The sequence below is a fragment of the Rhinoderma darwinii genome, chromosome 11 (assembly GCF_050947455.1).
Source record: "Rhinoderma darwinii isolate aRhiDar2 chromosome 11, aRhiDar2.hap1, whole genome shotgun sequence".
In the NCBI taxonomy this organism is placed as follows: Eukaryota; Metazoa; Chordata; class Amphibia; order Anura; family Rhinodermatidae; genus Rhinoderma; species Rhinoderma darwinii.
In genome coordinates this window covers 87,939,745-88,011,833 of record NC_134697.1, presented here as the reverse complement: position 1 = coordinate 88,011,833, position 72,089 = coordinate 87,939,745, and the positions used below count along the sequence as shown (strand labels likewise).

The following is a 72,089-nucleotide window of genomic DNA, read 5'->3' as shown; positions in this document are numbered from 1 at the left end:
ACAGATCTACAATGATCAACCATAACATTATAACCACTGATGTGAATAACATGGATTATCAGGTAACATGGCGCCTGTCAAGAGCTGGAACATATTAGGCAAATAGGTGAATAGTCGTTGATTCTTGGAAACAGGAAAAATGAGCATGCGTAAAGATCTGGGTGACCTTGGCGAGGGCCAAATTGTGATGGCTAGATGACCAGGTCAGAACAACTCCAAAACAGCAGGTCTTGTGGGGTGTCCCGGTTTGAAGTGGTTAGTACCTACCAAATGTGATCCAATGAAGGACAACCAGTGAACTGACGATAGAGTCATGGGCCTCGAAGGCTCAATAATGCACGTGGGGAGAAAAGGCTAGCCCATCTGGTCCGATTCCACAGAAGAGTTACTGTAGCACAAATTGCTGAAAAAGTTCATGCCATGATAGAAAGTTGCCAGAACACGCAGAGCATCGCAACTTGCTGTGTTTGGGGCTGCAGACCAGTCAGAGCATCCATGCTGGACCCTGTCCATTGCTGAAAGCGATTACAATGGTCACGTGTGCATCGGAACTGGACCATGGAGTCATGGAAGAAAGTGGCCTGGTCTGATGAATGACATTTGACATCATGTGGACAGCCGGACGCGTGTGCGTCGCTGACCCGAGGCAGAGATGGCACCAGGAGGCACTACGGGAAGAGGGCAAGCCGGCGGAGGCAGTATAATGCTCTGGGTGATATTCTGCTGGGAAAACCTTGGGTTCTGGAATTCACGTGGGTGTAATTTTGACACATGCCACCTACCTAAACATTGTTGCAGACCAAGTACACTCCCTCATGGTAATGGCGTTCTCTTATGGCAGTGCACTCTTTCAGCAGGATAATACCCCGTCGCACTACAAAAATTATTCAGGAATGGTCTGAGGAGCATGACAAAGTGTTCAAGGTGTGACTTGGCCTCCAAATTCTCCAGATCTCAATCTGATTTCTTGTTGGAAGAGCAAGTCCGATCCATGGGGGCCGCACCTCACAACTTACAGGACAGAAGCGAATCGTCTTATAAAGAAGGGTCATTTGGTAATAAAATATCAAAAGGTGACGTACGATAACAACTCTTACCATGTGATCTGAATGACTGCTCATTATTCAACATATCTGCATAAAAATCATGATGTCCTTCTAAATAGTCGCCCTCCTGGAAAAACAAGGATGATATAATGTTACCAGAATCTAATATCATGAAACGGTCATTCTTCCGACATGGCCTTTGGCGTCAATGTATCATATCGGAGCATTCCCGTCGATGCTCACCTCTCCATTCAGCAGCTGGATGATCTTGTAGGCCAGTTCTAGAATCCTCCGATCATTGTTTTCCTCGTTGCTGTGGGAGGGAGGAGGTGGTGTCGTTTCGGTCGGGGCTTGGGGCAAATCCAATTCTCCTAATTCCCTCATTTTTGTACGTTTACGAGATTTCACTACAGTGTAATCCTAGGTAGGAAGACAGAAAAAAATCACCAACTACGACCAAACAATGAAGGGCAACCAACACCTTCTGGGTCCTCTTGTACGTGAATTAAAAACAAGTGTTGATAGGACCTACCTGGAAATTCATTGAACTTTTTACAGGTTTACACCTCAGTGACTTGGTTTAACGATTCTGAGGTAAATTTCTAAAGATTTCTGCGCCATCTTGGTTGGAAACCCTTTTGTTGCTTCCCATCCTCCCTAGAGGCCTACTCTCTAGAGGTTATGCAGGACTTTTTCTTGAAAGAGCTCCAGATAAGCCAAGCTATCTCTTGAGAACAAGAGTTAGGAATTACTTTCGAGATAGAGGCGATCTCTCAGTTATTGAAACACTCCCATGGATTTTCCAGGTACATTGGAGTCTGGGAAAACTCTTAAAACTTTCACTAGATGGTACAGAACTCCTGATTTTTTTGCATAGAATCAACCTTACCAAGTCTGATACTTGCTGGCGTGGTGAACATCAGGTGGGTTAGTGCGTACATTCAACCCTACTGGCGGGAGGTTACTAACATCATTCAGACGATCACCAAGACCTCTATCTCTTTGAACGCCCCTTTGATCCTTCTCTGGGCCCCCTAGTGTAGCTTCCGCCCCAGGTGCCATGACCTTGCCCCTCACTCACAGTGGCAAAGCTGCTTATTCCTCTGTAGTGGAGGTCGAGGGAGCCTCCTACCCACGGAGAATGGTTTACCAAACTTGTATCAAGAACTGTTGAGTTGGGAACTCAGACGCCACGACAGTCCTGGTTGGACTTCCGAAACTCTGGGTGAGGCACACCTCACCCCCCTCTATCTCTATGTACACTCCCCATTTGGTGCCTGTGTAGGATAGGCCCTCATATTACCCCATTTTTACTTTTAAGAACTTCTGACCACACACCCCCCTCCCTTTTTTGACTTAGGATTTTTTCTAGCCTTACTCTTACCAACACTTTATTTTATGGATATTTTGGGAATCGTTTGTATGTATATAGTTCCTTCTGTTTACATGTTTTAACAGCAGCTGTATTAGGCTTATTGCACCCCATGTAGGGCCTTCAAGCCCGATCTTCAGTCTTTACTTTATACACAAAATGACATATGCTGTGATATGTTTTCTATATCGTTCATCTTTTTTAATAAACAGATTTGCAAAAAAAATAATTAGCGCCGATAGACGATATAGCGACTCATTAACATTTGAAAGACATGCATATATATATATATATATATATAACAATAATCGGATGTACGAGGATATATAACGCAGAGAAACTATAATTTTTAGGCCGTCCAAAAAAATTTGATCAACGACAAGCGAGCAATTTCTCGCTGATCGTGCAATCGCTGAATATGTTTATGCTGGCAACGTTTGCAATCTTCTATTTGATCTTACAATATTTTACATGATAATCGCCCGTATAAAAAGGCCCTTTACATCGAAGTCCACCTAAGACCTAATCTACACGACCGTGGTGATTTTGCGGTCCACAAAACCACTGATCCGTTGGAATTGATGCCACCAGTTTGTCCTAAACCCCCGAGTAGTTCACATGATCCGTAAAAGGGAAAGTAAATTGACACGTCCTGAGTTTTTGCGGCCCAGACTTGCGGCCCCCACACGGATCTGTTGAAATCATGGCCGTGTGCATGGGGCCATATAAATGAATGGGTCCGTGTCCTATCCGCAAAATTGCGGTAGTGTGCATGAGGCCTTTCACTGTGAGTGTATCTAGAAAAAGGCGATAAGTGTTTATTAGAATTGATCGCTCTACTTGACTTTCCAAGAGTGTTGGAAACTCATAGTGGCAAAACCAATTTTCTCTCTATTTTTGACAGAATTTAAGGTTAAAAAAAAAATTAAAAAAATAACAGCCCCCTCGTTTTATCATCAGAAATAAGAGTATGAGCATGTGACATAATTTCCAGAATCCCTCACCTCTCCAGTCAACAGGTAGATGATCTCCAGGGTGATGTTCAATATCCTCTGAGTCATTCGACTTCTGATCTTCTTTGCACTTTTGGGACGAGGAGGACGTTCTACATAATTAATGGTGAGATTAGTTTACACTCAAGATGGTCACTTTAAAATGCAACGACTAACAAAAAATACAATTAAATCAGTAAACTAGTGTGAAGGATGGTCCATTTGCTTATATTCTCTGTATTAAATTGAAATTATGAATTATCAAGCCAGATTTCGGATGATGCAGAGATGTAATTTCTATTCTATCTGCAATGACCTCCTCCCCTCTATTTTAGAAATATATAATCTCTGAATGTACTTTCTGTAACCTTGATAAGTAAGCAGTTAGCGTTCTGGCTGAACGCCCAGACATGAAGTTATCCCATTCCTTATTATTTGTCTCTTTTTAAATAAACTCCTACACCTCCTCCATTTAGAGCTATTGTACTCTTAACACCTGCAAATTATTTGGCAAATCTAATGTAAGCGTCTAATGAAAAATTATAATATTTGAAATGTATTGTATGTCTCTGATTGGCTTAATATGAAATATTCTTATTGTATGATATTGGCTGAATCAGAGTTATTCTCATATTGTAAATGATTGGCTGAAATCAAGCCTTTTCCCCTTTTGAAAGATATTATTGTAATTGTTTTTGGCAATAAACCTCAGAGGAGTGTTTTTGAGCATACAAACAATGCCTGTGTCTCTTACTTCTCTCAGATATATCGATATAACCTATGATCTGGACAAATTCCCAGAGTGAGTGTAGGTTGGAACACTCGTCTAAAATTTCAGTCTAATATATTTTGAGCCGTGGCTATTTGAGCCATGAGTATTTGCCCCCTTCCCAATTTCTTCTATTTTTTTATATTCGTCACACTTGAATGTTTCAGATCATCAAACTACTTTTAATATTAGATAAAGACAACCCAAGATAACACAAACATTTTTAATGGTGATTTCATGTATTGTTGGAAAAATGATGTTCAGCCCTTCCTGGTCCTATGTAAAAGAAATAAAAAATGCCCCCTTTGCTACTAAATCCACCAGTTAACCAAATTCAATTGACAATTGGGTTAAATTATACTAGACACAACCAGGCATGATTACTGCCAGACCTGTTGAATCTAAACATCCTTTAACTGGTTGCCGACGCCCCACTGTTTTTATGCAGCAGGCGGTCCAGGTCCTTAAAACCCACGCCATAAAATATCTACAGCTTTAGCTGGCTGCCCGAGCGCTATGCAGCCTCAATTGCAGTGGAAAAACATGGTGTAAAAGACAAAAAATATATTTTATTACCTTCGAGAGACAAGCCATGATAATAAAAAATAAAAGTAAAATAAAGTAAAAATAAATTAAATGAAACACACGCATACAATACCCAAAAACGTTCCCCACGCCAAACATTGTCCCTGACCCATTTACCCTAAAATACATTGTCCCTGACCCATTTACCCTAAAATAGACATGTAATATATCAAAATTTAGCGTAGACAATAATGATCACAAATAAAATGTCTATTTAAAGGGGTTTTCCAATCCTTTTTTTTTTTTTTTTAAATCAATGCAATGTTCCTCTATTAATATATTAGTGCACTCTGACTATCTTTTTCTTGATAATAAATGGTTTTAGTAACATTACTCCCTATTGTTTACCTTGAGAGGTTTGTTTTGCTCAGTAAGTTCATTCCTCTTCTCTTCCTGTGTTTCTCCTCCCTGCATGCACTGCTCTAGTCCCAGCATGCAATGTGCATGCAGCAGTGCACTTGCTCCGCCTACTACACCCAGCTCTACTAACTTCTGCAATCTCAGTCTTCATTTTGGTGCTCTCATTCTATTACTGATAGCACAAGCTGAAATCACTGGATATCTGCGTTTTTAACCTCTTAACGCCGAAGGGCGGATATATCAGTCCTCTGCAGCTGCTAGTTCGCGCAGGAGGAGGGATATATCTGTCCTGTGATGGCGCGGGTACTGCCAGTGTACCCACACGATCAGCGGCAGGAGCACGGCTGTTATACACAGCCTGGCTCCTGCTGCAACTGCGGGAATCGAAGCGCGCTCCGATTCCGGCAGTTTAACCCATTAAATGCCGCTGTCAATAGTGACAGCGGCATCTAATGTGTTTGACAGAGGGAGGGAGCTCCCTCTGTTTTATACTGACAGGCAATAATGCTTTGGTATACGAAGTATACCAAAGCATTATATATGCGATCGGCACATCGCATAGTGAAGTCCCCTGGTGGGACTAAAAAAAAAAATGTCAATCCGTTAAATAAAGTTGGTGAAAAAACAAAAAAAAAATTACAGTGAAATACTTTTTTAAAGTAAAAGTGTCAAAACAAATCACACATACACATATATGGTATCCCCGCGATCGTAACCACTTGAACAATAAAATTAACACATTAATTAAACCGCTGGATGAACGGCGTCCAAAAAAACAACGGCAAAATTCGCTCTTTTCTCCCATTCCCACCATAAAAAATTAAATAAAAATTAATCTAAGTCCTATGTACCCCAAAATAGTACTAATGAAAACTACACATTGTCCCGCAAAAATCAAGCCCACGTACGGCCACATAGACGGAAAAATAAAACCGTTACGGCTCTTGGAATGCGGTGATGCAAAAACAAGTAATTTTTTTCTAAAAGGGTTTTTATTGTGCAAAACATAAAACCTTTACATATTTGGTATCCCCGTAACCGTGCCGAGCCATAGAATAAAGTTAACATGTTATTTACGCTGCATAGTAAACGGCGTAAATTTATAACGTGAAAATCAATACTGGAATAGCTGCTTATTTTCAATTCTCTCCTAAAATAAAGTTAATAAAAGGTACATAAATGGTTAATAAATGGTACAATTACAAAATACAACTCGTCCCGCAAAAAACAAGCCCTTATACGGCTATGTCGACGGAATAAAAAAAAAGTTACGACTCTTGGAATGCGACCATGAAAAAACAAAAAATAATCCTTGGTCATTAACGTGCAAAATGGCCCGGTCATTAAGGGGTTAAACGGTTTGAAGAGGTCTTGTGGTACCAAAACAGTGGAAACCCCCAAAAGGTGCCCCCATTTTGGAAACTAGACCCCTTGAGGAATTCATTGTAGTTTTCTTGGGGTGCACGCGGCTTTTTGATCAGTTTTTATTCTATTATTAAGAGGCGTGGTGACTAAAAAAACAGCAATTCTACTATTGTTTTTTTATTCTATTTTTTTTACAGCGTTCACCGTGCGCTATAAATGACATATTCACTTTATTCTGCGGGGCGATACGATTAGGGCTCATTTACACGAGCGTGTTATACATCCGTGCAACGCGCGTCGCAGGGACCTATGTTAGTCTATGGGGCCGTGCAGCCAGGTGGGCGTGATTTTCATGCAGCGTATGTCCGCTGCGTGAAGCGCACGACGTCCTATATTTGTGCGCTGTTCGCACATCACGCACCCATTGAAGTCAATGGGTGCCTGAAAACCACGCATGTGGCACGGAAGCAATTCCGTGGGACGCGCGTGATTCGCGCAACAGCACTGTAAAGGATGAATGAAAACAGAAAAGCACCACGTTCTTTTCTGTTTACAAACATCCAAACGGAGTGTCATAATGATGGCGGCTGCGCGAAAACCAGGCAGCCGCGCATCATAAAGGGCTGACACACGGAGCTGTTAATTGCCTTTTGCGCACGCAAAACGCCGCGCTTTTTGCTTGCACAAAATGCACACGCTCGTGTAAACTCGGCCTTACGGTGACACCAGATGTTTATCGTTCTTTTATGTCTTATGGCGTTTGCACAATAAAATACGTTTTGTAAAAAATCATTCACTTTTTGTGTTACCTTATTCTAAGAGCAAGAACTTTATTATTTTTCCATCAATAAAGCCGTGCGAGGACTTATTTTTTGCGTAACGAACTGTAGTTTCGATCAGGACCATTTTTCGGTACATGCGACTTTTTGATCTATTTTTAATAAATTTTTTGGGAGGTGAAGTGACCAAACAATTGTGATTTTGGTACGGTTTATTATTATTTTCTTTTACGCCGTTCACCGCGCGGGATAAATAACGAAATAATTTTGTAGTTCAGGCCGTTACGGACGCGGCGATACCAATTATGTATATTTTATTTATTTATATATTTTTATTAATAAAAAAGGACTGATAAGGGAAAAAAAGGGGATTTTTTTTAACTTTTATTTTCTTATTTTTACACATCTTTTTTTTTTACTTTATTACTTTGTCCCACTAGGGGACTTGAGGGCAGGAGGCTCTGATCGCTATTCTAATACAATGCACTACATGCGTAGTGCAGTGTATTAGAACTGTCAGCTATTCACTGACAGCAAGCATAGTGGGTCCTGACTTTGTCAGGACCCATTAGGCTTCCGTCGATGGCATAGCCGGACGCCATTGTTTGGTGTCCGGTTGCCATAGTAACCATCGCCGGCCGCTATCGTGTAGCAGGCCGGCGATGGTAACTTAACCCCTAAAAAGCCGCGATCTCTATTGAACGCGGCTTTTAAGGGGTTAGACAGCGGGGACACAGCGATCGGTCCCCGCTGTAGGAGCTGCGGCAGCTGCTGTACGAGACAGCAGCTGTCACAGCTCCTGCACCTGTCGGGAAGACGGCCGAAACGGCCGTTATTCCCGCAACTTCGTATTCCGTCGGTAATTTATAAGGGGTTATAATTTCACAGAGCATGCGCGGTGGAGTGTGTTAACCACGCATGCTCTGAGATAAAGAAGCACGTGGTACGGTTACGTCATTTGTGACGTAACCGTACAGTGTGAAAGCCGGAAACCGGAAGCAAGGCAGAAGACTAAATGGACGGGTCTGCACAGGAAGTGCAGATTTTGCTTCACTAAGGGGGCGGTGACGGAGGAGGATATACGACGCTACAGCCATCTGATGAAACGTAAGTACATTGTAAAGTTATATCATTTTCATTGTTTTATTTAAATAAATGTAATTTTTTAGTTCCGGAATACCCCTTTAAGGGTAAAACTATATTTTTGTACCAAAAAAAAATTAGCTTAAATTTAAAAAAGTACCGTATATTTTTTACTATTATTTTCAAAATAAGGCTTAAAAATTCTAAAATAGAAAAAAAAGAGGTGTATAAAAAAAAAAAAAAAATTATAATTACTACGCAGTTTACAGAAAAATCTCTTCACAAAAACCACGTCACTAGCCCAGCACATAAAATAAGTTATAGCAGTTTAACAAACACGTGCTAACAATTACTAAACAGTGTCTGGTCCTAAGGGCTGGGTAAAGTGCAACTAAACCTTCAAAACACTTGTGATATGTCATAGTTTCAGAAGTTTTGATCGGTGAGGGTCGGAGTACTGAGACCCCTACTGATCGCTAAAACAGAGTAAGAAGCGCTCAGGTGTGCTCTGTGCTGCTTCATTTATGGTAGGCTGTTCTTGGAAAGCCGATCAGAAACGAAGCGGCTCAGTGCTCACTCGAGCGCTTCTGCTGCTTCGTTTTAGCGATCGGTGGGGGTCTCAGTGCTCGAACCCCCACCAATCAGAACTTCTGACATGTCAGGAGTTTTTTGAAAGTTTAGTTAAACAGAACCTGTCTGGCAATGTGAAGCAGGCGAGAAGGTCTCAAAAAACAAAAATAGAAGAAATCGGGTGGAGGCGAATACCTCTTCACAGCACTGACAGATTCTGAGAAACATGACCAAACGCCTCAAGAAAGACCAAAGAAATATTCTCCCATTCTGACCACCCAAGAATCATCATGACAAGCAGCAAAGAAATTTATCTACGTAGATGTCACCTTTTTTTTTCTGGATCTTCTTGACAGTAGTGGTCGCCTGTTCAGTACAGTTAAAGACTGTCGGGAGTGCGTGCTTCTTCAGGCTTTTCCTCATTCCCTCATTAGTATAGGAATCCGAGGTAAAATGCTGAGAGCATATGCGAAACGCGTCTGTCTTCTTCCCTTCAAATACTTTATCTGTAAAAGCGTCAATGTCTCCGAAATCTTGACCAGTCTGCATCAGCCACGACTTGATCATCTCCTTGCTCCTTGGGAAGGCATGGATGGTGATTGTGGGATCCTTCTTCTTCCAACTAAAGGAACATCCATTAACTATACAGGACGGCATCCTGCAAGGTTAACAGAAGAGGTCAGCACTGATCAATGAATACATGCAGATCCCCCAACTATGTTGATAAAGACAGAAAATAAAAAACAATACAGTATATAAACACCCAAAAACATTCCATACATCCTTGGGCAATTTTTTGGTTTTTCCTCCAGCCTTCAAAGAGCCATTACTTTTTTCTACCATTGACATGGTCTTATGAGGGCTTGTTCTTTTGCGCGACGAGTTGTAGTCATTTAATGCACCATTTAATATACCAAATAATGTACTGAAAATAAAATGTGTGGGGTGGAATAAAAAAAACAACAAAAAACACAACTCCATGTTTTACGGGGCGAGCTGCAGTGTTTATCGGTAACATTTTGAGGTACATACTGTATATGACTTTTTAATCATTTCTCATTCTATTTTTTTTTGTAGAAACAAGGTGACCAAAAAAAAGCAATTCTGGCATTGTGAATTTTTTCCCTACGCCATTCACCCTCTGGGTAAAACAATATGATATTTTAATAGTTTGGACTTGTACGAGCGCAGAGATACTAATTATGTTTACTTCTATATTGTTTATACATTTTTATGTCAAAAATGGGAAAAATTACCTTTTTTATATATATTTTTGAAAACGTTACAGTCATCTAGTTGATACGGGTGAAAAAAGACGCAGGTCCATCAAGCCCAACCTACAATCCTACCGTGTTAATCCAGAGGAAGGCAAAACCCCCATGTGGTTGATGCCAATTTTCTCATTAGGGGGAAAAATTTCTCCCCGACTCCAAATCTGGCAATCAGAATAAATCCCTGGATCACCGTCCCATCTCCAGAATCTAGTGCTCGCAACTTATATTATATTTATCAAGAAAGGCATCAAGGCCCTTCCTGAACTTGTTCATAAAATCAACCATCATAACATCCTGTGGCAGTGAGTCCCATAGTCTCACTGCTCTTACAGTAAAGAATCAACCATCATAACATCCTGTGGTAGACTCCCATAGTCTCACTGCTCTTACAGTAAAGAATCAACCATCATAACATCTTGTGGTAGACTCCCATAGTCTCACCGCTCTTACAGTAAAGAATCAACCATCATAACATCCTGTGGCAGTGAGTCCCATAGTCTCAATGCTCTTACAGTAAAGAATCAACCATCACAAAATCCTGTGGCAGTGAGTCCTATAGTCTCACCGCTCTTACAGTAAAGAATCAACCATTGTAACATCCTGTGGTAGACTCCCATAGTCTCACTGCTCTTACAGTAAAGAATCAACCATCATAACATCCTGTGGTAGAGACTCCCATAGTCTCACTGCTCTTACAGTAAAGAATCAACCATCATAACATCCTGTGGCAGAGAGTCCCATAGTATCACTGCTCATACAGTAAAGAATCCTCGTCAGTGACGATGACTTCCTCTAGAAGTAGAGAATGCCTCCTTCTCACAGTTATTAAAGATTTTTTAGTCTCCCTAGGAGACTTTAACATGTGATCACTGGATGGCTTATGCAATACACTGCCTTTATCTGTGATCTACTATTAAGCCTTGCCTCTGGCAGACCTTAATAGTCAAACACAGAAGACAGACATGGATGCCTTCACTAGGCCTCCGGCTGCCATAACGACCAATCAGCACCCCGTTATTCTGTCAAGGGGCGAGGGGGACGTCCGGCGCTTCCTCCCTCTGTGTAACCGCTTAGATGCCACGGCTGCTATTGACCGCGGCATCTTAGGGGGTTAAACGGTTGGGATCAGAATTATCTCTGATCCCAGCCGCTGCAGGTGGGTGTCAGCTGCATAAAACAGCCGGCATCCGCCGCATGTAGTGAGGGTTTATGGAGACGCACATCGCCGTAGATGGCGTTAAGGGAAGCTCCACTGCCACCGATGCGCTGACAACGCTATTAATTTGATCATAATGTTATAGTCCACGGGCAGCAGCATTGATGAAAGGGCAGTGAACTCCCGAGTACCATCGAAGCTAAAGGCGGTGTTAACACGTTGTGGGCAAATTTCAGTTTTGACACAAAATTGTGTTACCAGCGCACCAAAAAAAAAACAAAACGCAGATTTACAGAGACGTGTGAACACGGCCAAAGTAAACCCCAAGGTAACAGCCGTGGGGGGGGGGAAAACAAAAAACACAGAAAGCGGGTAACGTGAGCCCTTATGTCCATTCACTAGTGACGCCCCCCTGTGATTGGTGATCCTGGTGAGACGGCGGCCGCGTGCTGACTCCCATTTTCTCATTGACCCGCCAGTTCAGCCCGGTCATTGCAACTACCAGTTCAGCTCTAATAGGGAATATTTCAGATGCTTTTAATATAAGGGGTCCCGTTCCAGGGGAGAATGACGTGAGGTAGACCCTGAGGTCCAAGCCCAGGGTCACTGACATAAAACCGATGCATCGGAGCTTAATAGAGGAGCTCTGTGCAGTCACCCGCAGTTATCAGGTCATCACCAGATTATATTGTTAGTGGGATATACGTATCGATATATATATATATATATATATATATATATATATATATATATGGCTGATTTGTGGGGAAATATTATCGCGTATTCAATTTTTATGAAAAAAATAATTCAGAAAATGTTCTGTGTAGATTGGGGCAGAATCCCTGGCAGCATCAATGTGACAGCTGCTTATCTTGGATCAGGCAGCACTTGTTTTATTTTGTTTTTTGGGGTTAGTGGACACAACTAAGCACAACATGTACATTGCCAAACAAAGACCAAAAAAATACTAAAAATATATGACACCGATTACTGGGCAGGTCCTTCTGTCTTGGCATCGTACAGAACAAGAGAATCACTACCATCATCCAAGTGCCAATCACACCGACACTTGCCCATCAGAGGGACCCCGTTTTGACGTCTCAATTACATATACAAGTCGTCAATGACAGGGTAGTCAGAACACCCCAGGTTACAGACAGACGACATGTCCCAGCATGCCCTGCGCTTTTCCAGCCTCCCATTGGACATGCACACAGACACATAAAGCTCTACGGAGACTCTGCCAGTAGCCCTCACCTGCACAATGGAGATGTATATAAGCAGTGACTACAAGAAGAACCCCGGTACCCCCCTCACACACGCCTCTCCACAGGCTGGAAGTAGCCTCCTTTGTATTACATTCCACTTCCGGTTTTGCAGTCCAAGGCGTCTGACCTTTACTCGCCCGTACTTCCGGTAGAGAAGGGCCTGTGCGTTGCAGCTCAGTATCTGGTTGTGCGTTTCAGCTCACTATCTAGCTTTGCGTTGCAGCTCTCTCTCTAGCTATACGTTGCAGATCACTATCTAGTTGTGTCTATAAGCTCACTATCTGGCTGCGCGTTGCAGCTCACTATCTAGCTTTGCGTTTCAGCTCTCTCTCTAGCTATACGTTGCAGATCACTATCTTGTTGTGTCTATAAGCTAACTATCTGGCTGTGCGTTCCATGCTCGTGTTCCCTACTAGCAGGAATATTTTTTGATGCGCTGCAGTTCCAGGGCCACGTGACGGAGTGATGTTCCAAGCTCAAGATAGGAGAATCCCTATTTATTTCAATATGTGTACTACATGGAAAATTCCTTTAACACCAATGCTAGGTGAAAGTGTTTTTTCTTTCTTTTTTCCCCAGGGGCACGTTTTTTCTTGGGTACTGCCTGCCTGCTGGTTTTATAGATCTAATAAGCGAATATATTTTGCATTGCCCATGAGAGTGCACCGCTGCTTACGTATATACAGAGCGCCAAGTATGAAGGAGACCCACCTTGCTGCCCACCAGTTCAACATCAACCATTTTCCTGATTAAAGGGGAATTCCACTTTACTGACGTGGCTTCCGCAAACCTCCCAACTTTCAAGCATCGCAAAGAGGGACAAACAATGCGGCCCGCGTAGCGCCGGCAACGCTCTGGCCGGGGATTCCGCTCCAGGAGGTGTCCCTGACATCACTGTCCATACATGCACAGTGACATCAAGGGCTTTTCCAAGACCCGACCCCGTTTTTTAAGCCACTCGCGATTTTTGCTGCGTTTTTTATGCCCGTTTTTGGAGCTGTTTTTCTATAGAGTCTATGAGAAACGTCTCCAAAAACGGCTGAAGAAGTGACATGCACTTCTTTTTCGCGGCCGTTTTAAAAAAATGCCCCGTCTGAACAGAACGCCGTTTTTTTCATTGAAATCAATGGGCAGATGTTTGAAGGCATTCTGCTTCCGACTTTTCGTCCGTTTTTAAGGCGTTTACGGACCGAAAATGGCCAAAAATAGGCCGTGTGAACTTACCCTGACAGTGTCGACCTCAGTGCCCCCATACCAGTGACGACCACTACAAAAGACCAAGCACCCACATAACAGTAACGACCACCATGCTCTTCTAGCCGCAATGTCCATTGTGATTCCATATTAGTGATCGACACTTTCACACACCCAATATACGGCATTACTAGCGTGAGTATTTCTAGCCGTAATCTAATAAGGTCTCTTGTGTTTGTTTTTCTTTATAATTTATTCTGGTTATGTATTTAACACTTTAGTGACCAGCTTATTTTGAGCCTTAAAGAGACCCTCCGGTCCCACGAGAACATTTTAGAATATGATGGTGTATATAGAGTAACATTACCTGGTGCCCTCGTCTGCCGTGGATCCGCTGTTTTAGAGTACTATGTGTGTTGTCCCAAAATGGCTGCGGCGCTTCTTAGACTACGAGTCTGAAACACTCCCACTGTTCTGGGATTGGTTCGAGCGGCTCACGTGAGCAGTTCTACCAGATCCAAGAACATTGGGAGTGTCGTTTTTGATCGCTGGAAATGGGCTAACCTATTACGTGTCATTTTTTTTATATATATTTTTGTTTTAAGATAATTAAACCTTTTGTAAGGGGAAAAAAATGGGGTTTTACTTGGGATTTTTTACATTTTTTTGTTAGAAAGTTTATTGATCTATTTTGAAGAATTTTTTTAGTCCCGCTAATATTTGCTTAGCTTGTCACATTTTTGGAAATCAACCTACCAGTAATATAGTATCTTGATGGATGTCGTCTCTCCCGGCACCCGATGCTGTGACTCATACCATTCAGAGAAGACAGTAGTGGAATGGAATGGAGAATTTCAAGGCAAAATAAATAGCCATTTTATGTTTTAATAATTTTTATTTGTTTTTCGTAAAAAGGGTTTACAAAGTTGACTAACATGGTCCAAAGGAATAACAAAGCATATAAAACAGAAGCAGCATTTAAGCATTACATAAGTGTCCCATTACTTCACATAAATTGGTATGAAAAATAACTGATCTATAAAGTACGTCATAGGACACTATCATAGGTATAAAAAAAGAAAAGAAAACGGGGATAACACACAATCCAAAATAATAGGTTTCCGTCCTTAAAACAGAAAGGCGGGACCCAATACAACAGAGGAGAAATAAACTAGAAAAGTAGATAAACAAAAGACATGAGCATCAGGAAGGAGAGAAGGAAAAAAAGAAAAGAAAAATATATAAAAAAATAAATTTAAAAAAAAAGGGGAAAAAAATAAAAAGCTTTTTCCTAACTCTACTGAAAACTCTTCGTACCTGCCTCTAAACACCCAGGTATGACCTCCATGATGAACCCCAAACCTTATCTACTTTGTACAGTATGTCCATGAGGATGCTAGTCAGTCAATCATTAACGATGATCCATGAAAGCTTAGCCTGGACAAGCTCCATAGTTATCATAGACGTAGGCCTAGACCTGGTAATAGCAACTTTCGATAGTCATCAAGTGGGCCCAGGAAAGCCATGTCGGGCTCAAGGAGCATTCGTTTTAGGGGCAGGATAGACGCTTAATCTTACGTAACTAGGGACAAAAAGGAACAACCGGTTTATGTGATAATATGAGAAATATACAATATAACAAGACCTCCCCAGGGCCCCAATATGAAGGCCATTCCACCACTAAACTGGGTAGATAATGTGTGCCTAGAGAGTCTTCCTGAAAGAAAATCAGTTAGTGACAGAGCAACCCCTCAGCAGCCACGGGGTAAAAGCAATATTGTTTTCGAACTCAAACCCAGTACGATCCTGTGAAGGTGACGGAGTCCCAAAAACTCAATCATAAAGCGAATTAAAAATAGCAGAACAATTGTAACAAAAATCAAATATAACCGTTGCATAAAACACCCCCTGGTGACATTCATAGCTAACTGGGGTAAATGAAAAACTGAATGTCCCTGTGGGGGACCGGTGTCCAAGTAATATCATGTGATGATCCTGTCATGGCATCCTGTGCCAAAGCTGACTGGAATAACCGCTCCGGCGTCTGAATTGCTTGTATAAAAGTCCTGTAAGATCAAATGCGGGGCCACCGACTGTGTGGTCAGAGCTGGAGTGCGTAACGTTGGGGCCTTGTTTGACTCCAAGGTAAGAAGTGTCCGCAACGGATTGCTGGCATAGGTTCTTTTTTGGGGTTTCTTACTGTGGTACGGGGTGCCATCTGACTTTTGGAACGAAGGTAGGCCAAGTTTAGGGCGCTCTGTTAGGCCTCATGCACACGACCGTAAAAACACCCGTTATGGCGGGTCGTAATTACGACCCGCAATAACGGGCTCATAGACTTCTGTTAGCCACGGGTACCTTCCCGTTTTCTCACGGGAAGGTGCCCGTGCCGTTAAAAAAATAGAACATGTTCTATTTTTCTATTTTACGGGCCGTGCTGCTATACTTTATAATGGCAGCACGGCTCGGAAAAACGGCCGGCTGTGCTCGTAATTACGAGTCGTAATTACGAGCACGGTCGTGTGCATGAGGCCTTAGCCATGATATCGGACAAATATCCCTAGTGAGGTGTGGCGCTAGGCAGCTAAGCATCCGCCATGTCTAGCCACGTGCATGCGCCACAAAGACCAATCATTATAAGTGTAAATCAGGCAATTTAGTTCCTTTATGTTCCCACAAATCTTACAATTTATAGCGTTCAATTCATCAATGGTAAAAACCGCCCTCCTTCCTGGAAATGACTAAAGAGGTCAAAGCCCGGTCTTATATAACTTCTAAATCCCTTCACAAGAGATCCATAGGAGGCGAGGTTTATGATCACAGGACTTCATGCAGCATTTCCTAAATACCATGGTTAATGAAATCATCCCATGCGATATTCCGTACAGCAGGTCTTCCTCGTGCTTCCTTCTCTAATCACCATGACTTTGTGTGGCCCACAGCTGACACACTGTGAAACTCTAACAGAAAGCAGCTGTGGGACGTGTTGTTCTGCATCAGGGGTGAACCAGGACAGGTATTTAAAGGGAAAATACGGTAAAAGGACGTTGGCCCACGGGTGACAAGGTTAGATCTCTATGCTCTCAGGGAGGTCTGGTGTGTCACTTAGGCACTGTTCACATTTGAGATGTCCATTTAGTGTACACGTTGGGAAAGCTCCTGATCTATACACTAAACTTCATCAGCCCGACGGAGGCCAAATAGGTGTCCTTTTGGTCTCGGTTAGGCTGAAGGATAGAATAACGCAGTAGACTGCACTTTTGCATGATTAATTCCAGACCTATTGAAGATAAACATCGGCCATCAGTTTTTTTTATCTAAAGTTAGGTTATGCAGCAAGACAATGATCCGGAGCCAACAAGCAAGTCCACCTCTGTATGGCAAAAAACTAAGTTAAGGTTTTGTAGTGGCCAAGTCAAAGTCCTGACTTGAATTCAGGCCCGTATTTGCCACCAGGCACTGGGGGTGCAGTGCCGAAGGCGCTCTTTAGGGGGGGCTACAAAAATAAATATGGACTGTGACCAGCAGATGCAGTCAGGTCACTCCAGGAGAGGGGGGGGGGAGGCGGAGACCAGGGACAGAACATCTACTAGCGCTCTGCCCAGAGACTCCAGCACCGTGGAGGCTCCTGACATCAGTGTGACTATACGACGTATACGGTAATCGGTTCCCTTGGTTGATGGATGCATATAGCGGATGTTCTACCTTGCATTATGATTTCTGTTTCTATAGGACTCATGATGATCCATTATGATCGAGGTTTCCATCAGGTACCTGTTGTTTTTGCTGGACACAATGCTGCCGCATGATAGGTGCGCAAAAAACACAGTAGTGTCATCCATCACTCAGACTATAATGGTATCCGTTTAATTGATACATCATGAACTCTCATGACCCCAGTCCATGATATATCCATTTAATGGATACTATTAAAGTCTATGTTGACGGATGCCACTGTGAGGCATCCATCACGGCCGACGGTTGACATATACGTTTGGAGCTTTTTCCTGGTACTTACGTTAAACGTAGGTCCAAAAACGAATTGTGAACATAGCCGTATGCGTTACTGGTCCCTGCCAACGGGACACAACCCGGGATTGTAGATTAAATGTCAAGTATATAAAGAACATTGTTTTTTTTATTCATTTTGTGTACCCCTTTTCTTCAAGTTGCTGAGGGTATAAGGAGCTCTACTTCTCCGAGTGTGAATTAAGAATATTACATTGGCCTACACAAGTACTTTGATCATTAAAGGGGTCCTCCACTTTGAAAATCTGTTGCTTAGGGTCCTTATGGCCCATTTTAGCCGTAACAACGAACGCCGATCAACGAGACAGCTATTTGATCGGCGCTCGTTTGCTTCTTTCACAAGGAGCTAGGTATGGGGACGAAGGCCGATTACTATGATCACTCGTCCCTGTACATTTCTATCACGTCGCCAGCACGTCTCCCTGTTTAGAGGTGCGTTGCCGACAATGAAAAATATTTTCGGCTGCATAAACAATACGACAACGAACGAGTGTTTGCACAGGAAAAAGTTTGGGGACGATCATTCTGTGAACGCTCGTTTGCCCGATAATTGACCCGTGTATAAGGGCCCTTAGAAGGGTGCCCTGATTATACGTTTTTAGCATGCTGTACTGATATTACGACTCCCAGTAATCAGCTAAAATCTATGGAGAATCCAGCAACAAGTGTTCATTATCCCTGCAGCACCCCCACAGGAGCAACGAAGCATTACACAGTTGTCATTGAAAGCAATGGGCTGCTGTCTGTTATATAGATGTACCTTGTAAGTGTAAAGTATAGAAATACATTGAATTGTTCAGTATGAACTAGAGATTTCCATATTTAATCAATTAGGATCACTAGCGTCTCAGCTTCACTTTTTTCTATATTGTGTATTGGTGTGTATTTTGTTTGAAGACATAAGTGGTAAGAACCCCACACTTCTGGCATGACCCTTCAGTATGGTAGACATGGTATGTATTAAAAAAATAAAAAATAAAAAATATTTGACAAAATTTGTTTCAATTTTCTCAAATATTTCTTCTCACGAACAACAGGATTGACATTAGGACTATTCTATTATATAAAAAACACACTTTATTAAATATATAAACCATTTACATCTCCCACGGAGTATATAAAACAAAACACCACTTGACTGTAAACTTTTCTAAATCATAGCACTAAATACACTATATTCACATCATTTAACAAAAACATTTTTTACGCAACACCAAAAATTCATGCTACTTCACTTAGTCGTGATATGTATTGCAATTTCGAGTAGCCACTATATCGACTGGAAACATCTCTTTAAATAAACCTATAAAAAATAACCTATTGAAATACTATTTAAAATACACATAAAATGTTATAAATTCTATTAAAAATAAATAGCAATTGAAAATCTATACTGGCGACTGGACTGAACCCTGGATGAACCTACTGTACCGTGAAGAGGAACTAAATCTATTGCAGACTTTTTACAGAAAACTACGATTATTAGTAAATACAGCAATACTAGAAATTTTGATGGTCTCCCATCAGGAAGAAATAGTCTGGGCCAAATACAAAAAAAAAAATACATATAATAATTGTGGACAGTTTCATTAGAAAGTGTAAGTAACTTTTTAAAGCTCAAATTTGGAAAATCTAAAAACAATCTGGTCTCCGGGTTATCAGACTGTAAACGGTTAAATGTTTTTAGGAACAATGGCCCTACTCTTGCTGCTCAATGAGATTAAAGGATTATTGGTTGACTTGAGGCCCTTTTACACGGGCCAATTATCGGGAAAACGAGCAATCACAGATCGCTCGTTCCCGATCATCGCCCTGTGAAAACAGCGCAACGATCAGCTGATGAATGAGCAAACGCACGCTCACCGGCTGATCGTACCGTTTATGCTGCAGAAACTATTATCGACGTCGGCAGCACATGTCATTGTACACAGGGCGATGCACTGCCGACATGATGAAAATGTACGGGGACGAGCGATTGCCCCCATGCCTTGCTCCTTGATCGGCGCTCGTTTACACGGCCTTGGTCAAACAAATTGAACATATTATGATTGTTTGGAAACAAATTTCCCAAAGAATGAAATGTTAATGTTGGCCACTTGCGTCTACCTTGACTGCCTGTTCAGGCTCTTCATCTAAACTAGTGCAAAGGAAATGTGGAATCGTTGTCCATAATGTAAAATTATATTCCAGACCTCACTCTTCTAAGGTTATGTTCACACAGAGTTTTTTGCAGGCGGAATTTCTGCCTGAAAATTCCGTTTGGATGTTTGAGGCAGATTTTCCTCTCCCTTCACGTCGATTTTCGCGGCGTTTTTCGCCCGCGGCCATTTGAGTTCCGCGGGCATAAAACGCTGCGAAATACGCTTTTTCTGCCTCTGAAGTCAATGGGAGGTCAGAGGCGTAAACGCCCAAGGATAGGGCATGTCCCTTCTTTCCCCCGCGAGACGGTTTTACCGCTCGCGGGAAAAAAAGACGCCTCCGCCTCCCATTGAAATTAATGGGAGGCATTTTCGGGCCGTTTTTGACGAGTTTTGTAGCGCTGTTTCCGTGTCAAAAAAACTCAGTGTGAACATAGCCTAAAACAGGAAAGCGAATGCTCTATTTCTGACCGATTTTATACACAATACTTATTCCTGTGCCACACATATCCCACAATTGGTACATGTAGCGCGCGCCCCACCTAATTCCCGGTTGTGAATTTTCTGATGCTTATTTAGAGAGGGTCGATGTGTAAAGCATTTTCCACATTCTACACATGTAAAGGGTTTTTCCCCCGAGTGAAATCTCTTATGTCTTAACAGAGCGGAATTCTGGGTAAAGCATTTCCCACACTCGAGACAATGAAATGGCTTCTCTCCTGTGTGAGTCCGCAGGTGTTTAATTAGATCGGCTTTCCGCGTGAAGCCCTTGCCGCATTCGGAACATATAAACCGTTTCTCACCCGAGTGGATTCTCTCATGCTGAATAAGGTTTGATTTTTCAGTAAAACTTTTCCCACAGTCGGAACATGAAAATGGTTTTTCGCCTGTGTGACTTCTCTGATGGATCAGAAGTTTAGCGTACTGCGTGAACAATTTATCGCATTCCAGACAGGGGAATATTTTGTCACTTTTAGGAGCTGTACTACCGATCGCAAACTCAGATTGATCGGGAGCGCTGTCCTTATGATAAGAAGGATAACTATTTGTGTCTGCATCCTGAAGGACTGGAGGTATATTTGCAAAACTAGGATTCTCTCCTGGAAAATTTTCTGAGACGGGTTTATCTTCTATTTTACAATCTGGAGATAAAATAAGTTGGTCTTCCGGGGTATTCCTGATGTTGTGTCCATCTGCTGGGAATAATATAGAAATCTGTGAATATTGGTTTTTACCAGAAACAATGACGAATCACTGTCATAATAGTGATTGGATTTTAAAAAAATAAGAAAATAAAAGGTTGATAATTTTTTTTTTAAACTCTGATAAAGAAATTCAATTAAAAAATAAATACAAATATTTTGGGCTATATTTGAGATTTTTTTTGGGCTATTTAAGTGAAAAAGTAAAGAACCTTAAGTAACTTCATCTTCATGGGCTAAAGTATTGCTGCGGTAATATACAGTTGCATTGGTTATTTTTTTCCTTGACAGTATTCCGTAGATCTTTAAATACCCTATGAAATATTTTTACATCTTTAGTTCATGTTCATATTTTCTACAGGTGCTGCAAACACTTTAAAAAGTTCCAAACTATTAGAATATACAAAATTCTGTATCATTTTATTTAAAACAAAAAAAAAAAACACAAAAGTTTTCCAATAAAAAAAAAAAAATTAAAAGGATTTTTTTTATTTCAGTAAGATGACGTGTCAGATCTCCTGATCCAGATCTCTTATTTTTACCAATTACTGGTTAACCCCATAAATTAACAATTCTGCCGCATCTTTTGTTAGAGCTCTTTGTTGTGCCGTTCCTGTGTTACAAATGGGTGATACTATTCCCCTTGTCAAAGGGGCGTGTCCCTACAGTCTGAGATTGTCATCACTGATTGGACAGTGTCAGACCGTATAGGGACACGCCCCCCCCTCCCCCCCTAAAATGGGAACACCCAGATGTCAATTTATTCATAAATTTGTAGGAGGAACGGCACAAGGCAGAATTCTAAGAAAAGATGCTCAAGAATTGTTATTTCATGGGGAATCCAAGTATTCACTAAAACAGACGTCAGGAGAGACGACAGGCCTACTTTAGTTTATTTTTATTAATATATATAGGAAAGAGTCAAACTGACATTATTAGTAGACATGCCAAGGTTTTAATTTATGAAGAAAGGAAAACAAACATACAACGTTTTAACAGAAAATACAAATGTTCAATTTTCATTGAAATTACAGATTTGAAAAAAAAATTCTTGTAAAATTATAGCGACTGTTTAGAAAAATGTCTGTATGACTGTATCTCAATCATAAAAGCAGATGTTTCATTCAAAGTCAAATATTTGAGGAAATGACAAGGACAAACATAGCACATATTAGCTCTGAACAGCAGCGTAAAAAAATCAATAAAATAATCAAACAAATAAAAATTCAGTAGACCGAAGCAAAAACGACAATGAGAAAACATAACTTCTATATAATAAGTACTCTCACATAAACACTTTATTAATAATCTAAAAGTATCTCAAGGAAAAGTTGACACTAAAGTCATGAAATCGAAGTCCACCATTGGAGAAAACGATAAAACATATTAGTGAATGGCCTTATTAGTAGTCCTGTAATTCAGTGATAATATTGGAATTCCTCCCGTTATCCTCGGAAGCGTTCCAGCATTATATGGGGACATTCGCATTCCCCGCAGTTGTCCTGTTAACCCATTAGCTCACTACAGGATTTAAAGGGAACTTCGAAATTCCCCGCAGCCATCTCGGTGTATTATCAATCCAGACATCATAATATTAAACCCATTAACCTGTTAACGCCGAAGGACGGATATAGGTCCTCAGCAGCTGCTAGTTCGCGCAGGAGGACGGATATATCCGTCCTGTGATGGCGCGGGTACTGTCACTGTACCCACGCGATCAGCGGCAGGAGCACGGCTGTTATACTCAGCCTGGCTCCTGCCGCAACTGCCGGAATCTAAGCGCGCTCCAATTCCGGCAGTTTAACCCATTAAATGCCGCTGTCAATAGTGACAGCGACATCTAATGTGTTTGACAGAGGGAGGGAGGGAGCTCCCTCTGTCACCCCATCGGCGCCCCCGCAATGAAATCGCAGGGCGCCGTCACGTTTTACACTGTATTAAGTATACCAAAGCATTATATATGCGATCAGCAGATCGCATAGTGAAGTCCCCTGGTTGGACTAAAAAAAAAATAATAATTTACAGTTAAAATCAAATAAAACTACTTTTTTTGCCCAAACAGTGGTTTTATTTAGTAAAAGTGTCAAAACAAATAACACATACACATATATGGTATCCCCGCGATCGTAACGACTTGAACAATAAAATCAACACATTAAACCGCCGAATGAACGGCGTCCTAAAAAACCGCATAAAACAACGGCAAAATTCTCTCTTTTCTCCCATTCCCCCCATAAAAAATTAAATAAAAAAGTTAATCTATAAGTCCTATGTACCCCAAAATAGAACTAATGAACACTACACATTGGCCCGCAAAAATCAAGCCCCCATTGATGAAAACATAAAAAAATGACGGCTCTTGGAATGCGGTGATGCAAAAACAAGGAATTTTTTTCTAAATGGGTTTTTATTGTGCAAACGTAGAAAAACATAAAACCTCTACATATTTGGTATCCCCGTAATCGTGCCGACCCATAGAATAAAGTTAACATGTTATTTACGCTGCATAGTAAACGGCGTAAATTTATAACGTGAAAATCAATGCTGGAATAGCTGCTTATTTTCAATTCTCTCCTAAAATAAAGTTTATCAATATATTATAAGCATCTAAAAATGGTACAATTACAAAATACAACTCGTCCCGCAAAAAACAAGCCCTTATACGGCGATGACAGCGGAATAAAAAAAAAAGTTACGACTCTTGGAATGCGACCGTGAGAAAACAAAAAATAATCCCTGGTCATTAACCCGCAAAAGGGCCCGGTCATTAAGGGGTTAAAGTCCAAAGTCATTTTTGTTTTTCACGCCCCATCTTATTTTTCCATCAACGGAGCGGTGCGAGGGCTTATTTTTTTGCGGGAAGAGTTGTAGTTTTCTACTGATAACTATTTAAAGTACCATATAATGTACTAGGAAACTGAAAGAATATCTTTTTTGGGTGACAGGATTGGAAAAAAACGGCGATTCCTCCATTTTGTTTTTTACGGCTTTCCCTGTGCGGTAAAAACGACGTCTCCCTGTAAACAGGGAGACGTGCTGCCGACATATTAGAAATGTATGGGGACGAGCGATCGTAGTAACGGGCTCTCGTCCCCATTCAGGACGGATCATAGTTCCTTGTGAAAGGAGCAAACGAGCGCCGATCAACAAGCCATCTCGTTGATCGGCGCTCATTGTTACGGCCAGAAATTGCCGGTGTAATAGGACCCTTAGATTTAGCTCTTTCATAAGATTTGGCTGGTAAAGATGGCGGCTTATGATAGTCATACAGCAGATGGCAGCTTCCTCTACACTCTTAGTGACCTCATATGAACTGATGAGCAACAGTGAATGTGACTGGTCAATACAGTTCCTGAAGACGTCTACAAGCTCCACCTCATAGACTTAATCAGAGACAGACAAGCACCTTACATTCACCTAACATTTCCTAAAAAAAAAACGGTGAGAGATCATTAAACTGAACATACACGACATAATATATCCGGATAACACTAATCAGAACTAAAAAAATGCTCTTGAAAAAAAACCACTTTCCATTTCTTTTAATGTTACAGTATCGCAAGAACCGTCTTGGACAACTCCAGGTCATGGAGATCTCCGACTACGTCTGACCCAAGTTTTCACAGGGGTCAGATATTTTTTCAATACCCAGTCTATTTCCCAATGTCAGCTGGGATTACAGCATACATCCCCCCGCTATCTATTCTAGTGTCCGCTCTACATTGGGCTTCAGACACAATTACTTTTTTTATGCCGTTTTAAAATAATACTGTACCGGTTTAGAATTTTTTTTTGTATTCAACGTCTACTTAAAACATTCAATCAGAGAAATCCAACTGTTCAAGCGGCAGCTCCCCTCTCTCCCGCATATGTGTTTTCTGGTGTCTAATAAGAGTTGGTCTATGAGTAAAGCATTTCCCACAAACAGGACATGGAAATGGTTTCTCACCTGAGTGGAATCTCCGATGTCGTATAAGAGCGGATATCTGGGTAAAACATTTGCCGCACTGAGGACAAGGAAACGGCTTCTCTCCCGTATGGATTCTCTGATGTTTAATGAGATCAGCTTTCCGCGTAAAACTTTTGCCACAGTCAGAGCAGAGGAATGGCTTCTCACCCGTGTGGATTTTCTGGTGCTGAATAAGGTTCGATTTCTTTTTGAAACTCTTACCACAGTTAGAGCACGGATAGGACTTCTCCTCCACGTGAGACCTCTGGTGTATCATCAGCGCATCGTGCTGAGTGAAGCATTTACCACAGTCCAGACAGGTGAAAATGTTACCACTGTGAACTGCACCATATGGAGCAAAAATGGATTTGTCAGGAGAGATTTCTCCATCATAAGAAATCTGATTATTGATATCAACATCCTGAGGTCCTGAATATCGGTTTTGGAAACTACAGTTTTCTTCTGGGGAATTATCGGAGTCATTGTTATCTTCTAATTCCCAATCCGGTGATGGATTCCTGATGTTGTGGCCATTGGCTGGGGATAAAAATATAATAGTTCTTCAAAATGTTAACAAAGTACACGCAAAAGTGGAAAAAAAATAAATCCTATAAAAAAAAAAAGGCCCATTAAAGTGAAGGAGTAATCTGCAGTATACATAGTCACAGCTATATGTACAGCGCTGTCTCTGTGTAAACACATGAAGGGGATGTGGTGAACCCCCTTCATTCTGCCAATCAGCCGGACCACCACTGATAGGTCCCGGAAAACCCCTTTAAAGAAGGGGTTGATCAGTCGGGATCAACACTGATCAGAAGTGTTGATCAGTTGGGGTCCGAGCACTTAGACCCCCACCAATCGCTAAAACAAAGCTGCAAAAGGGCTCTGGTAAGCAGTGCGCCGCTTAGTTTCTGATCGGCTTCCCTCGGAAAGCCGAGCGAGCGGTGTACGGACTCAAAGACTTTCTATTGAGCCAGTATACTGATACGAAGAAAGCCCATCAGTAACAAAGCGATTTTGTGATCGGTGTGGGCCGCTTTAGCGATCGATGGGGGTCTCAGTGCTTTTAAAAAGTTTAGTTACCCTTTAAAGATTAAAAAAAAAAAAAAAACAACAATGTTAGGTGGAACTCCTACCTGATGTACTATACATATGCTATACACATACTTCCATATGGATTCTTTTTTTACCATAATTTATTATTAGAAAAAAAATATATATATTTTTTTTTTTACACCAAACTCATTAAAAAGAGGATCTGTCACCAGATTTCACAATGCAGACTGCATAGATTATTAAATAGATCTTAGACCTGATGAGACTTTGAAAACCCATGTAAGAATGGTTGTATAAATACTTTCTCAAAGTTTTCCTGTCTGATATTAAAATTAGCATTTTATGAGACCAAATATATGTATGATGTCATCTCAATCTCCTCCCACCTAGAGCTGACAAGCTCCTATCAGTGTCCCTCCTCACCAGCACCATGCTGAAATCCCGCACATGCTCAGAGCAAGCTGTAGTCCCCCTGGCTCTGCAGTAACAGGAAGCAGCAGATGGAGTTAGAAGCTATAATTCCTTACTTCTGCGAGAAGGCGGAAAACTGATAAGAGCTTGTACTGAGCATGTGTGAGATTTTACCATGGGGCGGGTGAGGAGGGTAACTTATAAGAGCTTGTCAGCTCTAGGTGGGAAGAGATTGAGATGACATCATACATATACTTGGTCAAAATGCTCATTTTGATACCGGGCAGAAAAACTTTGAGAAATGATTATACAGCCATTCTTACAAAATTTCAAAGTAAGTACACCGGCCTTATCAGGTCTAATAGATCTATTTAACCCTTTAACGACCCAGTCATTTTTAGTTTTTTCATTTTAGTTTTTCACTCCCCGCCTTCCAAGAGCCATAAAGTTTTTATTTTTCCGTCAATAGAGCGGTGCGAGGGCTTATTTTTTGCAAGAGGAGTTGTATTTGGCACCATTTAAAGTACCATATAATGTACTGGAAAACGGAAAAAAATTATTTGTTAACAAAGAAAATTGTTGTGTTTCACCACATTCCGAGAGCCAGAACTTTTTTTTATTTTTCCGTCGATCGAGCGGTGTGAGGGCTTATTTTTTGCGGGACGAACTGTAGTTTTTATTGGTACCATATTTTCTATACGATTTTGATCACTTTTTATTCTATTATTTTTAAGCGCTAAGGTGACCAAAAAACAATGATTCGGGTGTTTTAATTTGTTCTTTTTTACGCCGTTCACCGTGCGAGTTAAATAATAGTAGATTGTAATAGTTCAGACTTTTACGGACGCTGCGATACCAATTTTTTTATTTTTTACATTGTGCCTGAGGAAAAATGGGAAGTTTTTTTTTATTAACTTTTAATATTTTTGTATTTTTTTTTTCACACTTCTTAAAAATGTAACTCTTTTTAAAAAAAAACATTTTATTTGTCTCCCGTAGGAGACTCGAGCCAGCCCCCTCCTAACGGTTTAAATGCCGCGGTCGCTATTGGCATCGCTGTTCCTGGCCGTTAGAGCAGCTGTAATACACAGTTAATCGCTGCGGTGTATTTAGCGGGCTCAGCGCGTAAGCCCGCTACAAACATCACCCCCCCCCCGCCGCTCTATGATGTGTATTTTCGTCATAGGTCGTTAAGGGTTTTTCGCATCAGGGACATTTATGGCATTCACCGGATATTACATTCACAAGTACTATGTATAAATATGTTTTTCTGTGAAATTATTTCTCAAGTTCAGCTAATTAACACTTTCATTCAAAATACTTTGATTTAAAAAAAAAAAAAAAAAAATCCATATAGATGTAGTAAGTAAATATCACTTTTTAAACACTGAACTCAAAGTAAATGAATGTGACGGGACAGAGGCCTGCGCCTTCTCATCCGATAAACTTCTGTATTTATTTTTAAAAAAAATAAATAAATCACAAAACAGAAAGCATCTATGAAATGATTGGGGGTTTATTACGCACCTTCAGCGATATCTACGGGGACTTCCTCCTCCTTACACGTCATATCACCGCTACTGTACAAATCGTCCACTTCCCCTTCCACAACTTCGACTTTAATCTGAAATGATTCTTTACCCTAAAAAAAACGGGAGCGATAGATTGGAAGTGTGTTATCGGGAGCCAAAATATGGTCCAAAATGATGGGCTTCTCCACAAGTCGTACAACGCAGGTTGAGGTCAATGGCGTGTTCAGTTCTACGTACCTCACCATCTTGTGGATCACATGGCTCGTCATCGGCATAATCGGAATAGAGAGGACTGGCAGATCTTTGTGTTTTATTTCGGATGCTAGATCCACCTGCATGAAACAGACAGTTTTCCAGTTGACCCTCAATACGGCTTTCGACTTTCCATGAAATGAAGTTTCCTCTTACCCAGAGATGACGGAGGCTCGTGATGCTCCAGATCATCCCCGTACAGATCTTTAGGTTCTTCTAAATACAGCCCAGCGGGAACCTGACACACATAATCATAAAGTCATCATCCGGGTACCTGCCTTGGTGTTACAATATCCCGGCATTCCCGGTAGTCCTCACCTCTCCAGTCAGCAGCCCAATGATCTTGTCGGTCAGTTCTAGAATCTTATGTTCACTCTCTCGCTCAAGTATCAGTGACAAAGGTGGAGGCATCTTAATGGGGTTCTGGTGCCTGGCCCATCTTCCCGATGCATGATGAGGCTTACCAGAGGTCTTTTTCACTACTGTGTAATCCTGTAGATTTATTTAAAAAAATTTAAACTTGTTTATTTTTGAACATTTTTGCATTTTCCATGGTTGCACAAGTCCTCCAAAGCAACAGTACCTTTTCAATGACTCTCCCCTCGAGCTAAGGCTGGGTTCACACCAGCGTTCGGCTTTCCGTTGTTCCGCTCCGTCAGAGGAGCAGAACATCGGAAATCCAGAGAGCACCGGTTCCGTTGTACGATGGACACCACCGGTGGCAGACGGAACTTATTGACTTTAATGGGTTCCGTTGGGTTTCGGAAATTTTTCAAAAAACAAGGAGCGCAGCACGATGCACTATTGTTTCCAGTATTCTCGGCTGAATCTGCGATGGAGTTCCCTCCAATGCAGATGTGAACAGGCCCTAATAAAGGAAGGTCTTGAGTGGGGGATTATATGCCCCCTCCAGTCACGTCCCTTGTTTATTAACAGAGATCGCACTGATGTCAAGTTCCATAATTCCCAGAATCCCTCACCTTTCCAGTCATATCCCGTTTTATTGTTAGAGATGAGAGTGATGTCATGCAATATATTTCCCACATAAAAGTGATGTCACAAAAGTCCCCAAATCCCTCACCTCTCCAGTCAGTAGGTAGATGATCTCCAGTGTGATATTTAATATACTTTCAGCCATGAGACTCTTGTCTTGGTCCATCATGAAGTATGGAGATATAACGTTTCTGTCTTTACAGGAAAAAATAAGCTCACGGTCCCACTACAAACACAAAAATAGGGAATAGAATTCATGTTAAAGCGATAAAACTACTTTATACCACGACATCCATATAATCTGTAATTGGACGCACAAAATACTAACATGAATATCGCATGATGAATTTTAATACTTTGATTCAACCATTAGGGCGTAGCGTTACGTGGATGGTGAGAGTAGCGCGCTCTGCAGCCAACACCCGCACCATCGACGATCGGCGCTCGTTACTGGGCAGTGATCGAACTGTGTAATACCGGACTTACATGCTACTCGATGGATTACCCTGGACTGTAACTCGATAGTTAAACTAGGAAAATCTCACTACAAAAATAATGTGTGTGCAGCTCCAATGATAGGCGTGACGATCAGATGACGGGTGTATCTAATCCACTCCGACACAAGACGAATAATAATGAATGTCAGCCATTATAATCTCTTCCTGAAGGCAATTGGAAAAGAATGCTCGCTTTTAACTCCTTAAAGGAGTTGTCCAGGAATGGGGCGGTTTTTCGTCAGCTGATTGTTGCGGGGTCCGGGTGTCGGACCGCCACCGATCATATACGGATGACCTATCCTGTGGATAGGTCACCAGTACGAAAAACATTTTTGACCCCAGCTGTTTGACCCTGTGATCGCCACAGTCCGTGACCGCGGAATGATCGAGGGGGGACTCCCCTCTGACGCGATTGGACACTCTGCAGTCAGTCCTGTGAACCTAGAAAGGACCCCAGGGCTGTCTGTGGTGTATGCCTGCTGTTAGGGCACACTATGTGTGGTGTGTGTATACGGTCATATTAGGCCCCATGCACACGAACAGATTTTTACGGGTGAATTGCGGCACCATCCATACGACCGTGCATTGCACAGGAGCCTGGACCGCAGAAAGGCTCATAGAAATGAATGCACGCGGCCATGGCCACGTGCACGGCCCCGTGGTTTGCGGGCGGGCGGCTGGTGGGTGACATTCCACGGCCGTCCGAGCGGCAAATCACGACCGTGCACACCAATACGGTCATGTGCCTGAGGCCTTAGTATACAGGAGTATGACAACACAGGAGAAGTAAAAAATAACGTAAATAAAACGTTATCCCTTCATGGGATAAAAAAAAAAAAAATATATAACAATAAAAAAATATATAAATATTTTATTTCCCTTACATTGCATATGAATAAAAACCTACACATATCAGGCGTAAAGTTATTTAGGGTGAAAGGTCAACAAGATAAAAAAACAAAGAAAACAACTGCCGAAAATCGCTTCTTCCTCTAGTCATGCCGCAGAAATAAGACCGTAGTTTTCATCCGTAATTACGGATTAAATTGCGAACCCATTAATTTCTATGGGCCACAGACACTTTCCCGTATATATTTACAGGATTGGTCTCCGTGCTGTAGAAACGATACGCAAATGATAGAGCGTGTAGTATTCTTGTCTGTAATTATGACATGGACATTACGGAAGCATTGCTACGCGGCACCAGGGGATTACCCAAGATTCCTCCCTGTTTTTTTAGCGGATACGTAAATACGGATGAGCTACAGACTGTACAGCGTGCTGTATATGCGGATGGATGAAAACTACAGTCGTGCCCATAATTACGGTCTGCGATTACGGGCACGCAGGTCCGCTGGCAGTCGCGGGCAGCCACCCGCATTTTCGGCCCGTGCTCGCTTATAAAGTATGGCAGAACAATCCGTAAAAAGCAAAAGATAGGACATATCCTATCTTTTGCGGAGGCTTTCTACGGCCAAGACGCCTTCCTGATAAATCTACGAGAAGGCGTCCGCGGTCAATAGAAATGAATGGGTGCGTAATTGCGGACTGAATCTACGCTCGTGTGCGTGGGGCCTAACAGTGAATTTATTCTACCTCCAAACCGTGCAGGAAAAAAATAAATACAATTTCTCCGGCATAAAACAAGGCCTCACGCGGCCGCGTCAATGAATGAATAAAAAAAAAAAGTTATGGCTGCTGAAAATCAGGGAGGTCAAAATGGAAAAACGTAGCTGCTCATTAAGACCTTTCCATGCCAGGTTATTAAGGGGTTAAAAAACGACCGTGACTTATTCCTGGAAGTAATAGGAATGGCGGTTCTTAAAACACTAAAAAGGAAATATTATAAGAATATCGTCAGAGTAAGGCGCAGTTCACACGTCGTTTTAAATGTACGTCAGACGTAAAAAAAAAAAGTGCGAAACCGTGTGCCACCGCGGCTACGGGGATTTCCACGGACACGACAAAGGTCCCAATAGTGAACTTCGTGCCTACGCTTTGTGCGCTTACGTCCGATCCTTTTTTTTCCCTGTCCTTTAGTACTTTTCAAAAACGTACGACAAACACATGTGCTTTTATTTGTATTGAAGTCAATGGACGACGTACGGATGACGTAAACCCTACGTTTGCCGTAACCACATTACCCAAATGACAGTGCCTTCCCCTGCTAAACCCCTCAGAACCGGCACCAGAAAACACCGCGGCCTCTACCTTCTACTTCCTTTATATTTTGACTTTACAAATCTTTATTGATTTTGCTCACAAACAAAAAACATACTTTTTTTGGGGTGAAAACGGAATAAAACGTTCAAAATGGATACGTTTTTGCAACTTTTTGGACGTATACGGCAAACGAGGTGTGAACGGAGCCTTATTCCTGAACATTCACTCTATAATCATTAGAAATAATAATAATATGGATGTTAATCTCTTCTTGAGGCAAAATGCTGGGAATGCCGAAGGAAAAGAACAAAAATCAGGACAACTTCAAGGAGCCGGACAGTCAACGGGGCTAGAAATCTGAGGCCGTCATAGAACACAATGGAGATTTGCTCTAGGCAAATCCTTGGGGATTTTCAGGATAATCCACGGCAGAATCTCGTGACTTGGGCTGCCGATTTGCATGTGGATTAAGCGCCATTGAAGTTCAAGCTGTTATTTCTGGGCTAATTTATAAAATAACAATAATAATAATAACAATAATAAAATAAAAACAATAATAACGACATTAATAAAATACTATAATAATAATAATAACAATAAATAATAATAAATTAATAATTCCAATAATAAAATTAAAATAATAACATTAATACAATAATAATAATACATTATAGTTATATTATTGGAATTATTATTAAACATAATAATAATATTATAATAATATTTTTTTACATAACACTAGTAATACTTCTATCCCGGCAGTAGTGATACATGATAAGTCATTATTACAGTACTGGGGTCAGTTGGAGGGAGGACTCTGATACAGTTACTATTATTCACTATATTTGTATATTAATCCGGGTTATTCCCAGTCACGTGAGTAACGGCCGCCATTACTGTAACATTATAAGATTCTGATTACGATACATCACATTTATTACCTCTCACTAGACGCGGGTCAGGAATAAAGAGCCTCGACATCTGCCTCACAACAGGAAACACAGGATAATCCGGGAGTCTGGAAGTAGTAGTCATACAGTAGGGAATTGTGGGGGCCACAACAACATGGCCGCCACAGTCCTCACCCGACGACTCATGTGTCAATAAGTTTATGTCAAGCTCACCCCCTGCTTCACTTCACAGAGTGGCTACAACGCTAATGACGTCACACCAGACCATATAGGGTCAATGATAATTGGCACAGCTTTTACGATTGAATCGGAAGTAGAAGGCAGACATGTTTGTAACTGGCGGAAGTGACTGACGTGAAGGAATATCAGCACTGGAATTCTCAAAATCGCGTCCACGTACCAAAATATTAACTGTGTGTTTGTATAAAGTGTCATTACCTACTGTGTCCCATTATTATCGCCTTCAATACTTATTGACCCCATAACATTGTCAGGTAGTGCCCCCATAATGTTGCTAGCCACAGCTATTTGTGGCATAACATTATTATTCATACTCAGAGCACCCTTCACCAGCCACACAGTTATACCATTTTCCAGCATACATAAGTCATGTATCAATTCCTCCCATTTTTCACATTGTTTCATTCCAGTGGATACAGATACTGACTATAATTATTCCTGCAGCTGTGTCCATCACATGACCAGGACAGATGTGTCTCCACTGGAAGTAAGCAATAAATGTTCCTGCTGAATCACAGCAAACAGAGATCTTGAAAACCGTGAGGAATTGAAACAGAAACGTTAGTGGAAGTTTATATAACTTTTCATCACATAAACAATTACATTTCTTTTTAATGGCCCCATATTATTATCAACCTTATTCAGTGCCTCCATAACATTGTCAGCCACAGTTAGTAGGCTAATAACAATGCCAGCCATGGTCAGTGTTACCTTATCATTGCCAGCCACAATTAGTGCCCCCATAATATTACCAGCCACAGTCGGCTTCCCCTTATCATTGCCAGCCACAGTCAAAGTCACTGGCCCTCGAAACATTTCCAGCCACAGACAGTGAACCCATAACATTACCAGCTGCCGTCACTGGCCCTGTTACATTGCCGGCCTCATGCAGTGCCCCCACAACATTACCAATCATTCGCTACATAATATAAATTACAGTCAGAATCTTCATAACATTACTACCCTCAGCCAGGTTCCTACAGTCAGTGCCACCATAACATTACCATCACAGTCAGTGTCACCATAACATTACCAGCCACAGTCAGTGTCACCATAACATTACCAGCCACAGTCAGTGCCACCATAACATTACCAGCCACAGTCAGTGCCACCATAACATTACCAATCATTCGCTACATAATATAAATTACAGTCAGAATCTTCATAACATTACTACCCTCAGCCAGGTTCCTACAGTCAGTGCCACCATAACATTACCATCACAGTCAGTGTCACCATAACATTACCAGCCACAGTCAGTGTCACCATAACATTACCAGCCACAGTCAGTGCCACCATAACATTACCAGCCACAGTCAGTGCCACCATAACATTACCAGCCACAGTCAGTGTCACCATAACATTACCAGCCACAGTCAGTGTCACCATAACATTACCAGCCACAGTCAGTGCCACCATAACATTACCAGCCACAGTCAGTGTCACCATAACATTACCAGCCACAGTCAGTGCCACCATAACATTACCAGCCACAGTCAGTGTCACCATAACATTACCAGCCACAGTCAGTGCCACCATAACATTACCAGCCACAGTCAGTGCCACCATAACATTACCAGCCACAGTCAGTGTCACCATAACATTACCAGCCACAGTCAGTGCCACCATAACATTACCAGCCACAGTCAGTGCTACCATAACATTACCAGCCACAGTCAGTGCCACCATAACATTACCAGCCACAGTCAGTGCCACCATAACATTACCAGCCACAGTCAGTGCCACCATAACATTACCAGACACAGTCAGTGCTACCATAACATTACCAGCCACAGTCAGTGCCACCATAACATTACCAGCCACAGTCAGTGCCACCATAACATTACCAGCTAGTCAGTGCCACCATAACATTACCAGCCACAGTCAGTGCCACCATAACATTACCAGCCACAGTCAGTGCCACCATAACATTACCAGACACAGTCAGTGCTACCATAACATTACCAGCCACAGTCAGTGCCACCATAACATTACCAGCCACAGTCAGTGCCACCATAACATTACCAGCTAGTCAGTGCCACCATAACATTACCAGCAACAGTCAGTGCCACCATAACATTACCAGCCACAGTCAGTGCCACCATAACATTACCAGCCACAGTCAGTGCCACCATAACATTACCAGCCACAGTCAGTGCCACCATAACATTACCAGCCACAGTCAGTGCCACCATAACATTACCAGACACAGTCAGTGCTACCATAACATTACCAGCCACAGTCAGTGCCGCCAGAACATTACCAGCCACAGTCAGTGACACCATAACATTACCGGCAACCACAGTCAGTGCCACCATAATATTACCAGCCACAGTCAGTACCACCGTAACATTACCAGCCACAGTCAGTGTCACCATAACATTACCAGCCACAATTAGTGCCACCATAACATTACCAGCCACAGTCAGTGTCAACATAACACTACCAGCCACAGTCAGTGCCACAATAACATTACCAGCCACTCAGTGCCACCATAACATTACCAGCCACAGTCAGTGCCACAATAACATTACCAGCCACAGTCAGTGCCACCATAACATTACCAGCCAGTCAATGCCACCATAACATTATCAGCTACAGTCAGTGCTACCATAACATTACCAGCCACTCAGTGCCACCATAACATTACCAGCCACAGTCAGTGTCACCATAACATTACCAGCCACAGTCAGTGCCACCATAACATTAACAGCCGCAGTCAGTGCCACCATAACTTTACCAGCCACAGTCAGTTCCACCATAACATTACCAGACACAGTCAGTGCTACCATAACATTACCAGCCACAGTCAGTGCCACCATAACATTACCAGCCACAGTCAGTGCCACCATAACATTACTAGCTAGTAAGTGCCACCATAACATTACCAGCCACAGTCAGTGCCACCATAACATTACCAGCCACAGTCAGTGCCACCATAACATTACCAGCCACAGTCAGTGCCACCATAACATTACCAGACACAGTCAGTGCCACCATAACATTACCAGCCACAGTCAGTGCCACCATAACATTACCAGCTAGTCAGTGCCACCATAACATTACCAGCCACAGTCAGTGCCACCATAACATTACCAGCCACAGTCAGTGCCACCATAACATTACCAGCCACAGTCAGTGGCACCATAACATTACAAGCCACAGTCAGTGTCACCATAACATTACCAGCCACAGTCAGTGCCATCATAACATTACCAGCCACAGTCAGTGCCACAATAACATTACCAGCCACAGTCAGTGCCACCATAACATTACCAGCCAGCCAGTGCCACCATAACATTATCAGCTACAGTCAGTGCCACCATAACATTACCAGCCACTCAGTGCCACCATAACATTACCAGCCACAGTCAGTGCCACAATAACTTTACCAGCCACAGTCAGTGCCACCATAACATTACCAGCCACAGTCAGTGGCACCATAACATTACAAGCCACAGTCAGTGCCACCATAACATTACCAGCCACAGTGTCACCATAACATTACCAGCCACAGTGAGTGCCACCAGAACATTACCAGCCACAGTCAGTGCCACCATAACATTACCAGCCACAGTCAGTGCCACCATAACATTACCAGACACAGTCACAGCCAGCATATTACCAGCCACAGTTAGTGCCACCATAACATTACCAGCCACAGTTAGTGCCACCATAATATTACCAGCCACAGTCAGTGTCACCTTAACATTACCAGCCACAATCAGTGCCACAATAACATTACCAGCCAAAGTTAGTGCCACCAGAACATTACCAGCCACAGTCAGTGACACCATAACATTACCGGCAGCCACAGTCAGTGCCACCATAATATTACCAGCCACAGTCAGTACCACCGTAACATTACCAGCCACAGTTAGTGTCACCATAACATTACCAGCCACAATTAGTGCCACCATAACATTACCAGCAACAGTCAGTGTCAACATAACACTACCAGCCACAGTCAGTGCCACAATAACATTACCAGCCACAGTCAGTGCCATCATAATATTACCAGCCACAGTCAGTGCCACAATAACATTACCAGCCACAGTCAGTGCCACCATAACATTACCAGCCAGCCAGTGCCACCATAACATTATCAGCTACAGTAAGTGCCACCATAACATTACCAGCCACTCAGTGCCACCATAACATTACCAGCCACAGTCAGTGCCACAATAACATTACCAGCCACAGTCAGTGCCACCATAACATTACCAGCCACAGTGTCACCATATTACCAGCCACAGTCAGTGCCACCATAACATTACCAGCCACAGTCAGTGCCACCATAACATTACCAGCCACAGTGTCACCATAACATTACCAGCCACAGTCAGTTCCACCAGAACATTACCAGCCACAGTCAGTTCCACCAGAACATTACCAGCCACAGTCAGTGCCACCATAACATTACCAGCCATAGTCAGTGCCACCATAACATTACCAGACACAGTCACAGCCAGCATATTACCAGCCACAGTTAGTGCCACCATAACATTACCAGCCACAGTCAGTGCCATCATAACATTACCAGCCACAGTCAGTGCCACAATAACATTACCAGCCACAGTGAGTGCCACCATAACATTACCAGCCAGCCAGTGCCACCATAACATTATCAGCTACAGTCAGTGCCACCATAACATTACCAGCCACTCAGTGCCACCATAACATTACCAGCCACAGTCAGTGCCACAATAACATTACCAGCCACAGTCAGTGCCACCATAACATTACCAGCCAGTCAATGCCACCATAACATTATCAGCTACAGTCAGTGCTACCATAACATTACCAGCCACTCAGTGCCACCATAACATTACCAGCCACAGTCAGTGTCACCATAACATTACCAGCCACAGTCAGTGCCACCATAACATTAACAGCCGCAGTCAGTGCCACCATAACTTTACCAGCCACAGTCAGTTCCACCATAACATTACCAGACACAGTCAGTGCTACCATAACATTACCAGCCACAGTCAGTGCCACCATAACATTACCAGCCACAGTCAGTGCCACCATAACATTACTAGCTAGTCAGTGCCACCATAACATTACCAGCCACAGTCAGTGCCACCATAACATTACAAGCCACAGTCAGTGTCACCATAACATTACCAGCCACAGTCAGTGTCACCATAACATTACCAGCCGCAGTCAGTGCCACCATAACATTACCAGCTAGTCAGTGCCACCATAACATTATCAGCTACAGTCATTGCCACCATAACATTACCAGCCACAGTCAGTGCCACCATAACATTACCAGCCAGTCAGTGCCACCATAACATTACCAGCCACAGTCAGTGAAACCATAATATTACCAGCCTCATTCAGTGCCACCATAGCATTACCAGCCACATTGCCACCATAACATTACCAGCCACAGTCAGTGCCACCATAACATTACCAGCCAGTCAGTGACAACATAACATTACCAGCCAGTCAGTGCCACCATAACGTTACCAGCCACAGCCAGTGACACCATAACATTACCAGCCACAGTCAGTGCCACCATATCATTACCAGCTAGTTAGTGCCACCTTAACATTACCAGCCAGTCAGTGCCATCATAACATTACCAGCCACAGTCAGTGACACCATAACATTACCAGCCGCAGACAGTGCCACCATAACATTACCAGCCACAGTCAGTGTCACCATAACATTACCAGCCACAGTGTCACCATATTACCAGCCACAGTCAGTGCCACCATAACATTACCAGACACAGTCACAGCCACCATATTACCAGCCAAAGTTAGTGCCACCATAACATTACCAGCCACAGTCAGTGCCACTATAACATTAACAGCCACAGTCAGTGCCACCATAACATTACCAGCCACAGTCAGTGTCACCATAACATTACCAGCCACAGTCAGTGCCACCATAACATTACCAGCAGCCACAGTCAGTGCCACCATAACATTACCAGCAGCCACAGTCACTGCCACCATAACATTACCAGCAGCCACAATCAGTGCCACCATAATATTACCAGCCACAGTCAGTACCACCATAACATTAACAGCCACAGTCAGTGTCACCATAACATTACCAGCAGCCACAGTCAGTGCCACCATAACATTACCAGCTAGTCAGTGCCACCATAACATTACCAGCCACAGTCAGTGCCACCATAACATTACCAGCCAGTCAGTGCCACCATAACATTACCAGCCACAGTCAGTGCCACCATAACATTACCAGCCACAGTCAGTGCCACCATAACATTACCAGCTAGTCAGTGCCACCATGACATAATCAGCTACGGTCATTGCCACCATAACATTACCAGCCACAGTCAGTGCCACCATAACATTACCAGCCACTCAGTGCCACATAACATTACCAGCCACAGTCAGTGTCACCATAACATTACCAGCCACAGTCAGTGCCACCATAACATTACGAGCCACAGTCAGTGCCACTATAACATTACCAGTCACAGTCAGTGCCACCATAACATTACCGGCAGCCACAGTCAGTGCCACCATAACATTACCAGCCACAGTCAGTGCCACCATAACATTACCGGCAGCCACAGTCAGTGCCACCATAACATTACCAGCCTCAGTCAGTGCCACCATAACATTACCAGCCACAGTCAGTGAAACCATAATATTACCAGCCTCAGTCAGTGCCACCATAGCATTACCAGCTACATTGTCACCATAACATTACCAGCCACAGTCAGTGCCACCATAACATTACCAGCCAGTCAGTGACACCATAACATTACCAGCCAGTCAGTGCCACCATAACGTTACCAGCCACAGCCAGTGACACCATAACATTACCAGCCACAGTCAGTGCCACCATAACATTACCAGCTAGTCAGTGCCACCTTAACATTACCAGCCAGTCAGTGCCATCATAACATTACCAGCCACAGTCAGTGCCACCATAACATTACCAGCCACAGTCAGTGCCACCATAACATTACCAGCTAGTCAGTGCCACCATGACATAATCAGCTACGGTCATTGCCACCATAACATTACCAGCCACAGTCAGTGCCACCATAACATTACCAGCCACAGTCAGTGTCACCATAACATTACCAGCCACAGTCAGTGCCACCATAACATTACGAGCCACAGTCAGTGCCACCATAACATTACCAGTCACAGTCAGTGCCACCATAACATTACCGGCAGCCACAGTCAGTGCCACCATAACATTACCAGCCACAGTCAGTGCCACCATAACATTACCAGCCAGCCAGTGCCACCATAACATTATCAGCTACAGTCAGTGCCACCATAACATTACCAGCCACTGAGTGCCACATAACATTACCAGCCACAGTCAGTGCCACCATAACAATACCAGCCAGTCAGTGCCATCATAACATTATCAGCTACAGTCAGTGCCACCATAACATTAGCGGCAGCCACAATCAGTGCCACCATAAAATTACCAGCCACAGTCAATGTCACCATAACATTACCAGCCACAGTCAGTGTAAACATAACACTACCAGCCACAGTCAGTGCCACAATAACACTACCAGCCACAGTCAGTGCCACCATAACATTACCAGCTAGTCATTGCCACCATAACATTATCAGCTACAGTCATTGCCACCATTACATTACCAGCCACAGTCAGTGCCACCATAACATTACCAGCCACAGTCAGTGCCACCATAACATTACCAGCCAGTCAGTGCCACCATAACATTACCAGCCACAGTCAGTGTCACCATAACATTACGCGTCAGTTTGAAAAAAGCGCTGAATAAAAAGAAGTGCATGTCACTTCTTGAGCCGTTTTTCATTGGGTCAATAGAAAAACAGCTCCAAAAAACGGTTGATGCTTTGAAATTGGCTGAAAATTAGAGGCCGTCTTCCCTTGAAAATGCTCTGTATTTTACAGCTGTTTTTAGTTTAGCATGTGAACATGGCCTCAGGCCCATTATTGCGTTAGAACCTGGGCCCACCAGAGGATCTTCTGGTTCTCTGGTGGGCCTGTCCGACCCTGCACTAGAAAGATCATAAAATGATGAATGTGGTTGGATCTGATTGCAGGGAGCCACACTGATCCTATGATCGAGCTTTATTGCACAGTCATTCTCCATTAAAGTCTATGGGAGATACAGAAATAGTCCAGTGGTTGTGCTTGGCTGTCGTTTCATGAAGAACAGCCCTTTTTAGAATGAAGCCACTGTGGCGACAAGCTGGTTGCGGTGTGTCCAGTTTCTGACTTTTCCAGGGTAAGTTCTCATCAGCTGCTCAGTGGAAATGTATTTTATACGTGGCCATTTAAACAAATAGCTGATCCATGGATGACATGAGTCCGCCGGAGCAAGATCCTGTTTAGGGGCTCATTCAGACGAGCGTGTATCACGTCCGCGTTATGGCCGTTAAAACAACGCCCGTCACACGGACTCATGTATTTCAATGGGGCCCTTCACACTACCGTTGTTTCAACGTGTGAAGGGTCTGTGAAAGGATAGGACATGTCCTATTTTAGTGCGTCACGCATCCCTCCATCGACTCTAGTCCAGGGGTCTCAAGCACGCGGCCCACTGGACACAGAGCCGCTAATATAGGCTCTACTCCAGTACTCTGTGGAATTCCCTAACATCGCTGTCCATATATGGACAGTGTTGTCAGGGTCTTCCCCAGAGCGGAGTCCCGGGCAGAGCGCTAGTATTGGCTCTGATTCGGGACTCTGTGGAATTTCCTAACATCGCTGTCCATATATCGACAGTCTTGTCAGGGTCTTTACCAAAGCAGAGTCCCGGGCAGAGTGCTAGTAAAGGCTCTGCGCCAGTACTCTGTGGAAATCCCTGATATCGTTGTCCATATATCGACAGTGTTGTCAGGGTCTTCCCCAGAGCGGAGTCCCGGGCAGCGCGCTAGTACAGGCTCTGCTCCGGGACTCTGTGGAATACCCTGACATCGCTGTCCACATATGGAAAGCGATGTCAAGGGCTTCCCCAGAGCTCGACAGTGATGTCAGGAGCACAGCTGGAGTACCAGGCAGAGTGCTAGAAATATATGGCACTGTGGCAGCATCTACAGAGGGCACTGTGGCAGCATCTAGAGAAGGCACTGTGGCAGCATCTACAGAGGGCACTGTGGCAGCATCTACAGAGAGCACTGTAGCAGCATCTACAGAGGGAACTGTGGCAGCATCTACAGAGGGCACTGTGGCAGTATCTACAGAGGGCACTGTGGCAGCATCTACAGAGGGCACTGTGGCAGAATCTACAGAGGACACTGTGACAGTATCTACAGAGTACACTGTGGCAGTATCTACAGAGGGCACTGTGGCAGAATCTACAGAGGACACTGTGACAGTATCCACAGAGGGCACTGTGGCAGTATCTACAGAGGGCACTGTGGCAGAATCTACAGAGGACACTGTGACAGTATCTACAGAGGGCACTGTGACAGTATCTACAGAGTACACCGTGGCAGCATCTACAGAGGGCACTGTGGCAGAATCTACAGAGGACACTGTGACAGTATCTACAGATGGCACTGTGGCAGTATCTACAGAGGACACTGTGACAGTATCTACAGAGTACACTGTGGCAGCATCTACAGAGGGCACTGTGGCAGAATCTACAGAGGACACTGTGACAGTATCTACAGAGTACACTGTGGCAGTATCTACAGAGGGCACTGTGGCAGAATCTACAGAGGACACTGTGACAGTATCTACAGAGGGCACTGTGGCAGTATCTACAGAGGGCACTGTGGCAGAATCTACAGAGGACACTGTGACAGTATCTACAGAGGGCACTGTGACAGTATCTACAGAGTACACCGTGGCAGCATCTACAGAGGGCACTGTGGCAGAATCTACAGAGGACACTTTGACAGTATCTACAGATGGCACTGTGGCAGTATCTACAGAGTACACTGTGGCAGTATCTACAGAGGGCACTGTGGCATTATCCATGGGTGGGTGTGTGGCAGCATCTACAGAGGGCACTGTGGAAGTGTCTACAGAGGACACTGCGGCATTATCTAGGGTTGTGTGGAATTATCTACGCAGGGCACTGTGGCATTATCTACAGAGGGCACTGTGGCAGCATCTACAGAGGGCACTGTGGCATTATCTATGGGTGGGTGTGTGGCAGTATCTACAGAAGGCATGGTGGAAGTATCTATGGGGCACTGTGGCAGTATCTACAGAGGGCACTGTGGAGGCATTTACAGAGGGCACTGTGGCAGTATCTACAGAGGGCACTGTGGCAGCATCTGCAGAGGGCACTGTGGCAGCATCTACAAAGGGCACTGTGGCAGTATCTACAGAGGGCACTGTGGCAGCATCTACAGAGGGCACTGTGGCATTATCTATAGAGGGCACTGTGGCAGCATCTACAGAGGGCTCTGTGGCAGCATCTACAGAGGGCACTGTGGCAGTATCTACAGAGGGAACTGTGGCAGCATCTACAGAGGGCACTGCGGCAGCATCTACAGAGGGCACTGTGGCAGTGTCTACAGAGGACACTGCAGCATTATCTAGGGTTGTGTGGAATTATCTACGTAGGGCACTGTGGCATTATCTACAGAGGGCACTGTGGCAGCATCTACAGAGGGCACTGTGGCATTATCTATGGGTGGGTGTGTGGCAGTATCTACAGAAGGCATGGTGGAAGTATCTATGGGGCACTGTGGCAGTATCTACAGAGGGCACTGTGGAGGCATTTACAGAGGGCACTGTGGCAGTATCTACAGAGGGCACTGTGGCAGCATCTGCAGAGGGCACTGTGGCAGCATCTACAGAGGGCACTGTGGCAGCATCTACAGAGGGCAATGTGGTAGCATCTACAGAGGGCACTGTGGCAGCATCTACAGAGGGCACTGTGGCAGCATCTACAGAGGGCACTGTGGCAGCATCTACAGAGGGCACTGTGGCAGCATCTACAGAGGGCACTGTGGCAGCATCTACAGAGGGCACTGTGGCAGCATCTACAGAGGGCAATGTGGTAGCATCTACAGAGGACACTGTGGCAGCATCTACAGAGGGCACTGTGGCAGCATCTACAGAGGGCACTGTGGCAGCATCTAGAGGGCACTGTGGCAGCTTCTAGAGGGCACTGTGGCAGCATCTATAGAGGGCACTGTGGCAGCATCTATAGAGGGCACTGTGGCAGCATCTACAGTGGGCACTTTGGCAGCATCTAGAGGGCACTGTGGCAGCATCTACAGAGGGCACTGTGGCAGCATCTACAGAGGGCACTGTGGCAGCATCTAGAGGGCACTGTGGCAGCATCTACAGAGGGCACTGTGACAGCATCTACAGAGGGCACTGTGGCAGCATCTACAGAGGGCACTGTGGCAGCATCTAGAGGGCACTGTGGCAGCATCTACAGAGGGCACTGTGACAGCATCTACAGAGGGCACTGTGGCAGCATCTACAGAGGGCACTGTGGCAGCATCTACAGAGGGCACTGTGGCAGCATCTAGAGGGCACTGTGGCAGCATCTACAGAGGGCACTGTGGCAGCATCTACAGAGGGCACTGTGGCAGCATCTACAGAGGGCAATGTGGTAGCATCTACAGAGGACACTGTGGCAGCATCTACAGAGGGCACTGTGGCAGCATCTACAGAGGGCACTGTGGCAGCATCTAGAGGGCACTGTGGCAGCTTCTAGAGGGCACTGTGGCAGCATCTATAGAGGGCACTGTGGCAGCATCTATAGAGGGCACTGTGGCAGCATCTACAGTGGGCACTTTGGCAGCATCTAGAGGGCACTGTGGCAGCATCTACAGAGGGCACTGTGGCAGCATCTACAGAGGGCACTGTGGCAGCATCTAGAGGGCACTGTGGCAGCATCTAGGGGTGTGTGTCATTATCTACAGAGGGCACTGTGGCAGCATCTACAGAGGGCACTGTTGGCAGCATCTACAGAGGGCACTGTGACAGCATCTACAGAGTGCACTGTGGCATCATCTATAGGTGGTTGTGTGGAGGTATCTACAGAGGGCACTGTGACAGCATCTACAGAGGGCACTGTGGCAGCATCTACAGAGGGCTCTGTGGCAGCATCTACAGAGGGCACTGTGGCAGCATCTACCGAGGGCACTGTGGCAGCATCTACAGAGGACACTGTGGCAGCATCTAAAGAGAGCACTGTGACAGCATCTACAGAGGGCACTGTGGAAGCATCTACAGAGGGCACTGTGGCAGCATCTACAGAGGGCACTGTGGCAGCATCTAGAGGGCACTGTGGCATAGTCTATGGGTGGGTATGTGGCAGCATTTACAGAGGGCACTGTGGCATTATCTATGGGTGGGTGTGTGGCAGTATCTACAGGGGGCATTGTGGCAGCCTCTACAGAGGGCACTGTGGCAGCATCTACAGAGGGCACTGTGGCAGCATCTACCGAGGGCACTGTGGCAGCATCTACAGAGGACACTGTGGCAGCATCTAAAGAGAGCACTGTGACAGCATCCACAGAGGGCACTGTGGAAGCATCTACAGAGGGCACTGTGGCAGCATCTACAGAGGGCACTGTGGCAGCATCTACAGAGGGCACTGTGGCAGCATCTACAGAGGGCACTGTGGCAGCATCTAGAGGGCACTGTGGCAGTATCTACAGAGGGCACTGTGGCAGAATCTACAGAGGACACTGTGACAGTATCTACAGAGGGCACTGTGGCAGTATCTACAGAGGGCACTGTGGCAGAATCTACAGAGGACACTGTGACAGTATCTACAGAGGGCACTGTGACAGTATCTACAGAGTACACCGTGGCAGCATCTACAGAGGGCACTGTGGCAGAATCTACAGAGGACACTGTGACAGTATCTACAGATGGCACTGTGGCAGTATCTACAGAGGACACTGTGACAGTATCTACAGAGTACACTGTGGCAGTATCTACAGAGGGCACTGTGGCATTATCCATGGGTGGGTGTGTGGCAGCATCTACAGAGGGCACTGTGGCAGTGTCTACAGAGGACACTGCGGCATTATCTAGGGTTGTGTGGAATTATCTACGCAGGGCACTGTGGCATTATCTACAGAGGGCACTGTGGCAGCATCTACAGAGGGCACTGTGGCATTATCTATGGGTGGGTGTGTGGCAGTATCTACAGAAGGCATGGTGGAAGTATCTATGGGGCACTGTGGCAGTATCTACAGAGGGCACTGTGGAGGCATTTACAGAGGGCACTGTGGCAGTATCTACAGAGGGCACTGTGGCAGCATCTGCAGAGGGCACTGTGGCAGCATCTACAGAGGGCACTGTGGCAGTATCTACAGAGGGCACTGTGGCAGCATCTACAGAGGGCACTGTGGCATTATCTATAGAGGGCACTGTGGCAGCATCTACAGAGGGCTCTGTGGCAGCATCTACAGAGGGCACTGTGGCAGTATCTACAGAGGGAACTGTGGCAGCATCTACAGAGGGCACTGCGGCAGCATCTACAGAGGGCACTGTGGCAGTGTCTACAGAGGACACTGCGGCATTATCTAGGGTTGTGTGGAATTATCTACGTAGGGCACTGTGGCATTATCTACAGAGGGCACTGTGGCAGCATCTACAGAGGGCACTGTGGCATTATCTATGGGTGGGTGTGTGGCAGTATCTACAGAAGGCATGGTGGAAGTATCTATGGGGCACTGTGGCAGTGTCTACAGAGGGCACTGTGGAGGCATTTACAGAGGGCACTGTGGCAGTATCTACAGAGGGCACTGTGGCAGCATCTGCAGAGGGCACTGTGGCAGCATCTACAGAGGGCACTGTGGCAGCATCTACAGAGGGCAATGTGGTAGCATCTACAGAGGGCACTGTGGCAGCATCTACAGAGGGCACTGTGGCAGCATCTACAGAGGGCACTGTGGCAGCATCTAGAGGGCACTGTGGCAGCATCTACAGAGGGCACTGTGGCAGCATCTACAGAGGGCACTGTGGCAGCATCTACAGAGGGCAATGTGGTAGCATCTACAGAGGACACTGTGGCAGCATCTACAGAGGGCACTGTGGCAGCATCTACAGAGGGCACTGTGGCAGCATCTAGAGGGCACTGTGGCAGCTTCTAGAGGGCACTGTGGCAGCATCTATAGAGGGCACTGTGGCAGCATCTATAGAGGGCACTGTGGCAGCATCTACAGTGGGCACTTTGGCAGCATCTAGAGGGCACTGTGGCAGCATCTACAGAGGGCACTGTGGCAGCATCTACAGAGGGCACTGTGGCAGCATCTAGAGGGCACTGTGGCAGCATCTACAGAGGGCACTGTGACAGCATCTACAGAGGGCACTGTGGCAGCATCTACAGAGGGCAATGTGGTAGCATCTACAGAGGGCACTGTGGCAGCATCTACAGAGGGCACTGTGGCAGCATCTACAGAGGGCACTGTGGCAGCATCTAGAGGGCACTGTGGCAGCATCTACAGAGGGCACTGTGGCAGCATCTACAGAGGGCACTGTGGCAGCATCTACAGAGGGCAATGTGGTAGCATCTACAGAGGACACTGTGGCAGCATCTACAGAGGGCACTGTGGCAGCATCTACAGAGGGCACTGTGGCAGCATCTAGAGGGCACTGTGGCAGCTTCTAGAGGGCACTGTGGCAGCATCTATAGAGGGCACTGTGGCAGCATCTATGGAGGGCACTGTGGCAGCATCTACAGTGGGCACTTTGGCAGCATCTAGAGGGCACTGTGGCAGCATCTACAGAGGGCACTGTGGCAGCATCTACAGAGGGCACTGTGGCAGCATCTAGAGGGCACTGTGGCAGCATCTAGGGGTGTGTGTCATTATCTACAGAGGGCACTGTGGCAGCATCTACAGAGGGCACTGTTGGCAGCATCTACAGAGGGCACTGTGACAGCATCTACAGAGTGCACTGTGGCATCATCTATAGGTGGTTGTGTGGAGGTATCTACAGAGGGCACTGTGACAGCATCTACAGAGGGCACTGTGGCAGCATCTACAGAGGGCTCTGTGGCAGCATCTACAGAGGGCACTGTGGCAGCATCTACCGAGGGCACTGTGGCAGCATCTACAGAGGACACTGTGGCAGCATCTAAAGAGAGCACTGTGACAGCATCTACAGAGGGCACTGTGGAAGCATCTACAGAGGGCACTGTGGCAGCATCTACAGAGGGCACTGTGGCAGCATCTAGAGGGCACTGTGGCATTGTCTATGGGTGGGTGTGTGGCAGCATCTACAGAGGGCACTGTGGCAGTATCTAGCGGGTGTGGCATTATCTACAGAGGGCACTGTGGCAGCATCTACAGAGGGCACTGTGGCATTATGTATAGGTGGTTGTGTGGAGGTATCTACAGAGGGCACTGTGGCAGTATCTACAGAGGGCACTGGGGCAGCATCTGAGGACTATAATACGCCTGACACAGCAGGAAAAATTTCGATATTGTATGACGATGATTGGTCACTGATTGGTCAGCCTCATACACTCCTCTGTACAACACCCAGTTGGTAAAAAGTAAAAACACGCCCAGTTGTCCATTGAGAAACTCATTAGCATAAATCTAAACTAGCTCATAACTTGCTCAAAAATGATCGTTTTTCAAAATAAAAACCACTGTTGTAATCTACATTACAGCGCCAATCAGATTATGTAGGAGACAGGGCACTTATAATCTGGACAGAGACTCTTTCGGTGTTCTGTTGATTATTGGATGTTGTTGTTTTGGTCTGTAAATAATGATCTGACTGTTCTTGTACCCTCAGCTGACTTCCCGCCTGGCTCACGTCTTCAACCTCCGATGTGAAGCCAATCGTCGCGCATCAGTCAGCGGCTGTCTTATTAACACCTGCGGTTGGGTGAAGGGATCCGGTTATCAGGCATTGATACACGCAGCCTCCGCCTTTGAAGTTGATGTGGTCATAGTCCTGGACCAAGAACGTCTGTACAATGACTTGCGGCGGGACCTCCCCCACTTTGTTCACACGCTGCTCCTTCCAAAGTCTGGTGGAGCGTCGGAGCGCTCGAAAGAATGTCGCCGGGAATCAAGGGATCAGCGAGTGCGGGAGTATTTCTATGGCCCACGTGGATCGCTCTATCCTCATGCCTTCGTGGTAAAGTTCTCGGAGGTGAAAGTCTATAAAGTCGGGGCCCCATCTATCCCGGACTCTTGTCTTCCACTGGGAATGTCACAAGAGGATAACCAGCTGAAACTGGTGCCCGTCACTCCAGGCAGAGACATGTCACATCATCTCCTGAGTGTTGTGCCCATAGATGGCACATCAGATGAGGGCATGGAGGAAAAAAACGTTGCTGGCTTCATTGTTATTACCGGAGTGGACACTGAAAGACAGACATTGACCGTGCTCTCACCAGCACCGAGGCCGCTGCCAAAATGTGTCCTACTTATTATGGACATAAGGTTTATGGATACGAAATGATCTACAGAAAACCGTAAGCCATGTTTTGGAAGATCTTCTGTTTTGGGTGGAAGAATTTTTATGTTTGATATTTTAATAAAGAAGGTTTATTTTATTTTTGCATGAATTGTCTTTACCACGAACACAGGTCTAGGTTTTGTAGACATTGGCGTTTTTTCACTCTATTTTCGCTTCCATTGGGGAAAAACGTCTGGTATTTCCTGATAAATGACCATGGAAGCAGCCGTTCGGACGCAAACCATAAGGCCGCATTTAGGCCTCTTTCACACGACAGTGAAAAACGGCCATGTGATGGCCGTCATTTTAACGGCTTTCACATGGCCGTTTCAGAACAATGATATTCTATGGGTGCATTCACACGGCCGTTTTTTTAACGGCCCGTGAATAATGGGCGTCAAAAAATAGGACATGTCCTATTTTTGCCCGTTTTAACGGCCTGACGGCCCCCATAGAAGTCAATGGATCCGTTTTTAACGGCTGTCAATACATGTAACAACCGTTAAAAACGGATCTGTTACATGGGGATTGGCAAGGGAACTACTAGTTCCCTTGCTGGCTATCGTTGGCATAGTCACGTTTGCTGCGCTTCTTCAGGTGTGGTCACTCGTCTGTGGTCACTCGGGTTTGAAGGCGCCTCGATGACGTCATCGCCCCGTCGCGCTGCCTTGCCAGATCCCGTGCAGACGAGTGACCATATCTGAAGAAGAAGAGAGACGGCGCTGCTCTCGTGAGTATGTTGCATGATCTATAGGCAGGCTGGTGTGGCATCTACAGGGAGGCTGGTGTGGCATCTACAGGGAGGCTGGTGTGGCATCTACAGGGAGACTGGTGTGGCATCTACAGGGAGGCATGTGGCATCATATACAGGGAGGCGTGTGGCATCATATACAGGGAGGCTGGTGTGGCATCATATACAGGGAGGCGTGTGGCATCATATACAGGGAGGCTGTAAATAGTGTCTAGGTCAGACATGGGCAAACTACGGCCCGCGGGCCACATACGGCCCGTTAGGCTTTTTAATCCGGCCCGCCGAACTTGTCCAAATCATAGTAAAAACCTCCTTTTTTTTCCCCTTTCCCTGCAATGCCCACGTTTTCCCAATAGATGGCGCACTCAAAACACATTGACCGTTGTTAACGCCGAAGGACGGATATATCCGTCCTCAGCAGCTGCTAGTTCGCGCAGGAGGACGGATATATCCGTCCTGTGATGGCGCGGGTACTGCCAGTGTACCCACGCGATCAGCGGCAGGAGCACGGCTGTTATACACAGCCTGGCTCCTGCTGCAACTGCCGGAATCGAAGCGCGCTCCGATTCCGGCAGTTTAACCCATTAAATGCCGCTGTCAATAGTGACAGCGGCATCTAATGTGTTTGACAGAGGGAGGGAGCTCCCTCTGTCACCCGATCGGCGCCCCCGCAAACAAATTGCGGGTCGCCGTCGGGTTTCCATGACAGCCGGGGGTCTAACAAAGACCCCCAGGTCTGCCTTCAGCATCTGCCTGTTAGGCGATGCCGGAGGCATGACCTAACAGGTTGCCTGTCAGTTTTACACTGACAGGCAATAATGCTTTGGTATACTAAGTATACCAAAGCATTATATATGCGATCGGCATATCGCATAGTGAAGTCCCCTGGTGGGACTTAAAAAAAAAATGTCAATCAGTTAAATAAAGTTTGTTGAAAAAAAATAAAATAATTACAGTCAAAATCAAATAAAACTACTTTTTTTGCCCAAAAAGTGGTTTTATTCAGTAAAAGTGTCAAAACAAATAACACATACACATATATGGTATCCCCGCGATCATAACAACTTGACCAATAAAATGAACACATTAATGAAACCGCCGGATGTACGGCGTCCAAAAAACCCGCAAAAAACAACGGCAAAATTCTCTCTTTTCTCCCATTCCCCCCATAAAAAATAAAATAAAAGTTAATCTATAAGTCCTATGTACCCCAAAATAGTACTAATGAAAACTACGCATTGGCCCGCAAAAATCAAGCCCACATACGGTCACATCGACGGAAAAATAAAAAAATGACGGCTCTTGGAACGCGGCGATGCAAAAACAAGTAATTTTTTTCTAAAAGGGTTTTTATTGTGCAAACATAGGAAAACATATAAAACCTTTACATATTTGGTATCCCCGTAATCGTGCCGACCCATAGAATAAAGGTAACATGTTATTTACGCTGCATAGTAAACGGCGTAAATTTATAACGTGAAAATTAATGCTGGAATAGCTGCTTATTTTCAATTCTCTCCTAAAATAAAGTTAATAAAAGTTAATCAATATGTTATAAGCATCTAAAAATGGTGCAATTACAAAATACAACTCGTCCCGCAAAAAACAAGCCCTTATACGGCTATGTCGACGTAATAAAAAAAGAGTTACGACTCTTGGAATGCGACCATGAAAAAACAAAAAATAATCCTTGGTCATTAACGTGCAAAATGGCCCGGTCATTAAGGGGTTAATGTGGCGCGTATTTCTCTTTATTTCACTTTAATTTTCACTTCGTTTCACGTCACCATTAAGCCCTTCGGTTTTCAAAGAGTACAATATCAGCCGTCACTTTGCCACGAAGCATGCAAACTATGCTAGCAAGCAGTCAACACAAGAACGGGCGGCTACTGCTCAGAGGTTGGCAGCTAATTTACAGAGTCAACAGAACTTTTTTCTTGATAAATCACAGTGCGTATGTTATTTTAATCTATTTACATTTCCTTCTCCCAGTATCTGCGAAATAGTATGTAAATGCCATATCTTGCATATTCCTTGAGACAAATTTATTAACTGATAAGGGCTATTTTTCACATTTGAAAGACAGTTAATAAATTGGGTTGTAGTGTTCTTACTGTGCTATGAGGTTTGCACACACTACATTTAATGCTTTAGTATATCCGGCCCAAACACTCCCTCCAAATGCTCCTGGCCCGGCCCCTCTGTCAAATTTTAGAACCCATTGTGGCCCGCGAGTCAAAAAGTTTGCCCACCCCTGGTCTAGGTGAACATGAGACCTTCCTTTGGTTGTTTTCAGGGGGTTGGGACAAAAAAAGCCTGACCAATGAAATTTATCAGTCGGCCATGAAAAACTGATGCAAAATGGATGTCAAACGGCCATTAAAAACGGACAGATGGACTTGAAATGGATTAAAATTTAGAGACAAACTGATGCAAAATGGCCATGAAAAACTGACAGTTGATCAGTTTTAAATGGACATTTTTTTTCACTGTCGTGTGAATAAGGCCTTAGGCAGCAGTAATGTGGCTGCATTTTGGCAATTATATATGATATAAAATATATATCGTCAAGCCTCTGGGGCCGTGATCTCTGAGATAGACTCTCCTCATTGTTTTTGTCTTGATCTGGCCATAGGGACGCTATGAAAATCTTGGTAATAACGATTCTCTACTGACCTAGACTAATGCAGCGAAGAAGGGCTCAGGCATCATGCGCACGATCACAATGCACAGATCCTAGTGGCTTCTGCACGCTGTTACACTGCAATGGGTGAGACATACTGCAAATATGGACGAGAACAGGAGCTGTTCTATAGTTTGCGGAAAGGAGACAGCAGCAGTCGTGCGCATGAGCAATTGTGATGACGTGTCACAGATCGCCTGAGGTTGCAGCTTGAGGAAGGGGGTTAAAAAAAGTGCTGATTGATCGGGTTAGTTGGGTGGACTTGTCGCCTCTATGCAGCTGTCCTGATCCACACTTAGGAAGCTGTAAAAAACTAAAACTAAAGTATGACCATAGGCCCGAACAAACACAATCATCATGGGACCTCTTGGTCCACTAAAGCGGTATTCTAAAATTTCCCAAAACATTGTACTCCTAGGGAAAGAGCAAAGATATTTACGCAAATCTTCTGGTAGCTTTCACCCATTTTAAATATACACTATATGGACAAAAGTATTAGGACACACCTCTTAATCATTGAGTTTGGGTGTTTTATTCAGTCCCATTGACACAGATGTATAATATCCAGCACCTCGCCATGCAGTCGCCTTTACAAACATTTGTGATAGAACGGGTCCTAAAGAGATCACTGAATTCCAGCGTGGCCCTGTAATAGGACGCCACCGTTGCAACAAGTCAGTTCATGAAAATTCTTCCCTCCTAGATAGTCCACCATCAACGGTGAGTGGTATTAATTTACAGTAAACATGTTTAGGAATCACAGTAACTCAGCCACAAAGTGTAGACCACGTAAAGTTACAGAGTGGGGTTGCCGAGTGCTGAGGCGCAAAGTACATAAGCCACCAACCCTCTGCTGAAGTAATAACTGCAGAGTCCAAACCTCCTCTGGTATTAACATCTGCACAAAAACGGTCCCGGGAGCTTCTTGGCATGGGGGCCGAGCGGCTGCATGCCAAGCGTCTGATGGAGTGGTATGAAACACGCTGCCACTGGACTCTGGAGCAGTGGAAATGTGTCCTGTGGAGTGATGAATCACGCTTCTCTCTCTGGTCTTCAACCCCAAGTCACCACTAACACACAGCAGTCACTGAGAGGCCTTAAAAGGGCTATGCCATCGCCTTTTCCCGGCGGCCCAGTCTAAGTCCTGCACGGGTGTCCCGTGCAGGCTGGAGCCGGGGCTCGGCTGACTGATGACAGCCGGGCTCCTGCTCCAACGGCCGTGATCGAAGTTTACTTTACTTTCTTTTTTATTATTATCGTGGGGTACCTTCAACCCGATGGGTACGGTGGTTCCTTTTTGGGAATAACCTCTAATGCTTACATTTCCAAGGCTCTAGCAATATTCCAGATTGCCCCGTGGACCTTGTGTATTTTACAATCACAACCTTTTGCGGGCTTTCTGGGTTATGGGTGTTTGGCCCGCATTGACGGCTGGGCAGCTAACCTGGAACAATGTCAGAAAACATTTCTGTAGAATAAGCACCCAAGCTTTGATCTTCAATCATGTGAATCCATAGAATAAACTGTAAGGCTGGGTTCACACATACTATTTACGGACGTAATTCGGGCGTTTTAGCCCCGAATTATGTCCGAAAATGCGGCTCATAAGCGTCGGCAAACATCTGCCCATTCATTTGAATGGGTCTTACGATGTTCTGTGCAGACGGTAATTTTTTTTGACAGCGGCGCGTAAAAAAGACGCCCGCGTCAAAGAAGTACCTGTCACTTCTTCAGACGTAAATGGAGCCGTTTTCCATGGACTCGATGGAAAAACAGCTCCAATTACGTCCGTAATGGACGCAGCGAAAAGCGCCTGCACATGCCATTACGGCTGAAATTACGCTGCTGTTTTCTCCTGAAAACAGCACCGTAATTTCAGCCATAACGGACGCTGCCGTGTGAACATACCCTCAGGATGTGTGTTTTTAAAGGGAACCTGTAACTCCGATCATGCAACCCTATCCGAGGGCGACATGAGTTATTTGCAGGGACGTGCAGCACAGGGAGTAAGGTTTTTGATTTTTTTAAACACTACAATACTTTAAGGGCTTGTGCCAGAATCAAAAATGATCACATATCCATAGGCTCCCCTGTGAAGTCCCCCATGTAATGGACACCGATAGAGAGATGTAAATCACAGGGAGGAGCTTATGCGGCCCCCAGATACAGTAGCAGCACGATCTTAGTGACAGGTTCGCTTTAAACAATGTCTAATCCCATACAATCAGCAATTTAGGACTGATATTAACACAATATATTCAATTAGCCTAATAAACAATTAAAAAAATATCTGGGGTCAGGTTTTTCACAATAAAGATTAGATTTGTTCTTGCTGGAAAACTTTCTTTCATGGACTGTCAAAAGTCCATCATTTTGATAATAATGTTTAAAGTAATTCCCACAGCACCCCTAGAGGTAAAGCAAAGAATAACAAACGGCACGAGCTCAGAGAGGTATCCCATAAACCGTTTTAATGGCCAAAATACCGGTATTCACACAGTACAGACGTACAATGGTATAAAGCACTAAATAATATATTTTTAAAGATGCTGTTTTTTCCTATTTTTTTCTTTTATACCATCTCACTCAATTGGTTTCTCCAATCCGTAGCTGGCTGGCGGGACGAGCAGCAGTGCCACGCCACATGATCCGCTGTATCTATGATCTCGTCTCCCGTCCTCAAAAGTAGTGCATCCCTCCACACATCCATATCTTCACAACCGGTCAGAGAATGCGGTTATGCACGCTCGCCTTCTCCAGCAAGCAAAGACGACTGCCGATTACGAAAAAGCCTTGCTCACCAGCAGGTATCCGTCCACACCGGCGAACGCTAGGGCAGCAATAGCGCGTGCGTGTCCACTGTTGAATAGGATAGGAAGAATGGAAGAATATAACCCAAGAATGAATAAGGCTCCGATCCCATTCGAGATCTCGGTGTGACGATTAACAAACCCCGAGTTTCTGCTAGACACCATTCCTGTGCAGAAATTTTTTATCTCATGTGTGTTTTTTTGTGATGTCTTTTAAGTTCTGACATGCGGACAAAACATTTTCTGCATTCTGAACAGGAATACGGTCCGGCTGCTAAGTGGGTTCTTCGATGTCTCTCACGTTCGGCATTACTGATAAAGCATTTGCCACATTCGGAGCATGAAAACGGCCTTTCCCCTGTGTGAGTTCTCTTATGTATCACATGATCAGATTTGTTAATAAAACTTTTCCCACATTCCAAGCAGCAATGGGGCTTGTTCCCAGTGTGGATCTTCTCGTGCCTCACATGTTCAGATTTAGTCCTGAAACTTTTTGAACATACGGAACAGGAATATGGTTTCATTCCTGTGTGGATCCGTAGATGGACCACGAGATTTGAGTGCCGAACAAAACTTTTTCCACACACCGTGCAGGAGTAGGGCTTCTCTCCAGTGTGAATCCACTGATGGAAAGCAAGACTGGAGTTACTGACAAAACATTTGCCACAATGAGAGCAAGAATATGGTTTTTCGCCGGTGTGAATTTTCTCATGTTTACTGAGGATTGATTTTCGATTGAAAGCTTTCCCACAGATAGAGCAAACATGGGGTTTCAGCCCTGTGTGAATCAGCTGGTGGCTCAAAAGAGACGATTTTCGCCCAAAAGATTTCCCACATTCAGAACACGTGATTATTTTCTTTGCCGCCGGCATTTTCTGATCGCCATTACCGTATTCCATGTAGCAGGATGATAAATGTTCCTCAAGTCTAGACGGTGTTTTGCCGTTTATTAGACGTTCATGCAATTCATCCACTTGAATAATTTTACGTGGTGTAGGATTTGTATATGTAAACAGGTTAGTGTTTGTTGAATTTCCTCCCTCACATGACACCGGTTTGTCCCTTATATGAGGAGATGGATCTTGAGGTCTATGGTAAGTGGATGCATACGTTATGGAGTCTGTGATGTTTTGTCTATCACACAAGACTGGTTCCTCTTTAATATGGATAGATGGATATTGCTCAGGACGTTCTGTGAGCGTATAAGCGGAATTATGTTTAAGATTTCCTTGTCTACATGAAGTTGATAACGCAAATAGATTCTCCACAAAGCAGACCATGTTTGGATTTTTGGAGGAGTACTTTGTAGTCTGTTTATTTATAGCGGTGCTGTCATAGTCAGTCATACAATATAATGCAGAAATAGGGACCTGGGATATTGTTGTAGCCTCAGTGAAATCTGTTGATAAGAGTATAGGAGGTTAGAGAGTGGGAACATTAAGATGAATTTCTAGAACTGAAAAATCTCTACGAACCCCTAAGATTTTCTTAGGATTATTGATACCAAGGTCTTGAAGTTTGAATAAAGGTGCTGTAATGAAAAGTACTTTTTGTTTCAACTTTATATTTGGTGCTCTTGTTAGTCATTCGTAGCTAAGATTGTTGCAGACAGCTTAACGAGGTGCCCTGCTTAAAGGGGTTGTCCGACAACAGAAAATGTACCGAATTGGTGAGAAAATGTAAAACGGAGAGACTGATATACTTTCACTTTCGAAACTGCGAGGATGTCCAGATTTCCCTGTCCTCTGATATGGAGCTTCTCCCCTTAGCCTCGGGATGCCCCCCTCTGTGTGTGTCAGGGGATGGTGACCTGGTTCAGTTCATTAGATAAGCCAGCCCCTTCTCTGTCACGCTAATACACAGTAGCTTTATGTCCAGCAGGAAGAAAGAAAAATTGGATCCAGCGTGAATGTATGTAAAATGGAAGCTCGTTCCAAGTTTAATTGTATAAAGTCTAAAACAGGACCTGGTTAAAAGGTAGTATCCTGAAGTGTAAGGAGAGATATCGTAGGTGAAGTAAGCCTACGCGTTTCAGACGCTTCTCGTGTCCTTAATCATCGCTAATGTTGACTGTCTGACTAGCTTTATGTCCAGTCTGCAGTTGTTCCTTTTCCTCCTGCCCTCCTTATCGGTTATCTCACTTCCTCCCCTCGACTGTCAGAATGGAGCAGTTTTCAGTGAAAAAGCATTGAGTCATACCCAGCAATAATAACAAAGACAGCTCACACTGAAAACAGATCGCCCCGTGCTGATAGTCAAAGGGGGAAAGGGAGCGAACAGATAATAAGAGAGCGCAAAAGGAACAATTGCAGACTGGACATAAAGCTACTGTGTGTTCGCCGACAGAGAAGGGCCTGGCTTACCTAATGAATTGAGCAGCCCCTTTATGGAGTTACTGACACACAGAGGGGAGAGCTCCTGAAGCGGTGTCAGCACGTCCAAGCTAAAGGGAGAAGCTCCACCTCCTGGACACATCAAAGGATCGGGAAATCTGGACATCCTTGCCGTTTCAAGAGTGAACGTATATTAGCAAATGTCTCCATTTTACATTTACTAACCAATTAGGAACATTTTCTGTCGTCAGACAACACCTTTAATTATGGTACCCAGATGCAATATAACCTAAAACAGTTACAGCAAACCTGTGGAGAAGCCAAAATGCAGTTGCACCTCACACAACAACAGGTGTAGATGCGAATATTAATCTGCTTGTCCACATACATTTCATTGGAGCCTCCTGCTCAGCTCTGAAGCCACCCTTAGATTTTACAGAGGTGCGGCTAGCTCAGCGACAATCATTGCAGCTCAGAAAAAAAAGCCTGTACCTCCCATTGAAATGAATGGCTTGAGATTAGAGGAGTTTTATGGCGCCGATTCTGATGCGGTTTCCACGTAAAAAAAAACCTTGTGAACTGGGCCTTAGAGCACGTGTAAATAATCACAGATGGAACGTCAGAACTGGTTATAATAACGCAGAATTTAGGAAGCCCTCTACCCATACATGTGCATGACCCAGAACCTTCATTAATATGCACGCCCGTTCCTAATATTTATACATACATGAGCTTTTACATTATTTATGCCTCCAAATCAGTGATCTCGTTTGTCTTTGAACACGTGAAGTTTTTTAAATTGTGATTTGAATGAACTATGGCACGCCATTAATTATGACCTTCTTGTCACTTAAATTGCGGTCTTGGGCAATGTTCACACAGAGAGGATACGCTGCGTAAAAGTTCATAGCGTACCCGCCCTGGAGCCTGCAGGGAATTCCGGCTGAAAAACCGCACCAAATTTGTAGTGCAGTTTTTTGGGCGGAATGTCCGCTGCGGAAAACAGCGGTTAGAAGAAAAAAAAAAAGCCTGTACTTATCACATGGGTTAAGATATCCTCCCATGCCGCCGGCCTGGGAGGAGAAGCACAGCGATCTGGGTAAATATAAGCTTTTGTTTGTTGCGATTTTTGCAGCAGAATCGCAGCTTTTCCACTGCAAAAATCGGATCATCAGCTATTTGGTGCAGGTTTCACCTTCCCATCGAATTCAATGGGGAAATCCCGCAACAGAAAAGTAAAAGATTCCACAAATACAATTGACATGATGCGGATTACAAAAAACGCACCACAGGTCAATTTATGAACGTTTTTTTCCGGCTGATTTTTTACGCAGCGTCTGGATGAGAATTGTTCACATCTCTTCCGCTCTGCTGCTACTGTATTACGCTGCCGATTTTCTGTAATAAAATCCGTTGCGGAAAATCCGCAATGTTTACGCTACGTGTGAACTCACCCTTATATTGGCCAGTTGTATTGATCACTAATATATGAATAAACTACCAGCTTTTTGTTGACCGTCTGCTGAAACTCATCCAGCCACTAGTCACTCTATATTGTTTAAACATCCCCAATGTGTCAAGTCCCCAAGTCTATCCTAGAACCATCTCGCCCCCTCTAGTGCTGAGGAGACGAACAACAGGATGGACAATATGTCATCGACCCACTAAGGGTCCGTTTACACCGGCCAATATTGGCCGCAAAAATGAGCGCCAATCAACGAGACAGCTTGCTGATCGGCGCTCGTTTGCTCCTTTCACAAGGAACTATGTTTGAGGACAAGCGATTGTTACTACAATCGCTCGTCCCCATGCATTTCGGCAGAAAGTCACACTGTTCAGACAACATGTGCTGCCGACAACGATATCATTTCATGTTGCATAAACTATACAATCAGACGGCGAACGAAATCTTGCTTGTTCATCGACTGATCAAATCGTTTATGCTGCAAGAAATATTGTTATCGGCAGCACATCTAAAACAGGGTGATGTGCTGCCGACATGATAGTGATGTATGGGGACGAGCGATCGGAGTAACGATGGTTCGTCCCGATACTAAACGATCATTTATCTGTTTAAAGGGAGCGACGATCGACAAGATGTATGGTCAATCAGCGCTGGTTTAAAAGTGGTAATCATGGGCGATATCTGCCCGTGTCAAACCACCTTTATAGCAGCGGTCTTGTCATGAGCTGCAATGTACCGGGCTCGTCTGCTAGAGGGTGCGGTAGAACAGTGGTCCAAGTCTTTGCTAGCGAAACGTCTGGAAGTCTTCATATGATAGTTCACATTGTAGACTTCAATAAGTAGTCATTCATTCTTTTAAAGGGCATGTGTGGTGAATTAAAAAAAAATAAGGGAAAGCAATCTGGTTCACAGCTGCCGTAAATGTGGGAGGGAGACTCACCAACCCCCTCCCTATTTTTGTCTACAAGCCAGGAAAAGGTGTCTGCTAAGCATTGTCCGGCTCCCATTTTGGAAGAGCTTTTACAAAGTAGCTGGTAGACGTTCTAGAACACACCAAAAGGCTAAGTCCCCATGCACATGACTGTATTCGGTCTGTAACATACGGTCCTCATTTCGGCCCAGACCGAACACAGTGCAGGGAGCCGGGCTCTGAGCATCATAGTTATCCAGGACGCTAGGTGTCCCTGCGGGATAACTGTCCCGTACTGTAATCGTGTTTTCAATACGGGACAGTAGTTCCACGGAGAGGCAGGAACTCCTAGCGACATAGCTAACGATGATGCTCGGAGCCCGGCTCCCTGCAGTGTGTTCGGTCCGGGACATGCAGCCGACATGCGAACCGTATAACACGGACCGAACGCGGTCGTGTGCATCGGCTTTAGAATGATGAAAGTGAAGAGAGAGACCCTGTGGTGAATGACTTTTCAGTTGACAGGTTCACACGGCATGTATTTGATGTGGTTTTTGGCGCATTTTACGTGTCAAAAACCGCATAAAAAACGCTTGATTACGCTTTTCATTTACATAATTGGTAAAACGCGCTGTTAGTACATACAACGCACTTTTTTAAGTGTGCAGGCCCCATAGAAATGAACGGGTCAGTGTGATATCCGTTAAAAAAAAAGTCTAGCACACTGACGCATTTCACTGAAGTGTGCTTGAGGCCTAACTTTATTTTTTTGCAGGTTCCGCAGGACCTACTGGACTACGTCGTAGATTCGTTGGACTACTGCAATGATCTGCGTTTTTGTTTTTTTTAAATAAAATGGTTAGCGAGGATTGTGTGGGGGGAGTTTTATTTCAATAAAAATATTTTCTTATGTCTCTGTGTTTTTTTAATACTTTATTACCACCTTAGTAATGGCAGCTATCTGTTTGACGACGTCCATTACTAAAGGTGGGGCTCAGTGTTAGCCAGTAAAAGGGTTCGCACTAACCCCCATTATTACCCCGGTACCCACTGCCATCAGGGGTATCGGGAGGAGCCGAGTACGATCCAGTACCCGACCATCTGTTGTGATGGTTGAGCACCAGGGCGACCGCAGGCTGGTACTATGAGGCTGGGAAGGGCCAAAAACCGTGACCCTTCTCACCCTGGTAATGCTAGGCTGCTGCTGTTGTGTTGTATCTGGCTGGTTATGAAAAACAGGGGGGACCGACGTCATTTTTTCATTATTTAAAAAAAAAAAATGATGTGGGGGTCCCCCCTATTTTCATAACCAGCCAGATACAACACAACAGCAGCAGCCTAGCTTTACCAGGGTGAGGAGGGTCACGGTTTTTGGCTCTTCCCAGCCTCATTATAGGCAGGCAGGCAATCACACAACCCACACAAGGGGGGAGGGCTTGTGTGTGGCGCAGTTGCATGTTTGGGTGGGGGAGGGGGGTTTGTGTGCGTGTGTATGTGAATGGGGGGGTGCTCGCCACTGATTCTTCAAAACAGCTGTTAAGAGGCTATGAAGGATCTGCGGCGCCCGTGCATACTTCACTGTACGAAAATAGCACAAAGCTCTGCTGCTCACACCACACACACAGCTCTGCCACACGTGCGCGCGCACACACACAGCTCTGCCCCAAACACCCGCGCGCACACCCCTGCCCCACGTGCACACCCCTGCCCCGCGCACACACCCCTGCCCCACACGCACAGCAAGTTACAGCAGGTGTTCAAGGGAGTCGTGAGAGACACACACACCTTACCTGCAGTGCAGCCGGTCTTCAAAATGGCGCCGGCTTTCCCCCTACAAACCAGCTTCTATACTGGGTCGCTCTGAACTGCGCATGCACAGTACAGAGCGAGGCGGCAGAAGCAGAGGATGTAAGGAATGGGTCCCGCTTGTTATGTCCTATGCCCTGTAGCTGCCGTATTCCATCTGTGTATGTGTCGTGAATTGACACATACACAGATTAAATAAAACATGGCAGCCCCCAGTATTGTAAGAAAGTGTTAGTAAAAAAAAACATTGTGTGTGAAAAATAAATAAAGTCAATATGATATTTTATTAAATGAAAAAACATAAAAAATAAAATAAAGTTCATGACACCTTTCCTTTACATATAAATTGAAATAAAAGAGCAAGTGTCATGTAAATCAGGATAGCAGTCAAAGTCTCCTCTTACCCGGTGATGTGCGGATCCGGTGGTCCTCCATCATGACGTCCTTGTACAGATCCCTCTTACCCGGTGATGTGAGGGGCTGGTGGTCCTCCATCATGATGTCCTTGTACAGATCCCTCTTACCCGGTGATGTGAGGGGCCGGTGGTCCTCCATCATGACGTCCTTGTACAGATCCCTCTTACACGGTGAAGTGAGGGGTTGGTGGTCCTCCATCATGATGTCCTTGTACAGATCCCTCTTACCCGGTGATGTGAGGATCAGGTGGTCCTCCATCATGACGTCCTTGTACAGATCCCTCTTACCCGGTGATGTGAGGGGCCGGTGGTCCTCCATCATGACGTCCTTGTACAGATCCCTCTTACCCGGTGATGTGAGGGGCTGTTGGTGGTCCTCCATCATGATGTCCTTGTACAGATCCCTCTTACCCGGTGATGTGAGGGGTTGGTGGTCCTCCATCATGACGTCCTTGTACAGATCCCTCTTACCCGGTGATGGGGTGTGGTGGTCCTCCATCATGACGTCCTTATACAGATCTATCTTACCCGGTGATGGGGGCTGGTGGTCCTCCATCATGACGTCCCTGCACAGATGCCTCTTACCCGGTGATGTGAGGGGCTGGTGGTCCTCCATCATGACGTCCTTGTACAGATCCTTGTGGTCTTCTATATACTCCCACTCATCCATGGTGAAATAGACGGAGACATCCTGACACCTTATAGGAACCTGACACAATGAGACAGTCATCATCCCGACACCTTCATAGCGTCACTATATAATGTCCCAGCATTCCCGGTGGTCCTCACCTCTCCGGTCAGCAGATGAATGATCTTGTTGGTGAGGTCCAGGATCTTCTGCTCATGTATCAGTGAGTGAGGTGGTGGTCCTGTGATGGGGCTGTGGGTCCTGCTCCCTCCTCCTGACACACGGGAACGGCCGCCGGAGGTCACACCCTCATCACATGTTTTCTTCACGACAGTGTAGTCCTGTGTATGAAGGAAGACACGGATAAATATCTAATTCCCAGAATCCACCATCTCCCCGTCATGTCCTTGCTTATTAACCCCTTGATGCACCAGGACATAGTGCGGGAATTGAAGGATGGTGCTGGATCACAGACTGAACCCCCTCCATACAGTGCGAGATTACTCTGATCCTGGCCGTTTAACCGCCTATATGCCGCGGTCAATAGCAACTGCAGAATCTAAGAAATTAGAAACAGGGTGGCCCCCTCCAACAACCTATAGCCCCCCAGGTCTGCCATCTTTCTGCTCCTAATAAGGGGATTAATGGGAGCCAGTAAAAATGACAATACACTGCGATACATTAGGTTTGCAGTGTATTGTAGAGGACGATCGCCGGTTTGAATCTCTTCGGGGGACTAATAACAAAGTGTTAATAATAGTTAGTTAAATAAAGTTTTCAGTAATGTACAAAAACTTAAAAAGTTTAAAAAAAAGTCTTTACATTTTTCCTCTAAAGGAATGTAAAAAAGAAACAAAAATTGTCGTCGCTGCGTCCGTAAAAGTCTGAAGTATTACAATAAACCATTATTTAACCTGCACGGAGAACACTGTAAAAAAAAAAGAAAGAAAAGAAATCACAACGGCAGAATTTATGTTTTTTGGTCACCTTAGCGCTAAAAAAATGTTAATAAAAAGTGATCAAAAAGTCACGGCTCTCAGAACGCGAAAACACAAGAGCATTTTTTGTTAACAAATAGTTTTTTCTTTTTAAAAGTAGTAAAACAAAAAAAATAAAAACGATACACATTTGGTATCGCCGAAGCCGTTTTGAGCAGCAGAATAAAACTAAGTGGTCGTTTTTACCGCACGGTGAAAGACATAAAAACAGAACCCAAAAGGACAATGACGAAATCGCCGATTTTTCAGTACATTATATGATACTTTATATTGCGCCAATAGAATCTACAACTCCTCCTGCAAAAAATAAGCCCTCGCGCCGCTCCATTGTCGGAAAAATAAAAAGTAAAAGGTTACGGCTCTTGGAAGGCGGAGGGTGAAAACTGGAAAAAAAAAAAAACGGAAAATGATTAATGGGTTAATACAAATAAGTGACGCCAAGTGACAACTCCCAGAATCCCTCACCTCTCCAGTCAGCAGGTAGATGATCTCCAGGGTGAGGTTTAGGATTCTCTCCGTCATGTGATTCTCGTCCTTCTCCATTTGGAAGACACTGGAAGAAGTAATAGGTTCTTGGAAAGACCGAAAACATGAAGTTCTACAAGAAATCTGTCACCTACAGAGGAGGGGGCTGCGGGACTAGAAAGAGACCTCCACTCAGATATTGTACATATACACAGTACAACCAGTCACTACATACAGTATGTGATCATAGTCCCGTCACCCTGTCCCTCAGCGCCCGTCACCAGAATGTCACCTATTGACCTCTCCTCACCCCTCGCTGGCCGCTGCGGTCAACAGTTCATTGCCGTTATCCCCTCTCCTAATCGCCTCCGACCGTGAATAACGGTCTGCAAACATTTTGCGTCTTTTATGGTGATCAGCCAGTCTCGTTCGTTCCTCTTCTTATGCCCACCGAAAGGTCATCAGTATGAAAAAAACGTGTCGTGCCCGGACAACCCTAGACTTTAAAGCGTCAGCCCCGTTATACTCTACCGCCCAAACCAACACCGGGCCTGGAGAGAAGCAGCTGCACGCCGGGCAATTCAGTCGTCATGTTAACCGTACGACGCCTGAAGAGAATCGTATACGGGTCCAATTTAAGAATTGTGCACAGTATACTCTTTGGGGCGTCGTACTGTTGCCAAGGCAACTATACCGCCCAGCACGCGGGAGTAATATCCACTCTCGATGTTAGTTCAGTTGGAATAGTAGAACTGGCTGACACTTTAAGGGCTCGTGCACACGACACAGAACCACTCGGGCCGTTTATAATGGCATCTTGTGGCACCCGATCGTTTCCACCTGATTCAGTGAAAACGGACCCGACTCTCCGATCCGTGGAAAAATAGAACATGTCCCATCTTTCCACGGATCGGTGGCACGCACCGTCACGTGCGAGAGCCCTAAGTCATGTGACGGTGATCCCCCTATAGAACGAAGAAGGTGGCCAAAGATAATTCTACCAATCCAAGCGTAATAATCGTCAAAGTGGCAATCTCCACATCTATGGCACCAACATGAATCCATCACAGCTTCAGGTTTGTCTCATTGGGAGTAAATGATGACGCCCTCTCCTGGTTGAGATCAGCAATGCCGCTCACCTGGGTATTTTAGGAGCAGTATCGCCTCCTCCCTGGATGTTGTAATATCTTCCCTCCGGTTTGCAGCTCTCGGAGTCTGAATCCACTAGAATACGATATAAAAAGAATATCGGCGCTCCGCTAGTTCCGCCTGCATGTGCGAGCATTTGTAGCGCACAACAGTTTGTTTAAAATCACAAACTGAACTACATTTCCCGGACTACATTGCGGTGTCGTGAGACATGATTACCATAGAGACAGAGAGAGGAGGCTGCGCAGTGCATTCCGGGAATCATCAATCCTCCGTAGTTTCCTATTAACATAGGTTAATCCGGCCAGTTAATCGATCGCAGAGTAGACGTGTGGGGGGTGGGGGCACATTCAAAGCGAGCTTTATTGATAACATACGGCCGTCCTTCTGCAGAGCAGTGACGGATTATATATGGGGTGGTACGGACTGTAGTGTCCACACGTATCACAGTGCAAAACTCCCAGCAAAGCGAAGGTGGTAGAATTACTAATGCGTCTGTGGCTACAACTTGGCGCATTTTATTTTAGAACAGATGTTTGCGCTTCTCTAGACACAAAAATAGCCCGACCTACACCCCATCTGAACAAACTCGTAATCCAGATGGTAATAATGATCCCTCAGTGCACGACACAATAAAAGTGCCCAATCAGTAACTGTGCCCCCTTTATGGCCCCTTGTATATAGCCACACAGCTTTCCCCCTTGTAAATAGTGCCACACAGCCCCCCCCCTTGTAGATAGTGCCACACAGATTTCCCCCTTGTAGATAGTGCCACACAGCCCCCCCCTTGTAAATAGTGCCACACAGCCCCCCCCCCTTGTAGATAGTACCACACAGCCCCTTGTAGATAGTGCCACACAGCCCCCCCCCCTTGTAGATAGTGCCACACAGCCCCCCCCCCCTTGTAGATAGTGCCACACAGCCCCCCCCTTGTAGATAGTGCCACACAGCCTTCCCCCTTGTAGATAGTGCCACACAGCCCCCCCTTGTAGATAGTGCCACACAGCCTTCCCCCATGTAGATAGTGCCACACAGCCCCCCCTTGTAAATAGTGCCACACAGCCCCCCCTTGTAGATAGTGCCACACAGCCCCCCTTGTAGATAGTGCCACACAGCTTTCCTCTTGTAAATAGTGTCACACAGCTTCCCCTTGTAGATAGTGCCACACAGCCCCCCCTTGTAAATAGTGCCTCACAGCCCCCCCTTGTAAATAGTGCCACACAGCTTTCCCCCTTGTAAATAGTGCCACACAGCCCCCCCCCCCTTGTAGATAGTGCCACACAGCCCCCCCCTTGTAGATAGTGCCACACAGCCCCCCCTTGTAGATAGTGCCACACAGCCTTCCCCCTTGTAGATAGTGCCACACAGCCCCCCCTTGTAGATAGTGCCACACAGCCTTCCCCCTTGTAGATAGTGCCACACAGCCCCCCCTTGTAAATAGTGCCACACAGCCCCCCCTTGTAGATAGTGCCACACAGCCCCCCCTTGTAGATAGTGCCACACAGCTTTCCTCTCGTAAACAGTGTCACACAGCTTCCCTTGTAGATAGTGCCACACAGCTTTCCCCCTTGTAGATAGTGCCACACAGCTTTCCCCCTTTTAAATAGTGCCACACAGCCCCCCCCTTGTAGATAGTGCCACACAGCTTTCCCCCTTGTAGATAGTGCCACACAGCCCCCCCTTGTAAATAGTGCCACACAGCCCCCCCTTGTAAATAGTGCCACACAGCCCCCCCTTGTAGATAGTACCACACAGCCCCCCCTTGTAGATAGTGCCACACAGCCCCCCCTTGTAAATAGTGCCACACAGCCCCCCCTTGTAGATAGTGCCACACAGCCCCCCTTGTAGATAGTGCCACACAGCTTTCCTCTTGTAAATAGTGTCACACAGCTTCCCCTTGTAGATAGTGCCACACAGCCCCCCCTTGTAGATAGTGCCACACAGCTTTCCCCCTTGTAAATAGTGCCACACAGCCCCCCCTTGTAGATAGTGCCACACAGCCCCCCTTGTAAATAGTGCCACACAGCCCCCCCTTGTAGATAGTGCCACACAGCCTTCCCCCTTGTAGATAGTGCCACACAGCCCCCCCTTGTAGATAGTGCCACACAGCCTTCCCCCTTGTAGATAGTGCCACACAGCCCCCCCTTGTAAATAGTGCCACACAGCCCCCCCTTGTAGATAGTGCCACACAGCCCCCCCCCTTGTAGATAGTGCCACACAGCTTTCCTCTCGTAAACAGTGTCACACAGCTTCCCTTGTAGATAGTGCCACACAGCCCCCCCTTGTAGATAGTGCCACACAGCTTTCCCCCTTGTAGATAGTGCCACACAGCTTTCCCCCTTGTATATAGTGCCACACAGCCCCCCCCTTGTAGATAGTGCCACACAGCCCCCCTTGTAAATAGTGCCACACAGCCCCCCCCCCCTTGTAGATAGTGCCACACAGCTTTCCTCCTTGTAAATAGTGCCACACAGCCCCCCCTTGTAGATAGTGCCACACAGCCCCCCCCCTTGTAGATAGTGCCACACAGCTTTCCTCCTTGTAAATAGTGCCACACAGCCCCCCCTTGTAGATAGTGCCACACAGCTTTCGCCCTTGTAAATAGTGCCACACAGCCCCCCCTTGTAGATAGTGCCACACAGCCTTCCCCCTTGTAGATAGTGCCACACAGCCCCCGCCTTGTAGATAGTGCCACACAGCCTTCCCCCTTGTAGATAGTGCCACACAGCCCCCCCCTTGTAAATAGTGCCACACAGCCCCCCCTTGTAGATAGTGCCACACAGCCCCCCCTTGTAGATAGTGCCACACAGCCCCCCCTTGTAGATAGTGCCGCACAGCTTTCCTCTTGTAAATAGTGTCACACAGCTTCCCCTTGTAGATAGTGCCAGACAGCCCGCCTTGTAAATAGTGCCTCACAGCCCCCCCTTGTAGATAGTGCCACACAGCTTTCCCCCTTGTAGATAGTGCCACACAGCTTTCCCCCTTGTAGTGCCACACAGCCCTCCCCCTTGTAGATAGTGCCACACAGCCCCCCTTGTAAATAGTGCCACACAGCCCCCCCCTTGTAGATAGTGCCACACAGCTTTCCTCCTTGTAAATAGTGCCACACAGCCCCCCCTTGTAGATAGTGCCACACAGCTTTCCTCCTTGTAAATAGTGCCACACAGCCCCCCCTTGTAGATAGTGCCACACAGCTTTCGCCATTGTAAATAGTGCCACACAGCCCCCACTTGTAGATAGTGCCACACAGCTTTCCCCCTTGTAAATAGTGCCACACAACCCCCCTGTAAAGGATCTGCCAGGCACAGCTTCAGGATTAACTTCCTTAGGTAATCAGTCTTCAACTGAGTCTATCTCTCTGAGACTGACTCCAGCTTCCACCACTCAGGCTGGCAGGCTTAGGAGTGGGAGAGCCTATCGGAGCCTGGCCAGACTCAGCTAGCTCCCGCCCTCTGTCTATTTATACCTGCCTTTCCTGTTCCTCCTTGCTTGTGATTCTTTCCGTGTGGTTTCCTGGCCCAGCTACAGCTCCTAACTATTTGATCCTGCTCCATACAGACCCTGGCTTACTGACTACTCTCCTGCTCTGCGTTTGGTACCTCGTTCACTCCTGGTTTGACTTGGCTCGTTCACGACTCTGTTGCTCATGGTGTTGCCGTGGGCAACTGCCCCTTTCCCTTTGCTTTATATTCCCTTGTATGTTTTGTCTCGTGCACTTACTGAGCGTAGGGACCGCCGCCCAGTTGTACCCCGTCGCCTAGGGCGGGTCGTTGCAAGTAGGCAGGGACAGAGTGGCGGGTAGATTAGGGCTCACTTGTCCGTTTCCCTACCCCTATCATTACACCCCCCTTGTAGATAGTGCCACACAGCTTTCCCCCTTGTAGATAGTGCCACACAGCTTTCCCCCTTGTAGATAGTGCCACACAGCCCCCCCTTGCAGATAGTGCCACACAGCTTTCCCCCTTGTAGATAGTGCCACACAGCCCCCCCTTGTAGATAGTGCCACACAGCTTTCCCCCTTGTAAATAGTGCCACACAGCCCCCCCTTGTAGATAGTGCCACACAGCCCCCCCTTGTAGATAGTGCCACACAGCCCACCCTTGTAGATAGTGCCACACAGCTTTCCCCCTTGTAAATAGTGCCACACAGCCCCCCCTTGTAAATAGTGCCACACAGCCCCTTGTAGATAGTGCCACACAGCTCCCCCCCTTGTAAATAGTGCAACACAGCTTCCCCTTGTAAATAGTGCCACACAGCTCCCCCCTTGTAGATAGTGCCACACAGCTCCCCCCCCTTGTAAATAGTGCCACACAGCCCCCCCTTGTAAATAGTGCAACACAGCTTCCCCTTGTAAATAGTGCCACACAGCTCCCCCCTTGTAAATAGTGCCACACGGCTTCCCCCTTGTAAATAGTGTCACACAGCTTCCCCTTGCTCTTAGTGCCAAACCCCCCCCCCCCCCTATTGCTCTTAATGCCACACTGCAAACAGAGCAAAGAACGGTGGCCCACTGCTACCACTCTCCGCTCTGCCTGACGTGACTCGCCGTAGGAGACTAGGAGGTCATGCGGCGCAGCGGCGGCGTTCCACTTCAGACTGGGGTCAGTGACGGCCCGGGAGTCATGACGCTGACGTGAGGACAGGTCAGGTGACCGGCAGCGGCCTACATATTTTCAGATTCCGCAGAAGTCAAGCAGAATCTGAACATATGCCCGGCCGCAGCCTATTTTTCCTTTGCACTGCACATGTACATTTCAGCGCATGGGCAGTGCAAAGTTCCGAAGCATGAGGAAAAATCCTGGACGGTGTTTTTTTTTTCTGCCGGACGCTACGGTCGGCAGAAAAAAAAAAAAACACCCAATTTTGCGGACTGTCCGTAAATTTACAGACGGTTGGCAACCCTGGTGACAAGCAATAAACATTACATCAAGATACATCATAACACATAGAAAACACAACCAAACACAGGCGCCCCTTTTCCTGCCTTCCCTGGCAAATGTGGCCACTAATGTGTATATATATATAATATATTTACAGACCCCCAACCCTTTACGGACTCCTAGAACTATAGGCATACAGTGTGATTTGTCGCTCGAACCCCCTGGGCACAGCGCTACTTGAAGCGCTATGTCCGGGGAAGCCCCTGATGTCACTACCCATATATGGACAGTGATGTCAGGGCCTTTCAACTACGGAGTCCCCAGCCAGAGCATCGCAAACGCTCTGGCCAGGGACTCCTGTCTTGGGAAAGCCCCTGACGTCAATGTTAACACATGGACAGTGATGCGAGGAGCTTTGATATGCCGGAATCCCCGGCCAGAGCGTTGCCCACACTCTGACCAGGGGTTCAACTCCTGACGTCGCTGTCCATATACGGACAGTGACATTAGGAGCTTTGTGATGCTGGAATCCCCGGGCGGAGCGACGGCAACGCTCTGGCCGGGAATTCTGTTCCTAAAGAAGCCCCTGACATCACGGTCTATATATGGACAGTGATGTCAGGGCCTTTCAACTACCGAGTCCCCAGCCAGAGCATTACAAGCTTAGGACAGCTGTTGAGGTTACTGTTAAACATATGGACAGTGACGTCATTAGTGATATGCCGAAATCCCTGGCCTGAGCGTTACCAATGCTCTGGCCGGGGATTCTGCTCCTGGAGAAGCCCTTGACGTCACTATCCATTGATGGACAGTGACGTCAGGGGCTCTTCCAGTCCTGGAGTTCTCGGCCAAAGTACTACCGATGCTCTGGCCGGGGACTCTGTAGTTTAGGGACCCTGACATCACTGTCCATATATGGGTAGTGACATCAGGGGATTCCCCTGGGCCGAGCGCTACCTGATGCTCTGGCCAGGGGAAGCTGACAGAGGTATACGTTAACGTATACCTCTAATAGATGCCACACAGTGACATCCACCACACATAGGATCTCATGGTAAAAATACGTTCACCGCACGGTATACGGATCCCTCAGGATGTAATAGCGAAGTCTTCTACGTTATTCCATCCTCCAAAAAAAGGTCTACCGATGTATCCCTGCCCAGCGGAGGCCAGAAGGACATTCTTCTGCACATCGGGACATACACGATAAACAGGGCACAACCGTGACGTGAATCAGGCCCTGCGCCCAATCA

General features: G+C 45.2%; 2 protein-coding genes and 1 pseudogene across 3 annotated transcripts in view; 1 reads left to right on the top strand and 2 right to left on the bottom strand.

The window, feature by feature from the left end:
- Positions 1-12,715, bottom strand: part of LOC142663702 (uncharacterized) — a 14,815-nt gene extending 2,100 nt beyond the window's left edge. Inside the window, exons 1-5 of one of the 2 annotated variants that reach the window (XM_075842474.1) lie at positions 12,609-12,715; positions 9,251-9,579; positions 3,423-3,523; positions 1,290-1,466; positions 1,098-1,173 (exon numbers count right to left, since the gene is read on the bottom strand). In XM_075842474.1, coding sequence (XP_075698589.1) covers positions 1,098-1,173; positions 1,290-1,466; positions 3,423-3,523; positions 9,251-9,578 — 682 coding nt within the window. In that variant the 5' untranslated portion in view covers position 9,579; positions 12,609-12,715. Of the gene's footprint in view, positions 1-1,097; positions 1,174-1,289; positions 1,467-3,422; positions 3,524-9,250; positions 9,580-10,177; positions 10,975-12,608 lie in introns of those variants that run through there. The other variant, XM_075842475.1, reaches the window with a different exon arrangement.
- A 7,748-nt stretch (positions 12,716-20,463) lies between these two features.
- Positions 20,464-66,131, bottom strand: LOC142663810 (uncharacterized). The gene is given in 11 exon segments (XM_075842639.1): positions 20,464-20,625; positions 20,628-21,173; positions 25,132-25,668; positions 28,126-28,240; positions 28,368-28,462; positions 28,539-28,613; positions 56,064-57,185; positions 62,705-63,425; positions 63,506-63,685; positions 64,808-64,895; positions 65,947-66,131. Coding segments are annotated over 11 exon segments (3,699 nt in total). The 5' UTR covers positions 66,093-66,131; the 3' UTR covers positions 20,464-20,551.
- Positions 48,865-49,572, top strand: LOC142663802 (polyribonucleotide 5'-hydroxyl-kinase Clp1 pseudogene; annotated as a pseudogene).
- Positions 66,132-72,089: the final 5,958 nt, after the last annotated feature.